The sequence below is a fragment of the Pelodiscus sinensis genome, chromosome 1, assembly GCF_052426305.1.
Source record: "Pelodiscus sinensis isolate ZL-2025 chromosome 1, ASM5242630v1, whole genome shotgun sequence".
NCBI lineage: Eukaryota > Metazoa > Chordata > Testudines > Trionychidae > Pelodiscus > Pelodiscus sinensis.
Genome location: NC_143052.1, coordinates 353,635,524 through 353,704,407, shown reverse-complemented (window position 1 = coordinate 353,704,407; position 68,884 = coordinate 353,635,524). Strand labels below are relative to the sequence as shown.

Below are 68,884 nucleotides of genomic sequence, written 5' to 3'. Positions count from 1 at the left end.
GCGTCACATCGTTGAGTCATATTTAGCTTGTGGTCCAGTATGATCCCTAGATCCCTTTCTGCAGTACGCCTTCCTAGACTGTCACTTCCCAGTCTGTATGGGTACGTCTACACTACAACGTTAATTCGAACTAACTTAGTGGCCCCCTCAGCCGGCGAAGGCAGGGCCCTTTCCCTCTTCCTCACCGGACACTGAACAGAACAAAGGCCCCCGTGGCCGCTGCCCATCGCAGACCCCAGGGGAACGTTCCCCCGGTCGGTGTCCCTGGCACGGAGGAGTCGCCCATCCGGCTCCCCACCGCCCTTTCCTCCATGCGCATTATCCCACACATGGAATGGAATGTGGATCAATGCAACGTAATGCACATTGGAAATATAACCCCACTCTACATATAAAGTGATGGGGATTCATTTAGCTACAACTACTCAAGACAGAGTCATTCTGGATAGTTAACTGAAAAAATCCAATCTGGGTATGTCTACACTACAAAGTTAATTCGAACTAACAGACGTTAGTTCGAATTAACTTTCATAGGCGCTACACTAGCGCTCCGCTAGTTCGAACTTAATTGGAACTAGCGGAGCGGTTAATTCGAACTAGGTAAACCTCATTGTATGAGGACTACCGCCTAGTTCGAATTAAGTAGTTCGAATTAAGGGCTGTGTAGTCCCTTAATTCGAACTAGTGGGAGGCTAGCCCTCCCCAGCTTGCCCTGGTGGCCACTCTGGGCACCACCAGGGAACCTCTTCTGCCCCCCTCCCAGCCCCGGAGCCCTTAAAGGGGCACGGGCTGGCTATGGTGCCCGTGCCAGGTGGAAGCCAGCCAGCACCCAGCCAGCAGACCCTGCATCTGGCACGGCTCGAGCCAACCACCCGCTGACACCCAGCCCTCCCCCTCTTCCCGGGACCAGGCTGGCGGCTCCCAGGAGCCTGCCTGGGTCTGAAAGAGGCGGGCGCCCGCCTGGTCTAGTGCAGAGATCGTGGACCTCATCCACGACCTCCGCACTACGCACAGGAAAGTGGTCGTCTAGGGCAGGAGAGCTGCCAGCCTGGACACCCAGGAGCAGGTTTGCATGAAAATCAGGGTGGTCGAGTGAGACCCTGACCCTGAGATTAGAACAAAAAAACATAAGAACGGCCGTCCTGGGTCAGACCAAAGGTCCATCTAGCCTAGTAGCCTCTCTGCTGACAGCAGCCCACACTAGGTACCCTGGAGGGGATGGACCGAAGACAGTGACCAAGCCATTTGTCTCGTGCCATCCATCTCCAGCCTTCCACAAACAGAGGCCAGGGACACCAATTCTACCCCCTGGCTAATAGCACTCCATGGACCCAACCTCCATGAATTTATCTAACTTCTCTTTAAACTCTTTTATAATTCTAGCCTTCACAGCCTCCTGCAGCAAGGAGTTCCACAGGTAGACTATTTGCTTTGTGAAGAAGAACTTTCTGTTATTAGTTTGAAGCCTGCTACCCATTCCTTTCCTTTGGTGTCCTCTAGTCCTTCTATTATGGGAACTAATGAAGAACTTTTCTTGATGCACCCTCTCAACCCCACTCATGCTTTTATAGACCTCTATCCTATCCCCCCTCAGTCTCCTCTTTTCTAAGCTAAAATGTCCCAGTCTCTTTAGCCTCTCTTCATATGGGACCTGTTCCAAACCCCTGATCATTTTAGTTGCCCTCCTCTCTCCCACCCTCTCTCTTCCCCTCTCCCACCTCCTTTTCCCAGTCTCCCCGAGTTTTGTTCAATAAAGAGAGTTTCTATTTTTGAACACACGTGTCCTTTATTTTGTACATCAGGAAGGGGGGCTAGGGAGGGGTAAGTGGAAGGAGGTGAGGGAGGAATGGAGTATGAGCCCCCGATGGGAAGACTGGGGTGGCTCTTCGAGCTCTTTGGGGTGGAAGCTCTCCTGCAGCCCCCCGATTGACCCCGCCCCCCCGGATGGCAGCCTGCGGCAAGTGCAGCCGGGCTGATGGCCGAGTGCTGTGATGTGCCGAGTGTGGGCATTCAGGGCACTTCAAGACAGGACTGCTTTGCTGTCCCTCATCGAGTTAGACAAGCGAGTGGGGAACCTCTGAGAACTGTCTGTCCGAGGTGGGGGTTGGGACCCTTTAAGCACAGCCCTCGGCTAGCCTGAGACAGCAGCTCCACACTCTAAGTCCTAACCTGATGCCCTGCCGGCACTGCTTCCTGCCAGCCTTAACCTCGGTTCAGAGGCCACTCAATATGGACATGCTAGTTCGAATTAGCAAAATGCTAATTTGAATTACTTTTTAGGTCTAGATGCACTAGTTCGAATTAGCTTAGTTCGAATTAACTAATTCCAATTAAGCTAATTTAAATTAGTGCTGTAGTGCAGACATACCCTCCATGTGCAGCAGCAGTCAAAAAAAGCAAACTGAATGTTAGGAATCATTAGAAAAGGGATAGGCTGTGCCTAGACTGGCCAGTTTTTCTCGAAAATCAGCCACTTTTCCGGAAAAACTTTCCAGCTGTCTACACTGGCCACTTGAATTTCCGCAAAAGCACTGACGATCTCATGTAAGATTGTCAGTGTTCTTACGGAAATACTATGCTGCTCCCATTTGGGCAAAAGATTGGGCAAAAACTTTTGTGTAGAAGGTCCAGTGTAGACTGCTCAGATTTGTTTTCCGCAAAAAAGCCCCGATGGCGAAAATGGCGATCGGGGCTTTTTTGCGGAAAAGCAAATCTGTATTGGCATGGACGCTTTTCTGCAAAAAGTGCTTTTGAGAAAAAGCATCCTGCCAAGCTAGACACTCTGTTCGGAAAATGCTTTTCACAGAAAGCTTTTCCATTAAAAGCATTTCTGGAAAATCATGCCAGTGTAGATGTAGCCATAGAGAATAAGACAGAGAATAAGTTAATGCCTCTATATATAACCATGGCACACCCACATCTTGAATACTGCATATAGATGTGGTTGCCTCATCTTAAAAAAGATATCTTGGCCTTATAAAAAGTTTAGAAAAGGGCAACAGTAATGATGAGGGGCTGGAATGGGTCCAATATGACGAGAGATTAAAAAGACTTGGACTTTTAGAAAAGAGGAGACAGGGGAGATATGACAGATATCTATAAAATCATGATTGTTGTGGAAAAAGTGAATAAAGAAAAGTTATTTACTTATTCCCACAATATAACAACGAGGGGTCACCAAATGAAATTAATCGGCAGCAGGTTTAAAATTAACAAAATGGAGTTTTGCTTCATGCAGCGCACAGTCAACCTGTGGAACTCCTTGCCAGAGGAGGTGGTGAAGACTAGGACTTAAAAAGTGTTCAAAAAAGAGCTAGATAGATTCATGGAGGTTAGGTCCATCAATGGCTATTAGCCAGGATCGGTAGGAGTGGAGTCTCTAGCCTCTGTTTGTCTGGAATGGGTGACAGTAGAAGGATCACATGAGGATTCCCTGTTGTGTTCCCTCCCTCTGGCGCATCTGGCCTTGGCTACTGTTGGCAGAGGGGACCCTGGGTTAGATGGACCTTTGGTCTGACCCAGTACGGCCGCTCTTATGTTCACCGTTAGGGAACCTTGTGCTGCTATTTATCGTAATCCAGCCAAGTTTCTGAGAGCGAGATATCTCTTTCTTTGCCACATCAGCGGTGGCTGCTCTGCGATTATCAACCAACACCACCCACAGGATGCTGACTGCATTCTGGTGCTGGGCCGGGGACATTCCCTTTAGCTCCTGTCTGGCCCAGATGTTCCTGCCTGAGGATAAAAGCCAACGTGGCGCGTGGCTTAAGAGCTGGCCTGCTGTCCGGAAGGCAGGATGCTGCCTCCATCGCTGTCTCTTCCGCTCCGACCCTCAGGTCCATCTTCCAGCTGCCGCCCAAGGACGACCCGAAGGGAGTCCCCTTTCCCACCATGCGTCCAGTCGAAAACCCGTTGCCTGGCAACCGTGGGGGGGGGGCAGTGACTTGGGGATACTGCAGATGGCCAGGAGGACAGAGCTGTGCTGGCCACGGGCCGGGCACGAGGCCAATCCCCTCGCCCAGTGAGTGGGAAGCAGCCGGGTGATGGGGATGGGGAAGGGCTGGAGCCTCAGTATCTCTGTGAGTTCATTTCAGTGATTCTGAAACTGAGCTATTTCTGTAAAATTTGAGGGACCGTTTGTGTTTGCTGATCTATTGCTGTGTGATCCCGGGGGGGCGCGTGGGGGCTGCCGGCTCCCCGCACAGAACACGCAGCCTGGGCGTTTGGGCTTGCGAGGGCGAAGCCGTCAGGACTATCACTGATGTAAACACACAAATCCCCTGACCCCAGCCTGACCCTGCCTGCGGCTGAGCTGGAAACTGCTCTGTGCCCAGGGCTCCCTGCTGGCTCCGACCCCGCTGGGACTCCCAGGCAGGCAGGATAAATGTCCCTGCCTCCGAGCCCCGGCCAGTGCGGTTCCTGACCCTGCAGCTCCCCACCTGGATCCCAGGCAGAGACTCCTCATCCCCGGCTGGGGCAGGAGCCCGGTGAGTGTTTGGGGGGAGGCTCCCGCACGGCTGCCCCCCTGCTGAGAAAGGTGCCCTCGTGTGTCATCAGTGGGACCTGAGCTCACCAAGGACCCAGTCCAGGGGAACCCCCCACAGCCCCTAGTGTCCCTGGGAGTGGGGGGCAGGTCGGGGGGAGCAGGATGGCACCCGCAGGGGAAAGAAAGGCAGGGAACGCACAGAGTGGGATGCCAGGGGCACAGGCTGGAAGCAGTGAGCCTGGGATTGGCACCAAGATATTCCCTGATCCTTCCCATGGGCTGGCGTCTCCCTGGCCCTGATCCTGCAGGGATAAACCCGCTGCACCTCCCCAGGTTGGACCCTGCTCAGTTCTCCTCAGGGCTCTCACCACGGATCCTTCCTCTCCCGGCTGGAGGGGAGACAAGTCTTTGTTTCCCAGCTCGAGAGCCCAGCAGAGCCGGGCAGAGGCACCAGAATTTCCTACCCTGAGCCCCCAGTGACTCTGCTACAAAATGCAAATGAACGTCCGGGACACAGACACGGGGGCAGGGCTGGAGGTGGCAGAGAGGGCGGGTGCATGGACAGACGGGCAGGGACAGACGGACGCTCTGTAGTTACTCTGTGCTGGGAGGGAAGGTGCAATTCTCATGCAGCAGCCAACGTCTCTGTTCCCAAACTCTGCGCCAGGGCTGCCGGGGGCTGGGCTGACCCGGGGGGCCTGGGGAAAGGCTGCCCAGGGACACACAGTGGGGCTGTCTGGGTGCCGTGTCCCATGGATCCCAGAGCACACGCTGGCCCCACAGAGTCTCCAAACTTGGCAGCCACAGCTCCGGTGTTCCCCTCCCTGCGCCAGGGCAGCAGGTGAGCCCCAGAGAGCAAAGGGCCTAATGGGTCCTGGGAGGAGGAGACTCTGGACAGTCCCAGACAGAGGGGAGAGGGGACGGCGGAGGGGGGGGTGTCTCTTTCCTGTGCGGCGTGCTGAGACCCAGCCCCATTCCAGGCTCAGCCCATGGTCTAGGCACAGCCAAGCTCTGACCTTGCTTTGAAGTGAGCATAGGAAGTATCTGCCTAGAACATTGGGTGCTCCTAGGTCTGACCTCTTGAGAGCAGTACTCCAACGGACAGACAGACGGACACACAGAGACAGACAGGCCGACACTCTCACACATAGGGTGGAATCGCATAATAATTTACTCATGAAAGCCAATGCTTAGAACGTGCCCCAGGCCCCTCTGCCGAGCTGTGACGGACCGGGCTGTGTCTGGGCACAGCTGAGGGCGTCTGCTCAGGGCGAACTGCTCGAATCCGGGGCTACTTACAGCCCCCAACTGGTGACTTCTCCACACAGGCCACAAACCAGTCCCACAGAGCGCTTCAGCAACCTGCCTGAAGCCTCCCGAGCAAAACCCCTCCGACACCCCAGCAATATCCATGCCCCAGATGGCCCCGGGCCTCATACACAGGTGGGGGGTCCTAGCACCCAATCCCACCTACCCCGAACAAGTTCTGTCCGGTTCCAAGAAACCAGCCACAGATCCCTGGTCAATTTACCCTCTGGACCTTACCCACAAATCACGCTGGGCCAATCCTTTAGAATCTATATCTAAAGGTTTATTATTACAAGAAAGAAAAGCCTGAGAGTAAGGTTGTTAAAGTACAGTACGTTACATGCACCGAATCTCCCAGTCCTCGATGCAGGCTCTAGCAGAGATGTTGCAGCTGCTGGTTTAAAAGTTCTTGTTGCACATCCTACGATCAGGATGGGTTCACAGGTCTTCCGGGCTCTTCAATCCCTGCAGTGCTGCCTCTGGGATGAAGTGCTGAGCTGAGAACAAAATGGCATCGACCACATGGCCTCTTTATACCCCCTTCCTGGCCTCTTCTGGTATGCAGCAGGTCACCTGGTCCTCAACCTCTCTCTGCTGGCCGCTCTTAGGTGTCCACCCTCCTGCTTTAGGTGTGTCCTTGGGCCATCAAGTGCCATTGTTCCACAGGGCTTCGCTACTCCGCCTGTCCATAGCAATGCTTAACCACATTCAGAGAAATATTCAGCTTCCACACAGATTACAGATCTACACACACAGACATTATATACTCACGTACACAGGATCAGAAAACAACAAGCTCCCATTCAATACCCCACATGGCTCCCTTTCATACCAATTTCTGGGGCCAACACCCCCACCTCGGGGTGCAGCAGCGATCTGTCTGCTTCCCTCCATTTCGGTAATGTGACACGAGCAATGGCCAGTTCCCGGAGGAGAGAGGCTGAATTTCATTTGCCGCGAAGCCCATGGGCTGGGTGCAGGATTAGCAAGATGGATCCCCCCTGCCGGCCAAGCAGCGCTGCAGGAGGCTGCAGGGTCACTGGACGTGACCAGGACTCAGGGGTTAGGTGAACAGGAGCCCCTAGCACAGAGCTGGGGCCAAACATGCTCGAGTGGCTCTATGGCCGGGGACTGTCCGTAGGCGCAGGGAGATTCTATCCCCGCCATGTCTGGGGCCGCGCTGGCCACCGCTGGGATCCTGGGCCCAGTCCTGTGTCCCCAGGCTCCGAATCCATTAGTGCCCCTTTCAGCACTGAGGCACCTCTGACTGTCCGCTGTGTTCATGACTTCTGCAGCTCCCAGGGGGTTCAGTGTCTCTCAGTGGCAAAGCAGGGAGCAGGGCCAGAGCTGGGGCAATAAATCACCATAGAGCTTGAGTAACTGAACAGTCTGTTGTTGCTTCTGGGTGTGTCCCGGAGCTGAGGGAGGCCGGCTACACGGTCTGGGCTCTCTGAGACTCTCCGCCCGGCCCTGCCTGCTCTGTGGCTGGTTTGTCGAGTGGTCACCTCTGAGCTCTGAGCTCCTGACAGGTCCCTGACACCGGCTCGGGCTCCAGCTCTGCCCAGCTCTGAGTGCAGCTCTCAGCCAGGGGTGCAGGGCGTGAGCGGGAAGTGAGAAGTGAGTGTGAGGGGGCGGGAGCCCAGCAGGCACTGACCTTGTCTCTGCTTCCAGCCAGGCCCGGCGCCCAAGCGGAGCCCTCAGCGCCCCATGGCCGTGCCCAACAGCACAACGTTCAGTCACCTCAGCTTCGTCCTGGTCGGCATCCCGGGCCTGGAGCCCTGGTACCCCTGGATCTCCATCCCCTTCGCGCTGATGTACACGGTGGCTGTCGTGGGGAACTGTGGTCTCCTCTTGCTCATCGCCACCCAGCGCAGGCTGCACGAGCCCATGTTCATTTTCCTCTCCATGCTGCCGGTGGCCGACTTGCTGTTATCCACCTGCACCGTGCCCAACATGCTGGCCATCTTCTGGTTTGGACCCAAGGCCATTTCCTTCGGTTCCTGCCTCACCCAGGTGTTCTTTGTGCACTTTGCGGGTGTTGTTGAGTCGGGCATCCTGCTGGCCATGGGGTTCGATCGGTACGTCGCCGTCTGCGACCCCCTGAGGTACACGACTGTCCTCACCAATGAGAAGATCGGGAAAATAGCCATGGCCATTGTCATTAGAAGCTTTTGTGTAATTGTCCCAGCGGTTTTTCTGCTCAAACGGCTGCCCTTCTGCACCAGCAACGTCATCCCCCACTCCTTCTGTGAGCACATGGGGGTGGCCAGGCTGGCCTGCGCGGACATAACCCCAAATATCTGGTATGGCCTCACAGTCCCTTTGTTAACCCTTATGCTAGACGCTGTGTTTATCGCTGTGTCTTATGTGCTGATCCTCAGGGCTGTCTTCAAGCTGCCCACCAAAGACGCCCAGCGCAAAACTCTCGGCACCTGCGGCTCCCATGTTTGTATCATCCTTTTATTTTACACCCCAGCCTTTTTCAGTTTCCTACTCCACCGCTTTGGCCAGAACATCCAACGACACATCAACATCCTGCTGGCTGATCTCTACGTGCTCGTCCCCCCCATGCTAAACCCTGTTGTTTACGGGGTGAAAACCAAGCAGCTGCGGGAACAAGTGAGCTGTGTGTTGTCTCGGAAGGGGAAATGGTGCTGAGTCCGGAGCCATGTGACTTACCAGCAGGCTTCTTCCACATTGCAAGGAGAGGGCCTCTGGACACCGAGATATGGACGTTAACACTTTAGCTCCCTGTTGCAAAACTGACTTTTTCTGCTTCTTGGAAATGTTGTTACTTGTTCAGGTCCACGAATCTACGAGGGCCCTTGTTGAGAAGAGAAGGCTGGAGGGGAATGGGGGAGTGGCTGATAAAAGTCTCCAGTTAGGTTCTTGCCAAGAGGATGTTGATCTGTGGAATTCTTTGCAGAGAATGCTGTGAAAACCAAGAATATAACACGGTTCAAGGTGGATCTCGATAGATTCATGGAGGGTGGGTCCATCAGTGGCCATTTGCCAGAAGATGGGAATGGCGGACAGGGGATGGATCATTTGATCATTCCCTATCCTGTTCTTTCCTTCTGGGGTGCCGGACACTGGCCACTGTGGCTGTGTCCAGACTCCATGCCTCCTTCGACGGAGGCATGTAGATTAGCCACATCGGAAGAGGGAAATGAAGCCGCGATTAAAATAATCGCGGCTTCATTTAAATTTAAATGGCTGCCCCGATCTGCCGATCAGCTGTTTGTCGGCAGATCGGGAGAGTCTGGACGCGATGCCCCGACAAAGAAGCCTTTCTTCATCGACACAGGTAAGCCTCGTGAAACCAGGTTTACCTGTGTCGATGAAGAAAGGCTTCTTTGTCGGGGCATCGCGTCCAGACTCTCCCGATCTGCCGACAAACAGCTGATCGGCAGATCGGGGCAGCCATTTAAATTTAAATGAAGCCGCGATTATTTTAATCGCGGCTTCATTTCCCTCTGCCGATGTGGCTAATCTACATGCCTCCGTCGACGGAGGCATGGAGTCTGGACACAGCCTGTGTTACCAGATTTGCCCAGTACTCCAGGGTGCGCTCATTGATTAGGGTTACTCTTGTGGGGCTGAGGGGACGTTATCAATTCTATCCGTGTGCTGCTTGTGCTTACTTGTGCTCTCCTATGGAGCTGAATTCTCCCTTCTGACAATTCCCCCTCCCACTGATGCTCTCCTGCAGGAACTAGTTTCCTCAGGACGGGGTTCATCAAACTTTAGCAACACACACAGACGCTCACCCCAATACCAGAGCACGGCTGAGAGGACTGGGGAGTCAGCACTCACACGCTGACCCGTCATATGTCCCGGGACTCAGCAGGCTGGGTTGGAGATTAAGGCCACACTGCACCTTAATGAGTGTTTGGACTCCGTGGGCTGGTTTTAACAGCACTTTCAGCTCCCATCCTCATAAGCCCCCAGGTTCAGCACCTCCCTATCCCCACTCTCACACCACAGTCATGCACTGGGAAACCACATGATGAGCAAACCCCAGAGGATTCTGGGCCCTACCAGGATCTTTAGTTTGGGTACAAGACGCATTGTTGCAGAGCGAATGGGGAAGCCAAAACAACACCCCCTTAGGAAGACTGAGTGCGAGAGAAAAAGGAAAAGAGAGAGAGACAGCCAGCTTAACAATGAAAGGTATTTATTTCTGGGTAGTGATATATTGGGAGCTTAACACACAAAATAGTTACAATAGTAAATGTAAATTGAAACTGATCACGAATGCTAGTGCTAGCAAACCATATAACAGTTTACAGGAGGCTATGCTTGTGGGGGAAGGGTGGAAGAGAGAGAAAGAGAGAGAGAGAGATCTCGCCACTTCTGGAGCTTGGACTGATCGGGATTCCCGGATGAGGATGGGAGCCAGGGCTTGCAGAGGGCAGGAGACAAGCAGAGCAGAGGCCCCAGCTTGATCAGACAGGAGATGAAATCTCAGGGGTATCCAGGTATCAGAACAGTTTTTCTTGGGCAAGGGTAGGAGTTTTTATCGGGATAGGACAATAGCTTGGATAGAACACTGGGTTTGTTTATGGGTGAACAGAGGCGAGACAATAGAGACGGATCACCCCTGGTTATGGGGGATGTTCCTTGGAAGAGCTCACAATGCAACTGGGCAGTTTCAGGATTTGGACGTCAATAGGATCCATTACTAGGATTGGTCGGATAATGACTAATTTGGGTGTGAGCAGGCCTGGGTTCCTTAGCATCTGGAGCAGGATTTCCCATCAGGCTTTCGGTATCCTAGAGTTCAGTGCGGTTCTGGCTTGGAAGAGCTGGTCTCCATTCCGTATGCTAATGGAGATGTCTCTCTGTGCTATCTTCCATGCACATGAGGCCGGGGTGTTTCCTTAATGAGATTAGGTGTCTTCCCCGGCCTTTCCATTGCTTTGTCTCTGATTCCAGCAGAGGCCTGGGGGAGGGGGATGGTTTTCCATGAGTGTCACCCCCCCGACCCCAAGAGCACAGGGCCGGAAGGTAACAAGTGTCCGACTAGAGGACACCGGGCTAGGTGGCCCTTTGTTCTGACCCCGCCTGGCCGTTCCTGTGCATGTTCCAATTGTTCTCCTGGCCCAGTAACTGCAGGGCACGAAGCAAGGGGTCAATGGGGGGCAGGGAGCTTGGGGGCAGCTCTTAGGAAAACCTTTCCATCGCTCAGAGTAGCTGACACCGACACGGGGCCCAGGGAGGCTGTGGAACCCCCGTCACTGGAGAGATGTGAGACCCGGCTGGGCTCAGAGCTGACGGGATCGGTTTCACTGGCCCTGCCTCAGCGCCGGGGCTGGACGATACGACCCGGCGAGGCCCCTGGAGCCTGACGTCTCTCTGCAGCGCTGAGCACTGATCTGCTGAGGGGGCCGGGCCTGTTTCTTGCCCCTCGCCATGGAAAGGAATCCCTTCTCCTTGCCCTGTCACTAGGCGCCCTTCGGCCTCCCCGCCCAGCCCCTCTCCTGGGCTCGCCTCCCCTCACAGCTCAAAGGCCAGGCCTCCGCGTTGGGTTTGCTTTCATTGGCCAGGGGAGCCATTGGGGGCAGGGTGAGACAGCAGCCGAGCCCATCTCTGGGACTCCCTGGGGGCTTGCCACGGCTCACAGGTCGTGCCCACACTTGGCCCCTCAGCTCCTGGGCGGAACCCCCCTCTCCAGTGCGGCAGCCCCTTCTCGGAGAGCTCCTCCCCCCCAGCAGCAGTGAGACAGCCCTTTCTCGGGGAGCCCACCCCAGTGTAGCCACCCTCTCTTGGGGGGCCCCTCTCCCCTGGAGGATCCGCCCCTCTGCCTCCAGGACAGCACCTCTCAGGGCCTTCAGCTGCCTGCCTCCGCCGTGAGCCGCCTTAGGGGCTCAGAAGGAATGGCACCCTCATTCTCCAGACCAGAGCAACTATCAACCTGCACAGAACAGGAGGGTTTATTGAACTTTGAACACAGCCAAGGCCCCTCAGTCCAGTCGGCCTGGGCTCTCAGCCCTCACGTCAGTCTCTCCTGCAGCCCGCTGAGTCCTGCCTGTTCCCAGTCCCCAGTCTCCCAGCAGAGCCTCCAATATCCCCAGCACCAGCCCTTCCTGAGTCCATTGTCTTCTCCCCAGGTAAGAGGGTTGCCTGGTCCCTCTCTTCTCTGCTTCTCCCCTCGCTGCAATCAGCTGGCTCGGTTGCCGACGTCCCTCTCTGCAGCCCATTCTCTGTTGTCTGGCCGGAACCGGCCGTGTGCTCTGAGCAGGGCCGGGGTCACCAGGGTCCCAGACACCACGGCGACAATTCTGGGATGTTCTCTGAGACAACAAACTCCCCTCCTTTGTCACATTAAACCAGTAACTTCCAGGCACTGAGCGTCCCCACCTATGCAACACCCCCCTTTGAACCTCCAAAACCCACCACTCCCTCACAGGGCTCTGAGCCCCTCCCGTCCCAGGGATGCCCAGGTCAGAAGTATAAACATCCTCGCGTCTCCGACCCGCTCAATGGGAACAGGGCGAATCCCTGACCCAACGGCACCCAGGGAAGTAGCATCTTCGGTGCCTCGAACCTGATTTGCTCAACCTTTGAAAACTTTACTTTGTGTTGCCTTTGTAGCCCGTCTCATGCTTGGATGCATTCGCATTCACCATTAACACTGTGCATTTGCAGACAAGGAGCAGGAAGACTGTATCCATCCCTGCCAGGTGTAACCAAATTAAAAAACAAACAGTTTCCTCAACTCTTCTGTCACATTATGGAATTTAAAGGGAAGCAGACAGACCTTGGAGGGGTATTTGCCCCCAAGTCTGTACGAAGGGGTCCTTGTGAGGTGTCAAATGAAAGCTTCTGTTCTACCGATTCTAGGTATGCTTCTCATGTACTTGCGGGATATCAGTATGTGGAGTTATGAATATGGTCTCTGTGCTTATACTGGGAATGTTCTCTGAGACAGAGCAATGAGCCAGGAATGTCCAGTGAATGACTACGCTAATTAGCTCAATTCCAAAGACAATGGCTCTCAGGGTAGCCCAATGCACACCTGAGGGATGTGTCTGGAACCTGCAAACCAGCCAGTATCATGGCTGCTGGTATGGGACACAGGGACAGGTCACTTGGAAGGTACCAGGAATGGATGTAAAGTGCCATGATGAGGACTCCATAAGAACATAAGAACGGCCGTACTCGGTCAGACCAAAGGTCCTTCTTGCCCTGTATCCTGTCTGCCGACAGTGGCCAGCACCAGGTGCCCCAGAGGGGGTGGACCAAAGACAATGATCAAGCGATTTGTCTCCTGCCATCTCTCTCCAGCCTCTGACAAACAGAGGCCAAGAACACCATTTTATCCCCTGCTAATAGCCTTTTATGGCCCTAACCTCCATGAAATTATCTAGCTTCTCTTTAAACTCTATTATAGCCCTAGCCTTCACAGCCTCCTCTGGCAAGGAGTTCATACTGTACGTATAGTTGGGGTTATTTTTCCCGATGTGCATTACTTTACACTTATCCACATTAAATTTCATTTGCCATTTTGTTGCCCAATCACTCAGTTTGGTGAGATCTTCTTGGAGTCCCTCACAGTCTGCTTCTGTCTTGACTATCCTAAACAGTTTGGTATCATCTGCAAACTTTACTACCTCACTGCTTACCCCTTTCTCCAGATCATTTATGAATAAGTTGAACAGGATTGGTCCCAGGACTGACCCTTGGGGTACACCACTAGTTACCCCTCTCCAATCTGAAAATTTACCATTTATTCCTGCCCTTTGTTTCCTGTCTTTTAACCAGTTCTCCGTCCAAGAAAGGACCTTCCCTCTTATCCCATGGTCATGGAATTTACACAAGAGCCTTTGGTGAGGGACATTGTCAAAGGCTTTCTGATAATCTAAGTATACTATATCTACTGGATCCCCCTTGTCCGCATGTTTGTTAACCCCTTCAAAGAACTCTAAGGGTACGTCTACATTGGCCACTATTCCGTAATAGGGATGCTAATGTAGCACTTGGGAATAGGCAAATCCACGGGGGATTTAAATATCCCTCGCGGGATTTGCATTTTCATGGCTGCCGCTTTTTTCCACCCTGACGTCTCTCTGCAGTGCTGAGCGCAGATCTGCTGAGGGGGCCAGGCCTGTTTCTTGTCCCTCGCCACGGAAAGGAATCCCTTCTCCTTGCCCTGTCGCTAGGCGTCCTTCGGCCTCCCTGCCCAGCCCCTCTCCTGGGCTCGCCTCCCCTCACAGCTCAAAGGCCAAGCCTCCGCGTTGGATTTGCTTTCATTGGCCAGTGAAGCCATTGGGGGCAGGGTGAGACAGCAGCCGAACCTGTCACTGGGGCTCTCTGTGGGCTGAGCCCCTCCCCCATCGGGGATGCCCAAGCCAACGGAATAAACATCCCCGCGTCTCCGCCCCGGTCAATGTGACCAGGCCCAACCCCAGACCAAATGGCACCCAGGCAAGTAGCATCTTCGGTGCCCTCCCCTCCATTTGCTCAACTTTTCATAGAATCCTAGAACACTAGGACTGGAAGGGACCTCGAGAGGTCATCGAGTCCAGTCCCCCGCCCTCACGGCAGCACCAAGCACCGTCTAGACCATCCCTGAGAGATGTCTGTCTAATGAGCCTTGTGGATAAGGGAGAAGCGGTGGATGTCATATACCTAGACTTTAGTAAGGCATTTGATACGGTCTCACATGATATTCTTATTGATAAACTAGGCAAATATAACTTAGATAGGGCCACGATAAGGTGGGTGCATAATTGGCTGGATAACCGTAGTCAGAGAGTTGTTGTTAACGGTTCTAAATCCTGCTGGAAAGGGATAACAAGTGGAGTTCCTCAAGGGTCTGTTTTGGGACCCGTACTGTTCAATATCTTCATCAATGATGTAGATACTGGGATAGAGAGTACGCTTATTAAGTTTGCAGATGACACCAAACTGGGTGGGGTTGCAACTTCTTTGTAGGATAGGGACATAATTCAAAATGACCTTAGCAAGTTAGAGAAATGGTCAGAGGTAAACAGGATGAGGTTTAATAAAGAGAAATGCAAAGTGCTCCACTTAGGAAGGAACAATCAGTTCCATACATACAAGATGGGAAGCGACTGTCTAGGAAGGAGCATGGCAGAAAGGGATCTAGGGGTCATAGTGGACCACAAGTTGAATATGAGTCAACAGTGTGATGCTGTTGCAAAAAAAGCAAATATGATTCTAGGTTGTATCAACAGGTGTGTTGTAAGCAAAACTCGTGAAATCATTCTGCCGCTCTACTCTGCACTAGTTAGGCCTCAGCTGGAGTACTGTGTCCAGTTCTGGGCGCCACATTTCAAGAAAGATGTGGAGAAATTGGAAAGGGTACAGAGAAGAGCGACAAGAATGATTAAAGGTTTAGAGAACATGACCTATGAAGCCAGGCTTCATGAACTGGGCTTGTTTAGTTTGGAAAAAAGAAGATTAAGGGGGGACATGATAGCGGTTTTCAAATATCTAAAAGGGTGTCACAAGGAGGAAGGAGAAAATTTGTTCCTCTTGGTTTCTGAGGACAGGACAAGGAGTAATGGGCTTAAAGTGCAGCAGGGGAGGTTTAGATTGGACATTAGGAAAAAATTCCTAACTGTCAGGGTGGTCAAATATTGGAATAAATTGCCAAGGGAGGTGGTGGAATCTCCCTCTCTGGAGATATTTAAGAACAGGTTAGATAGACATCTGTCAGGGATGGTGTAGACGGAGCTTGATCCTGCCTTGAGGGCGGGGGACTGGACTCGATGACCTCTCGAGGTCCCTTCCAGTCCTATGATTCTATGATTCTATGATTCTAACCTAGTCTTACCGAAGTGTAGGAGCATAAGCTTTCATGGGCAAAGACCCACTTGGTCAGATGCATGGAGTAGAAATTTCCAGAGGTAGGTATCAATACGCAGGCCAGAATCCGGCTGGAGATGACAAGGTGGATCCAGTCAGGGAAGATGAGGCCCACTTCTAGTAGCTGATCTGGAGGTGTGAATTCCAAGAGAGGAGAAGCTGCTTTTGTAGTTAGCGAGCCATTCACAGTCTTTGTTTAATCCTGAGTTGATTGTGTCACGGTTGAAGATGAACTGCAGCTCAGCAGTTTCCCTTTGAAGCCTGGTCCTGAAGTTTTTTTGCTGCAGGATGGCTCCCTTTAGATCTGCAATTGTGTGTCCAGGGAGACTGAAGTGTTCCCAGGATGCCTCGCTGCTTTTGCAGATTCAGACTAACACGGCTACCCCTCTGTTACTTAACCTAGTCTTAAATATCTCCTGAGATGGAGATTCCACAACCTCCCTAGGAAACGTATTCCAGTGTCCAGCCACTTTGACTGGTAGGAAGTTTTTCCTAATGTCCAACCTAAACCTCCCTTGCTGCAGTTTAAGCCCATTTCTTCCTGTCCTATCCTCAGAGGCCAAGGAGAACAATTTGTCTTCCTCCTCCTTGTGACACCCTTATAAATACCTGAAAACCGATATCATATCCCCTCTCAATCTTCTCTTTTCTAACTAAACAAGCCCAATTCTTTCAGTCTTCCTTCATACGTCATGTTCTCTAGACCTTTCATCATTCTTGTTGCTCTTCTCTCCAATTTCTCCCCATCTTTTTTGATATGTGGTGCCCAGAACTGGACACACTACTCCAACTGAGGCCTAATCAGTGCAGAGTAGAGTGGAAGATTGACTTCTTGTGTCTTGCTCACAACATCCTGTTAATGCAGCCCAGAATCATGTTTGCTTTTTTTGCAACAGCGTCACACCGTTGAGTCATATTTAGCTTGTGGTCCACAATGACCCCTAGATCCCTTTCTGCAGTACGCCTTCCTAGACTGTCACTTCCCAGTCTGTATGTGTGAAACAGATTCTTCCTTCCCAAGTGGAGTACTTTGTATTCGTCCTTATTAAACTTCATCCTATTTACCAGTTTGTCCGTATCATTTTGAATGATGACCCTATCCTACAGGACAATTGCAGCCTCTCCCAGCTTGCAGTCATCTGCAAACTTAATAAGTGTACTCTCTATGCCAATAGCTAAATCGTTGATGAAGATATTGAACAGAACTGGTCCCAAAACAGACCCCAGTGGGACCTCACTAGTTAAGCCCCTCCAGCAGGACTGTGAACCGTTAATAACTGCTGTCTCAGAATTGTTATCCAGCCAGTTATGCACCCACCTTACACTAGCCCCATCTAAGTTGTATTTGCCTAGTTTATTCATAAGATCATGCGAGAACATGTCAAATGCTTTACTAAATTCTAAGTATATCACATCCAGAAGACTCATTATGCTATCAAAGAAAGCTGTCAGAATGGTTTGACAGATTTTGAATACCTTCTTTTGTATTGCCTTTGTAGCCTGTCTCATGCCTGGATGCGTTCGCGTACACCATTAAAAGTGTGCATTTGCACGAGGAGCAGTAAAGCTGTGTTGATCCGGGCCATAGGTCAGCAATGCAAAATCCCTGTTTCCGGGAAGCTTCTAGAAACTATTTCAGTTGAAGAAGGACTGAATTGTCCCACCAGATGCAGGGAAGTGCGCCCAGTGCGGGGTGGGCCGGCAGGACAGTGTTACGGCAGGGCCAGTCCGACAACTCATAGACTCATAGACTTTAAGGTCAGAAGAGACCATTATGATCATCTAGTCTGACCCCCTGAACAGTGCAGGCCACAGAATCTCACCCACCCCTCTTAGAATAATCCTCTCACCTATATCTCAGATATTGAAGTCTTCAAATACTTTGAAGGTCCCAAGATGCAGAGAATCCTCCAGCTGTGATCTGTGCCCCATGCTACAGAGGAAGGCGAAAAACCTCCAGGGCCTCTGCCAATCTACCCTGGAGGAAAATTCCTTCCCGACCCCAAATATGGCGATCAGCTAAACCCTGAGCATGTGGGCAAGACTCACCAGCCAGACACCCAGAAATTCTCTATAGTAACTCCTATCATCCCTCCATTGACCTATTTCCCACTGATAATGAATGGTCAATTAGTTACCAAGATCATATTATCTCATCAACCCATCCTCTTATCATAGAATCATAGAACTGGAAGAGACCCCAGAAGGTCGTCAAGTCCAACCCCCTGCTCTAGGCAGGACCGATCCCATCTAAATCAACCCGGCCAGGGCTTTGTCAAGCCGAGACTTAAACACCTCTAGGGATGGAGACTCCACTACTTCCCTAGATAACACTAGTCTTGCACTACAAGAAGTCTCAATTCTCACCTTTCCAAGCTGTGAAGTGGCACCTGCTTTATCAGTGGCTCCTTCCAACGCTGCAGGCCCCCAGCACCCGCAGACCAGCACAGTCGCACAATAAAATGAAGTTCACAACATGGTAGCTGGGCTCTCACGTCCCTTTGCTCTCACATCCCACTGAGGGACGGGTGAACCCCCGCCCCAAGCGGACCCACGGGGTCCTGGCAGACACGGTCCCAGGAGGTTGATGGAAAACGTAGTTCTCGGAAGGTCTGGAAGGTTCCACGACATTCAACAAGGCCCAGAGCACTCTGGGGGGTGAGCGAGAAATGGACCCACCTCCGGGGGGCCTGAAACATTTCCCCCAGCGCTCCATGCTCCCTGTGGTTGCTAAGAATAACACAGCTCAGTGCCCCTCACTGAACACTCAGAACCCCCAGAGCCCTGTGGCACCGCAGAGACCGACACCGATCCCCACGTTGTGTCACGCGCCGTGGTGAGAACCCCCTGCCGCCACTGAGACCCTCCTGAGTGGCCCCCTCACCCGGCGAATGCAGGGCCCTTTCCCTCTTCCTCACCGGACACTGAACAGAGCAAAGGCCCCCAGGGCCGCTGCCCATCGCAGACTCCAGGGGAACGTTCCCCCGGTCGGTGTCCCTGGCACGGAGGAGTCGCCCATCCGGCTCCCCACCTCCCTTTCCTCCATGCGCATTATCACACACATGGAATGGAATGTGGATCAATGTAAAGTAATGCACATTGGAAATATAACCCCACTATACATACAGGCTGTGTCTAGACTGCATCCCTTTTCCGTAAAAGGGATGCAAATTAGACACATCGCAGTTGCAATGAAGCGGGGATTTAAATCCCCCCCGCTTCATTTGCATAAACATGGCTGCCACTTTTCTCCAGAGTTTTGCCAGAAAAAAGCGCCAGTCTAGACGGGGATCTTTCGGAAAATATAGTCTTTTCCGAAAGATCCCTTATTCCTTTTTTTAAGACGAATAAGGGATCTTTCGGAAAAGGCTTTATTTTCCAAAAGATCCGTGTCTAGACTGGCACTTTTTTCTGGCAAATCTCCGAGCCGGAAAAAAGCGGCAGCCATGTTTATGCAAATGAAGCGGGGGGGGATTTAAATCCCCGCTTCATTCGCAATTGCGATGTGTCTAATTTGCATCCCTTTTATGGAAAAGGGATGCAGTCTAGACACAGCCTTAGAAAAGAGGAGACCAGGGGAGATATGATAGATGTCTATAAAATCATGATTGTGGTGGAAAAAGTGAATAAAGAAAAGTTATTTACTTATTCCCACAATATAAGAACGAGGGGTCACAAAATGAAATTCATCAGCAGCAGGTTTAAAATTAACAAAATGAAGTTTTGCTTCATGCAGCGCACAGTCAACCTGTGGAACTCCTTGCCAGAGGAGGTGGTGAAGACTAGGACTTAAAAAGTGTTCAAAAAAGAGCTAGGTAGATTCATGGAGGTTAGGTCCATCAATGGCTATTAGCCAGGATCAGTAGAAGTGGAGTCTCTAGCCTCTGTTTGTCTGGAATGGGTGACAGTAGAAGGATCACATGAGGATTCCCTGTTGTGTTCCCTCCCTCTGGCGCATCTGGCCTTGCCTACTGTTGGCAGAGGGGACACTGGGTTAGATGGGCCTTTGGTCTGACCCAGTACGGCCGTTCTTATGTTCACCGTTAGGGAACCTTGTGCTGCTATTTATCGTAATCCAGCCAAGTTTCTGAGAGCGAGATATCTCTTTCTTTGCCACATCAGCGGTGGCTGCTCTGCGATTATCTACTAACACCACCCACAGGATGCTGACTGCATTCTGGTGCTGGGCCGGGGACATTCCCTTTAGCTCCTGCCTGACCCAGATGTTCCTGCCTGAGGATAAAAACCAACATGGTGCATGGCTTAAGAGTTGGCCTGCTGTGCGGAAGGCAGGATGCTGCCTCCATCGCTTTCTCTTCCGCTCCGACCCTCAGGTCCATCTTCCAGCTGCCGCCCAACGACGACCTGAAGGGAGGTTCCTTTCCCACCATGCGTCCAGTCGAAAACCCGTTGCCTGGCAACCGTGGGGGGGGGCAGTTACTCGGGGACACTGCAGACATTCGGGAGGACAGGGCAGTGCTGGCCAAGGGCCGGGCACGAGGCCAATCCCCTCGCCCAGTGAGTGGGAAGCAGCCGGGTGATGGGGATGGGGAAGGGCCGGAGGGACCTAGGGGTGGACAGGGGGCAAAGCAGCTACGATGGGAGCTCAGACCCGCAATGGAAGGGCGCTGGGTGGTGGGGCAGGACTGAGGGAGACAGGGCCCCCTACCTTGTCTGGAAGTGGATGGGACCAACCCACACACGTTTCTCTGGGGGGACGCTCCTGCATCCCTTTGCCCTCACCCTGAGGTCCTAGCCCCTGGCGGGGGAAGTCTTTAGCCCAGCCAGGGGGCCCAGGCAGTCTCCACCTGCCTGTGGAGCAGGGGGCAAAAGCAGCCCCCAACCCATGTCGGCCTCCCCTGGGCTCCCAGCCCGATCTCAGCGGGCGGGTGGGAACAGGGAGGTCCGGAACTCTGCGCCCGCCACCCCAGATCCCTGTGCGGCTCTCCCAGAACTTGGCTCTGGCCAGGGGCTGAGTCTTCAGCCTGCGACTTGCCCACACTGAGAGCCACACTGGGGGCAGCTTTGGGGAGAGGTGGGTGGAATATCAGGGGGTATGTCTACACTACCACCCTAGTTCGAACTAGGGTGGTAATGTAGTCAAACGAACTTGCAAATGAAGCCCTGGATTTGAATTTCCCGGGCTTCATTTGCATGTTGCCGGGTGCCGCCATTTTTAAATGTCCGCTAGTGCGGACTCCGTGCCCGCGGCTACACGCGGCACAAACTAAATAGTTCGGACTAGGATTCCTTTTCCGAACTATTGTTAGTTCTCGTGGAACGAGGTGTAATGATAGTTCGGAAAAAGAATCCTAGTCCGAACTATCTAGTTTGTGCCGCATGTAGCCGCGGGCACGGAGTCCGCACTAGCGGACATTTAAAAATGGCGGCACCCGGCAACATGCAAATGAAGCCCGGGAAATTCAAATCCAGGGCTTCATTTGCAAGTTCATATGACTACATTAACCACCCTAGTTCGAACTAGGGTGGTAGTGTAGACATACCATGGGGTGTGGACCTGGCAGGGCGCTGTGCTTGGCTCCACCACACACTGCAGCCAAGAGAGCTTTGTGGCATATTGGAGCACATTGCTAGGAGCATTGCTGGCAGATCTAGAGAAGGGATTATTCCCCTTTACTCGGCACTGGGGAGGCCACATCTGGAGCGTTGCACCCAGTTCTGGGCCCCCCACTATAGAAAGGATGTGGACGTATCGGAGAAGGGTCCAGCGGAGGGCGACCAAAATGATGAGGGGGCTGGAGCACATGACCTATGAGGAGAGGCTGGGGGATTTGATTTATTTTACCTACAAAAGAGGAGAGAAGGGGGATTTGAGAGCAGACTTCAATTACCCGCAGGGGGTTCCAAAGAGGATGGAGAGAGGCTGTTCTCAGTGGGGGCAGGTTGCTGGACAAGGAGCGATGGTCTTAAATTGCAGCGGGGGGGCTCTAGGTTGGATATTAGGAAAACCTATTTCCCAGGGCGGGTGGGGAAGCGCTGGGCTGGGTTCCCTAGGGAGGAGTGGAATCTCCATCCCTAGAGATTTTTAACGTCCCGTCTGGACAAAGCCCTGGCTGGGTTGATTGAAATGGGATTGGGCCTGTGTTAAGCAGGGGGTTGCTCCTGAGATCTCCTCGAACCCCAGGACTCTGTAACTTGGGTCGGCAGTTTAAGTCTCTCACCTGCTGTAGCAACCTCACTGCCGGCCCCACACTCCAGTGTTTCTTAGCTCATTCCAGTGACTCTGAAACGTAAATATTTCTGTGAAATTCGAGGGACCGTTTGTGTTTGCTGATCCATTTCTGTGTGATCCCGGGGGGACACGTGGGAGCTGCCGGCTCCCCGCACAGAACACGCAGCCTGGGTGTTTGGGCTTGCGAGGGTGAAGCCGTCAGGACGATCACTCCTGTAAACACACAAATCCCCTGATCCCAGCCTGCCCCTCCCTGCGGCTGAGCTGGAAACTGCTCTGTGCCCAGGGCTCCCTGCTGGCTCCGACCCCGCTGGGACTCCCAGGCAGGCAGGATAAATGTCCCTGCCTCCGAGCCCCGGCCAGTGCGGTTCCTGACCCTGCAGCTCCCCACCTGGATCCCAGGCAGAGACTCCTCATCCCCGGCTGGGGCAGGAGACTGGTGAGTGTTTGGGGGGGGGCCTCCCGCACGGCTGCCCCCCTGCTGAGAAAGGTGCCCTCGCGTGTCATCAGTGGGACCTGAGCTCGCCAAGGACCCAGTCCAGGGGAACCCTCCACAGCCCCTGGTGTCCCTGGGAGTGAGGGCAGGTCGGGGGGAGCTGGATGGCGCCCACAGGGGAAGGAAAGGCAGGGAACGCACAGAGTGGGATGCCAGGGGCACACGTCTTGGTTTCCCTGCGACAAAGCCCAGAGCAGAGCCGGGCAGAGGCACCAGCATTTCCTACCCTGAGCCCCCAGTGACTCCGCTATGAAATGCGAATGAACGTCCGGGACACAGACCCGGGGGCAGGGCTGGAGGTGGCAGAGAGGGCGGGTGCATGGACAGACGGGCAGGGGCAGACGGACGCTCTGTAGTTACTCTGTGCTGGGAGGGAAGGTGCAATTCTCATGGAGCAGCCGACGTCTCCGCTCCCAAACCCTGCGCCAGGGCTGCCGGGGGCTGGGCCGGCCTGGGGGGGCTGGGGAAAGGCTGCCCGGGATCACACAGTGGGGCTGTCTGGGTGCCGTGTCCCACTGACCCCGGAGCACATGCTGGCCCCAGACAGTCTCCAAGCTTGGCAGCCGCAGCTCTGGCATTTCCCTCCCTGCCAGAGCAAGGAGCCTAACAGGTGCCTGGTGGGAGGGGACTCTGGACAGTCCCAGACAGGGGGAGAGGGGACGGGAGTGTCTGTCTCTTTCCTGTGCGGCGTGCTGAGACCCAGACCCACGCCAGACACAGCCCCTGATCTAGGCACAGCCGGGCTCTGACCTTGCTTTGAAGTGAGGATAAGACGCAGCTGCCTAGGACTCTGGGTGCTCCGAGCTCCTACCGCTTGAGCGGAGTACTCGAACGGACAGACAGACAGACAGAGACAGGCAGGCCGACACGCTCCATTACAGGGTGGAATGGCATAATCATTTCCTAATGAAAGCCGATGATTAGAACTTGCCTCAGGCTCCGCTGCCCGGCGATGCCCAGTTCTCACAGGGGAGAGGCCGAATTTCATTTCGCATGATGCCGTTGGGCTGGGCACAGGGTTAGCAGGATGGATCCCCCCTGCCGCCCAATTGCGCTCGGGTGGCTCTATGGCCGGGGACTGTCCGTAGGCGCAGGGAGATTCTATCCCCGCCGGGTCTGGGGCCAGTCCAGCCCCCGCTGGGATCCTGGGCCCAGTCCTGTGCCCCCAGGCTCCCTATTCCGTAATGCCCCTTTCTGCACGGAGGCACCTCTGAGTGGTCGCTGTGTTCGTGGGCTCGGCACCTCCCCGGGGGGTTCAGCGTCTCTCAGTGGCAAAGCAGGGAGCAGGGCCAGAGCTGGAGCAATAAATCCTCACAGAGCTTCAGTAGCTGAATGGTCCCTAATAGTTCCCAGAACTGAGGGAGGCCGGCTACACGGGCTGGGCTCTCTGAGACTCTCTGCCCGGCCCTGCCTGCTCTGTGGCTGGTTTGTCGAGTGGTCACCTCTGAGCTCTGAGCTCCTGACAGGTCCCTGTCACCGGCTCCGGCTCCACCCTGCCCAGCTCTGAGTGCGGCTCTCAGCCAGGGGCGCAGGGCGTGAGTGGGAAGTGAGAAGTGAGTGTGAAGGGGCGGGAGCCCAGCAAGCACTGACCTTGTCTCTGCTTCCAGCCGGGCCCGGCGCCCAAGTGGAGCCCTCAGCGCTCCATGGCCACGCCCAACAGCACAACATTCAGTCACCTCAGCTTCGTCCTGGTCGGCATCCCGGGCCTGGAGCCCTGGCACCCCTGGATCTCCATCCCCTTCGCGCTGATGTACACGGCGGCTGTTCTGGGGAACTGTGGTCTCCTCCTGCTCATCACCACCCAGCGCAGGCTGCACGAGCCCATGTTCATTTTCCTCTCCATGCTGGCGGTGGCCGACTTGCTGTTATCCACCTGCACCGTGCCCAACACGCTGGCCATCTTCTGGTTTGGACCCAAGGCCATTTCTTTCAGTGTCTGCATCACCCAGGTGTTCTTTGTGCACTTTGTGTTTGTTGTCGAGTCGACTGTCCTGCTGGCCATGGGGTTCGATCGGTACGTCGCCGTCTGCGACCCCCTGAGGTACACGACTGTCCTCACCAACGAGAAGATCGGGAAAATAGCCATGGCCATTGTCGTCAGAAGCTTTTGTGTAATTGTCCCCGTGGTTTTTCTCCTCAAACGGCTGCCCTTCTGCGCCAGCAACGTCATCCCACACTCCTACTGTGAGCATATTGGGGTGGCCAGGCTGGCCTGTGCAGACATAACCCCAAATATCTGGTATGGCTTTGCAATGATTAATGTAACTGTTGTACTAGACGTTGTGTTTATCGCTGTGTCTTACGTGCTGATCCTCAGGGCTGTCTTCAAGCTGCCCACCAAAGACGCCCGCCGCAAAACTCTCAGCACCTGCGGTTCCCACGTCTGTATCATCCTCTTATTTTACATCCCAGCCTTTTTCACTCTCCTAACCCACCGCTTTGGCCATAACGTTCCTCGCCACATTCACATCCTGCTGGCTGATCTCTACGTGCTTGTCCCCCCCATGCTAAACCCTGTTGTTTATGGGATGAAAACAAAGCAGCTGCGGGAACAAATGAGCTGCATGTTTTCTCAGAAGGGGAATTGGTGCTAAATGCTGCTGAGTCCTGAGCTATGTGACTTACCAGCAGGCTTCTTCCGCACTGCAAGGAGAGGGGCCCTCGGCACGAAGACATCAACGTTAAGACTTTAACTCTCAGTTGCAAAACAGACTTTTTCAGCTCCTAGGAACTGCGGTTACACATCCAGGTGCATGGAACTATGTGAGCCCTTCTGGAGAGGAGAGGGCTGGGGGACGGGGGGAGAGCAGGGGAGCACTGATAAACGTCTCCAGTTATTGTAAAGGTTCTTATCCAGAGGATGTTGATTTGTCGAAATCCTTGCCAAGAATATAACACAGTTTAGAAAGGACCTAGATATATTCATGCAGGTTAGGTCCATCAGTGGCTATTAGGCAGGGTGGGCAGGAACGGTGTCTCCAGCCTCTGCCAGAAGATGCGAATGGGTGACAGGGGATGGATCATTTGATGATTCCCTGTCCTGTTCATTCCATTTGGGGTACCTGACACTGGCCACTGTCAGACTAGAGGACACCGGGCTAGGTGGCCCCTTGTTCTGAGCCAGTGTGGCCGTTCCTGTGCATGTTCCAATTGTTCTCCTGGCCCAGTGACTGCAGGGCACGAAGCAAGAGGTTAATGGGGGGCAGGGAGCTTTGGGGCAGCTCTTAGGAAAACCTTTCCATCGCTCAGAGTAGCTGACACCGACACGGGGCCCAGGGAGGCTGTGGAACCCCCGTCACTGGAGAGATGTGAGACCCGGCTGGGCTCCGGGCTGGCAGGAATGCACAATAAGACCCGGCGAGGTTGAGCCTGACGTCTCTCTGCAGCGCTGAGTGCTGATCTCCTGGGTGGCCTGGGCCCTTTTACTGCTCCTCACCACCGAAAAGAATCCCTTCTCCTTGCCCTGTCGCTAGGCGCCCTTCGGCCTCCCCGCCCAGCCCCTCTCCTGGGCTCGCCTCCCCTCACAGCTCAAAGGCCAGGCCTCCGCGTTGGATTTGCTTTTACTTGGCTAGCAAAGCCATTGGAGGCAGGGTGAGACAGCGGCCGAGCCTGTCGCAGGGGCTCCCTGTGGGCTGAGTCCCTCCCGTTCCAGGGATGCCCACGCCAGGGGTATAAACATCCCCGCGTCTCCGCCCCGGTCAATGTGACCAGGCCCAATCCCTGACCAAACAGCACCCAGGCAAGTAGCATCTTTGGTGTCTTGTCCCCCGCACCTTCATTTGATCCCCTTTTGAATCCCTTCTTTGTATTGCCTCGGCGGCCTGCCTTGTGCTTGGATGCACTCGCATGCACCATTCAAAGTGCACTTTTTCACAAGGAGCTGTACAGCTGTGTTGATCCGTGACACCTTGGCCTCTGAGGACAGGACAAGAAGCAATGGGCTGAAACTGCAGCAAGGGAGGTTGAGGTTGGACATTAGGAAAAAGTTCCTGCCTGTCAGCGTGGTTTAAACACTGCAACAAGTTACCCAGGGAGGTTGTGGAATCTCCGTCACTGGAGATATTTAAGAGCAGGTTGGACAGACACCTGTCAGGGATGCTCTAGATGGTGCTTGGTCCTGCCATGAGGACAGGGGACTGGACTTGATGACCTCTGAGGTCCCTTCCAGTTCCAGTGTTCTGTGGTTCTAGAGGACAGCAAATAAACACCCCATTGCCTCGAAGCTTCTAGAAACTATTTCAGTTGAAGAAGGACCGAATTGTCCCACCAGACCCAGGGAAGTGCAGACAGCGTGGGCTGGCGGGAGGGTGTTACGCCAGGGCCAGACCAACAAGGCTGATTCTAGTCCTGCAGTTCAACAGGTCTCAATTCTCGCCTGTGCCCGTGCGCACTGGTGCAGAGCGTCCGAGCCAAAGCCAGGCCTGAGGCATTGCCAAGCTGTGAAGTGGCACCTGCTTTATCAGTGGCTCCTTCGAACCCTGCAGGCCCCCAGCACCCGCAGACCAGCACAGTCGCACAATAAAACCAAGTTCACAACATGGCAGCTGGACTCTCACGTCCCTTTGCTCTCACATCCCACTGAGGGACGGGCGATGCCCCACCCTGAGAATACCCCTGGGGGCCTGGCAGACACGGTTCCGGGAGGCTGCCGGAAAACGTAATTCTCAGAAAGTCTGGAAGGTTCCACGACATTCGACAAGGCCCAGAACACTCTGGGGGGTGAGCGAGAAATGGACCCACCTCCGGGGGGCCTGAAACATTTTCCCCCAGCGCTCCATGCTCCCCGTGGTTGCTAATAACACAGCCCAGTGCCCCTTACGCCTGGCACCCAGCCAGCCCCCTGGGTCTCCTGGTCCTACATTCATATTCCCCCCACCCACTGCCCCTCAGCCGGATCGCAGGCAGAGATTCCTCATCCCCGGCTGGGCTGGGCCGGGTGCAGGAGGGGGGAGGAATTTGGGACTCTGGGCCTGACTCTCTGACTATCCCAGGTGGCCTCAGGCCAGTAGCTTCCAGTCCCTATTAGAGGCTGCCTTGAGTTTTGGGGGGCCCAACCGTAGGCACCGAAGTCTGAAAAATGGGGCCTAAACGTTGGTCCCTGCTGCCCCACCCCGGAGCAACAAACCTTCCACTGGTCCCAACAGCTAAAGCGGGAGGCATGGCCGCCTGGGCAGATGGACATGGGGGGGCAGCTGGCTCAAGCAGAGGGGGTAGGACTGTGACCCCCATGCTCATTTCAAAGAGCGTGTTCACATAGCTCCATAGCTACCGCTGACCCCTAGCATGCTGCCCCCTCCGGGGACGGGCGGGGCGAGGGCAGGGTGCTGTGACCCGCGCTCTGGGCAGGGGATCCTGGCTCTGCCGAGGTGACCGGCAAAGCTGCTAGTGACGTCGCTAGTGCCAGGAATTCCTCCCCCGGCGCGCTGTGAATCCCCCTCATTCCCCCCGCCCCGGGGCTGCTTTTCCCTTTCAAAAACAACTTTCCCAGAACCCCCAGAGCCCCGAGGCACCGCAGAGACCGACACCGATCCCCACGCTGTGTCACGCGCCGTGGTGGGAACCCCCTGCCGCCGCTGAGACCCTCCTGAGTGGCCCCCTCACCCGGCGAAGGCAGGGCCCTTTCCCTCTTCCTCACCGGACACTGAACAGACCAAAGGCCCCCGTGGCCGCTGCCCATCGCAGACTCCAGGGTCGGTTTTCCTAGTGTGGAGGAGTCGCACATCCGGCTCCCCACCCTCCCTTCCTCCATGCGCATTATCACACTGCTAGGGAACCCCACACGGCTATTTATTGCCATCCAGCCCAGCTTCTGAGAGCCAGGCAGCGGTGGCGGGTCTGTGATTATCTCTACCACGTGCCACTCCCCGAGACAGAGCAGCGAACGGCCACCCTGCCACGCGGTCACATTTGCCACGCGGTCACTTTTCAGAGAGACGGAGCCATCTGAGGTCTAGCACCGCTCCTGTCCTCTTCCCCCCAGGACTAGGAGTGTGTTTCATGTGGGCGCCCAAGCATGTGTACGTGGCCTGCCCTCACGTGGACGATGGGAAGGCCTGGACAGCGGGAAGGTGGGCGGGCAGGCTGAGTCTGGCCAACTGGAGCTCCCAAGCATGTGTACGTGGCTCCCAAGCATGTGTAGCGCTAACCACTAGCCCCCCCTGCCCTGCACCGCTGGAGTCCCAGCTCCCTTCCCCTCCCCCAGCGCTAACCACTAGCCCCCCCTGCCCTGCACCGCTGGAGTCCCAGCTCCCTTCCCCTCCCCCAGCGCTAACCACTAGCCCCCCTGCCCTGCACCGCTGGAGTCCCAGCTCCCTTCCCCTCCCCCAGCGCTAACCACTAGCCCCCCCTGCCCTGCACCGCTGGAGTCCCAGCTCCCCTCCCCTCCCCCAGCGCTAACCACTAGCCCCCCCTGCCCTGCACCACTGGAGTCCCAGCTCCCCTCCCCCAGCGCTAACCACTAGCCCCCCTGCCCTGCACCGCTGGAGTCCCAGCTCCCCTCCCCTCCCCCAGCGCTAACCACTAACCCCCCTGCCCTGCACCACTGGAGTCCCAGCTCCCCTCCCCTCCCCCAGCGCTAACCACTAGCCCCCCCTGCCCTGCACCGCTGGAGTCCCAGCTCCCCTCCCCTCCCCCAGCGCTAACCACTAGCCCCCCTGCCCTGCACCACTGGAGTCCCAGCTCCCCTCCCCTCCCCCAGCGCTAACCACTAGCCCCCCTGCCCTGCACCGCTGGAGTCCCAGCTCCCCTCCCCTCCCCCAGCGCTAACCACTAGCCCCCCTGCCCTGCACCGCTGGAGTCCCAGCTCCCCTCCCCTCCCCCAGCGCTAACCACTAGCCCCCCCTGCCCTGCACCGCTGGAGTCCCAGCTCCCCTCCCCACCCCCAGCGCTAACCACTAGCCCCCCTGCCCTGCACCACTGGAGTCCCAGCTCCCTTCCCCTCCCCCAGCGCTAACCACTAGCCCCCCCTGCCCTGCACCGCTGGAGTCCCAGCTCCCCTCCCCACCCCCAGCGCTAACCACTAGCCCCCCCTGCCCTGCACCGCTGGAGTCCCAGCTCCCTTCCCCTCCCCCAGCGCTAACCACTAGCCCCTCCTGCCCTGCACCGCTGGAGTCCCAGCTCCCTTCCCCTCCCCCAGCGCTAACCACTAGCCCCTCCTGCCCTGCACCGCTGGAGTCCCAGCTCCCCTCCCCTCCCCCAGCGCTAACCACTAGCCCCCCCTGCCCTGCACCGCTGGAGTCCCAGCTCCCCTCCCCTCCCCCAGCGCTAACCACTAGCCCCCCCTGCCCTGAACCCCTGGAGTCCCAGCTCCCTTCCCCTCCCCCAGCGCTAACCACTAGCCCCCCTGCCCTGCACCGCTGGAGTCCCAGCTCCCTTCCCCTCCCCCAGCGCTAACCACTAGCCCCCCTGCCCTGCACCGCTGGAGTCCCAGCTCCCTTCCCCTCCCCCAGCGCTAACCACTAGCCCCCCTGCCCTGCACCGCTGGAGTCCCAGCTCCCTTCCCCTCCCCCAGCGCTAACCACTAGCCCCCCCTGCCCTGAACCCCTGGAGTCCCAGCTCCCCTCCCCTCCCCCAGCGCTAACCACTAGCCCCCCTGCCCTGCACCGCTGGAGCCCCAGCTCCCTTCCCCTCCCCCAGCGCTAACCACTAGCCCCCCCCGCCCTGCACCGCTGGAGCCCCAGCTCCCTTCCCCTCCCCCAGCGCTAACCACTAGCCCCCCCCGCCCTGCACCCTGGAGCCCCAGCTCCCCTCCCCCAGCGCTAACCACTAGCCCCCCTGCCCTGCACCGCTGGAGTCCCAGCTCCCCTCCCCTCCCCCAGCGCTAACCACTAGCCCCCCCTGCCCTGCACCGCTGGAGTCCCAGCTCCCCTCCCCTCCCCCAGCGCTAACCACTAGCCCCCCTGCCCTGCACCGCTGGAGCCCCAGCTCCCTTCCCCTCCCCCAGCGCTAACCACTAGCCCCCCCCGCCGTGCACCGCTGGAGCCCCAGCTCCCCTCCCCTCCCCCAGCGCTAACCACTAGCCCCCCCCGCCCTGCACCGCTGGAGCCCCAGCTCCCCTCCCCTCCCCCAGCGCTAACCACTAGCCCCCCCTGCCCTGCACCGCTGGAGCCCCAGCTCCCTTCCCCTCCCCCAGCGCTAACCACTAGCCCCCCCCGCCCTGCACCGCTGGAGCCCCAGCTCCCCTCCCCTCCCCCAGCGCTAACCACTAGCCCCCCTGCCCTGCACCACTGGAGTCCCAGCTCCCCTCCCCCAGCGCTAACCACTAGCCCCCCTGCCCTGCACCGCTGGAGTCCCAGCTCCCCTCCCCTCCCCCAGCGCTAACCACTAGCCCCCCCTGCCCTGCACCGCTGGAGTCCCAGCTCCCCTCCCCTCCCCCAGCGCTAACCACTAGCCCCCCTGCCCTGCACCGCTGGAGCCCCAGCTCCCCTCCCCTCCCCCAGCGCTAACCACTAGCCCCCCCGCCCTGCACCGCTGGAGCCCCAGCTCCCCTTCCCTCCCCCAGCGCTAACCACTAGCCCCCCTGCCCTGCACCGCTGGAGTCCCAGCTCCCCTCCCCCAGCGCTAACCACTAGCCCCCCTGCCCTGCACCGCTGGAGTCCCAGCTCCCCTCCCCTCCCCCAGCGCTAACCACTAGCCCCCCTGCCCTGCACCGCTGGAGTCCCAGCTCCCCTCCCCTCCCCCAGCGCTAACCACTAGCCCCCCTGCCCTGCACCGCTGGAGTCCCAGCTCCCCTCCCCTCCCCCAGCGCTAACCACTAGCCCCCCTGCCCTGCACCGCTGGAGCCCCAGCTCCCCTCCCCTCCCCCAGCGCTAACCACTAGCCCCCCTGCCCTGCACCGCTGGAGCCCCAGCTCCCTTCCCCTCCCCCAGCGCTAACCACTAGCCCCCCTGCCCTGCACCGCTGGAGTCCCAGCTCCCTTCCCCTCCCCCAGCGCTAACCACTAGCCCCCCCTGCCCTGCACCGCTGGAGTCCCAGCTCCCCTCCCCACCCCCAGCGCTAACCACTAGCCCCCCTGCCCTGCACCGCTGGAGTCCCAGCTCCCCTCCCCACCCCCAGCGCTAATCACTAGCCCCCCCTGCCCTGCACCGCTGGAGTCCCAGCTCCCCTCCCCTTCCCCAGCGCTAACCACTAGCCCCCCTGCCCTGCACCGCTGGAGCCCCAGCTCCCCTCCCCTCCCCCAGCGCTAACCACTAGCCCCCCCTGCCCTGCACCGCTGGAGCCCCAGCTCCCCTCCCCTCCCCCAGCGCTAACCACTAGCCCCCCTGCCCTGCACCGCTGGAGTCCCAGCTCCCCTCCCCCAGCGCTAACCACTAGCCCCCCTGCCCTGCACCGCTGGAGTCCCAGCTCCCCTCCCCTCCCCCAGCGCTAACCACTAGCCCCCCTGCCCTGCACCACTGGAGTCCCAGCTCCCTTCCCCACCCCCAGCGCTAACCACTAGCCCCCCCGCCCCTCCCCTCCCCCAGCGCTAACCACTAGCCCCCCTGCCCTGCACCGCTGGAGTCCCAGCTCCCCTCCCCTCCCCCAGCGCTAACCACTAGCCCCCCTGCCCTGCACCGCTGGAGTCCCAGCTCCCCTCCCCTCCCCCAGCGCTAACCACTAGCCCCCCTGCCCTGCACCGCTGGAGTCCCAGCTCCCTTCCCCTCCCCCAGCGCTAACCACTAGCCCCCCCTGCCCTTCACCGCTGGAGTCACAGCTCCCCTCCCCTCCCCCAGCGCTAATCACTAGCCCCTCCTGCCCTGCACCGCTGGAGCCCCAGCTCCCCTCCCCTCCCCCAGCGCTAACCACTAGCCCCCCCCGCCCTGCACCGCTGGAGCCCCAGCTCCCTTCCCCTCCCCCAGCGCTAACCACTAGCCCCCCCCGCCCTGCACCGCTGGAGCCCCAGCTCCCCTCCCCTCCCCCAGCGCTAACCACTAGCCCCCCCTGCCCTGCACCGCTGGAGTCCCAGCTCCCTTCCCCTCCCCCAGCGCTAACCACTAGCCCCCCTGCCCTGCACCGCTGGAGTCCCAGCTCCCCTCCCCTCCCCCAGCGCTAACCACTAGCCCCCCCCGCCCTGCACCGCTGGAGTCCCAGCTCCCTTCCCCTCCCCCAGCGCTAACCACTAGCCCCCCTGCCCTGCACCACTGGAGTCCCAGCTCCCCTCCCCTCCCCCAGCGCTAACCACTAGCCCCCCTGCCCTGCACCGCTGGAGTCCCAGCTCCCCTCCCCTCCCCCAGCGCTAACCACTAGCCCCCCCTGCCCTGCACCGCTGGAGTCCTAACTCCTTCCCCTCCCCCAGCGCTAACCACTAGCCCCCCCTGCCCTGCACCGCTGGAGTCCCAGCTCCCCTCCCCTCCCCCAGCGCTAACCACTAGCCCCCCCTGCCCTGCGCCGCTGGAGTCCCAGCTCCCTTCCCCTCCCCCAGCGCTAACCACTAGCCCCCCCTGCCCTGCACCGCTGGAGTCCCAGCTCCCCTCCCCTCCCCCAGCGCTAACCACTAGCCCCCCCTGCCCTGCACCGCTGGAGTCCCAGCTCCCTTCCCCTCCCCCAGCGCTAACCACTAGCCCCCCCTGCCCTGCACCGCTGGAGTCCCAGCTCCCTTCCCCTCCCCCAGCGCTAACCACTAGCCCCCCCTGCCCTGCACCGCTGGAGTCCCAGCTCCCCTCCCCACCCCCAGCGCTAACCACTAGCCCCCCTGCCCTGCACCGCTGGAGTCCCAGCTCCCCTCCCCACCCCCAGCGCTAATCACTAGCCCCCCCTGCCCTGCACCGCTGGAGCCCCAGCTCCCCTCCCCTCCCCCAGCGCTAACCACTAGCCCCCCCTGCCCTGCACCGCTGGAGCCCCAGCTCCCCTCCCCTCCCCCAGCGCTAACCACTAGCCCCCCTGCCCTGCACCGCTGGAGTCCCAGCTCCCCTCCCCCAGCGCTAACCACTAGCCCCCCTGCCCTGCACCGCTGGAGTCCCAGCTCCCCTCCCCTCCCCCAGCGCTAACCACTAGCCCCCCTGCCCTGCACCACTGGAGTCCCAGCTCCCTTCCCCACCCCCAGCGCTAACCACTAGCCCCCCCGCCCTGCACCGCTGGAATCCCAGCTCCCCTCCCCTCCCCCAGCGCTAACCACTAGCCCCCCTGCCCTGCACCGCTGGAGTCCCAGCTCCCCTCCCCTCCCCCAGCGCTAACCACTAGCCCCCCTGCCCTGCACCGCTGGAGTCCCAGCTCCCTTCCCCTCCCCCAGCGCTAACCACTAGCCCCCCCTGCCCTTCACCGCTGGAGTCACAGCTCCCCTCCCCTCCCCCAGCGCTAATCACTAGCCCCCCCTGCCCTGCACCGCTGGAGCCCCAGCTCCCCTCCCCTCCCCCAGCGCTAACCACTAGCCCCCCCCGCCCTGCACCGCTGGAGCCCCAGCTCCCTTCCCCTCCCCCAGCGCTAACCACTAGCCCCCCCCGCCCTGCACCGCTGGAGCCCCAGCTCCCCTCCCCTCCCCCAGCGCTAACCACTAGCCCCCCCTGCCCTGCACCGCTGGAGTCCCAGCTCCCTTCCCCTCCCCCAGCGCTAACCACTAGCCCCCCTGCCCTGCACCGCTGGAGTCCCAGCTCCCCTCCCCTCCCCCAGCGCTAACCACTAGCCCCCCCCGCCCTGCACCGCTGGAGTCCCAGCTCCCTTCCCCTCCCCCAGCGCTAACCACTAGCCCCCCTGCCCTGCACCACTGGAGTCCCAGCTCCCCTCCCCTCCCCCAGCGCTAACCACTAGCCCCCCTGCCCTGCACCGCTGGAGTCCCAGCTCCCCTCCCCTCCCCCAGCGCTAACCACTAGCCCCCCCTGCCCTGCACCGCTGGAGTCCTAACTCCTTCCCCTCCCCCAGCGCTAACCACTAGCCCCCCCTGCCCTGCACCGCTGGAGTCCCAGCTCCCCTCCCCTCCCCCAGCGCTAACCACTAGCCCCCCCTGCCCTGCGCCGCTGGAGTCCCAGCTCCCTTCCCCTCCCCCAGCGCTAACCACTAGCCCCCCCTGCCCTGCACCGCTGGAGTCCCAGCTCCCCTCCCCTCCCCCAGCGCTAACCACTAGCCCCCCCTGCCCTGCACCGCTGGAGTCCCAGCTCCCTTCCCCTCCCCCAGCGCTAACCACTAGCCCCCCCTGCCCTGCACCGCTGGAGTCCCAGCTCCCCTCCCCTCCCCCAGCGCTAACCACTAGCCCCCCCTGCCCTGCACCGCTGGAGTCCCAGCTCCCCTCCCCTCCCCCAGCGCTAACCACTAGCCCCCCCTGCCCTGCACCGCTGGAGTCCCAGCTCCCTTCCCCTCCCTCAGCGCTAACCACTAGCCCCCCTGCCCTGCACCGCTGGAGTCCCAGCTCCCTTCCCCTCCCCCAGCGCTAACCACTAGCCCCCCTGCCCTGCACCGCTGGAGTCCCAGCTCCCCTCCCCTCCCCCAGCGCTAACCACTAGCCCCCCCTGCCCTGCACCGCTGGAGTCCCAGCTCCCTTCCCCTCCCCCAGCGCTAACCACTAGCCCCCCCTGCCCTGCACCGCTGGAGTCCCAGCTCCCCTCCCCTCCCCCAGCGCTAACCACTAGCCCCCCCTGCCCTGCACCGCTGGAGTCCCAGCTCCCTTCCCCTCCCCCAGCGCTAACCACTAGCCCCCCCTGCCCTGCACCGCTGGAGTCCCAGCTCCCTTCCCCTCCCCCAGCGCTAACCACTAGCCCCCCTGCCCTGCACCGCTGGAGTCCCAGCTCCCCTCCCCACCCCCAGCGCTAACCACTAGCCCCCCTGCCCTGCACCGCTGGAGTCCCAGCTCCCTTCCCCTCCCCCAGCGCTAACCACTAGCCCCCCCGCCCTGCGCAGGCGGAGCCCCGCGGGTGCAGGGAGCCAGGCCCGGGCCGGGGGCGGTGCTGCGCGGCCGCTCGCTCCAATCCGGTCGCTGCTGCCTGAGCCCGCCCGGCCCCGCGTCCCCCTCGCCCGCCGCCGCCCGCAGGTACCGCGCCGCCGAGGGGGGGGGGGGGTTCCCGGCTGCCCCCCCCAAGCGCCGCCCGGCTGCGGCCCCCGGGAGCGGGGCGGGGCCCGGCCAGAGAGACCCGGGGCGGGGCGGGGCCAGCTGGGTCCTGCCGGGCCCGGGGCCTGCATGGAGCGCTCATGGCTACAGCCCCCCCCCGCCGTGCTGGGCCCCCCCCGCTGCTGCACCTCTGTGCTGGGGTCTGTCCCCCCCCCCGCTGCACGCCTGTGCTGGGGTCTGCCCCTCCCCCCGCTGCACGCCTGTGCTGGGGTCTGTCCCCCCCCCCGCTGCACGCCTGTGCTGGGGTCTGTCTCCCCCCCCCCCCGCTGCACGCCTGTGCTGGGGTCTGTCCCCCCCCCCCCGCTGCACGCCTGTGCTGGGGTCTGCCCCCCCCCCCCGCTGCACGCCTGTGCTGGGGTCTGTCTCCCCCCCCCCCCCCCCGCTGCACGCCTGTGCTGGGGTCTGCCCCCCCCCCCGCTGCACGCCTGTGCTGGGGTCTGTCTCCCCCCCCCCCCGCTGCACGCCTGTGCTGGGGTCTGCCCCCCCCCCCCGCTGCACGCCTGTGCTGGGGTCTGCCCCCCCCCCCGCTGCACGCCTGTGCTGGGGTCTGCCCCCCCCCCCGCTGCACGCCTGTGCTGGGGTCTGTCCCCCCCCCCGCTGCACGCCTGTGCTGGGGTCTGTCCCGCCCCCCGCTGCACGCCTGTGCTGGGTTCTGTCCCCCCCCCCCCGCTGCACGCCTGTGCTGGGGTCTGTCCCCCCCCCCCCGCTGCACGCCTGTGCTGGGGTCTGGCCCCCCCCCCCCCGCTGCACGCCTGTGCTGGGGTCTGGCCCCCCCCCCCGCTGCACGCCTGTGCTGGGGTCTGGCCCCCCCCCCCGCTGCACGCCTGTGCTGGGGTCTGGCCCCCCCCCCCCGCTGCACGCCTGTGCTGGGGTCTGCCCCCCCCCGCTGCACGCCTGTGCTGGGGTCTGTCCCCCCCCCCGCTGCACGCCTGTGCTGGGGTCTGGCCCCCCCCCCCGCTGCACGCCTGTGCTGGGGTCTGTCTCCCCACCCCCCCCGCTGCACGCCTGTGCTGGGGTCTGCCCCCCCCCCCGCTGCACGCCTGTGCTGGGGTCTGTCCCCCCCCCCGCTGCACGCCTGTGCTGGGGTCTGGCCCCCCCCCCCCCCCCCGCTGCACGCCTGTGCTGGGGTCTGTCCCCCCCCCCCCCGCTGCACGCCTGTGCTGGGGTCTGTCCCCCCCCCCCCCCCGCTGCACGCCTGTGCTGGGGTCTGTCCCCCCCCCCCGCTGCACGCCTGTGCTGGGGTCTGTCCCCCCCCCCCCCGCTGCACGCCTGTGCTGGGGTCTGTCCCCCCCCCCGCTGCACGCCTGTGCTGGGGTCTGTCCCCCCCCCCCCGCTGCACGCCTGTGCTGGGGTCTGTCCCCCCCCCCGCTGCACGCCTGTGCTGGGGTCTGTCCCCCCCCCCCCGCTGCACGCCTGTGCTGGGGTCTGTCCCCCCCCCCCCGCTGCACGCCTGTGCTGGGGTCTGTCCCCCCCCCCCCCGCTGCACGCCTGTGCTGGGGTCTGTCCCCCCCCCCGCTGCACGTCTGTGCTGGGGTCTGTCCCCCCCCCGCTGCACCTCGGTGCTGGGGTCCATTCCCCCCCCCCGCTGCACCTCGGTGCTGGGGTCTGTCCCCTCAGCATGGCCGTACAGGGGTCCTCCCCGCCCTGCTGGGTCTGTCCCCCACTCCCCGCGCTGCAGCCCGTCTCCCTAGGCAGTGCAGCGCCCGGTCCGTCCTCTGGAGGCCGGGGCTGCGGTTGCTGCTGCACCGCCTGGCTTGAGATGGTTTTCATCCTATACAAGGGACACGGTGTCTGGCTGCCAGCTGCCCCCCACGCAGGTCGTCCCAGCAGCCTGAGGGCATCCTGTGCCCCCCCATCCATGCTGTGTCCCACAGCCCTTTGTCCCCACCCCCACGTCCCCTCTTGTCTCGGCCGCGCCGGGCACCCGCACCCGTGTCCCCGTCCTGCCGTATGTAGCTCGGTGGGTGGAACCCCCCCAGCAGAGACCCGCCCCCAGTCAGAGCGGCTCTTTCCGTGTCGTCCTTGCTGGGTGGGTCCCAGAATATTAGAGACCGGGCGGGAGAAGTGTGGCTCTGCCGGCCAGTAACACCGGCAACCTGGGCAGAGCCCCTGCATGGGTGGCGGATTGCAACAGTGTGTAACCCCCCGGGGGCCCTAGGACCACGGGGTTACTACCGGGCCCCTTACTGACAGCATGTGCTGACTGCTCAGTGCGGCGCGCCGGGCACGAGGCGGGCATGCTGGCCGTCCTGCAGCAGAACTCTGGGTGGCTGCAAGCCGCTCTCTCCCCCCTACAGACGTGGGTCCAATAAACGTTATTCCCTCCTCCACCTGGCAGGGCTGGGAAGATGTGGCCCAGGGGCCGGATCCGGCCTGCCTGACCCTTTGATCCGACCCACGGACGGCATCCGGCCGCTTTCTATTTACATCCCGCTGCCCGCGCCACCGAAGTTCCAGGCGGGGGCTCAGGCAGCAGGATCCTATTGAAATGGCTCCCAGCTCCTGGGCGCGGCGCTGACCAGGCTGAGGCCGGAGCTGCAGCGCCCCGGGCGGCTGCCAGGTGACGCGGTAGAGCCAGGAGCCTTCTGCTGCGTTTTTAATTCAACGCCTCCCAGGGGAGGCTAATCGCCAGCCCCTCCCCTTCCTCCGAAGACCCCTTCCCTTCCGGGGTGGAGTCGGCCTGTGGCCACATCCCACAATTAAGTGGCCCCCCTTGTGAAAATTATTGCCAACCCCTGTGGAGTCTCAGCCGCCGGCTGCTGGGCTGCTGGCCGGGGAGCGGCTGGTCAGCAGGGGGTGCGGAAGGAACTGGCAGGTCTCAGCCCATGACAGCGTCTCAGGGGGTAGCTTCTGCAGGCGTCAGCCTGATCCCTCCGCTGCGCCGAGGCGTTGCACCGCTTCTAATCCCTGCCTCTTTCCCCCGGGCAGAGGTGGAGAGGGGCTCATGGATTCTCCGGCCGCGGGAGGGGGAGATGCTGCAGCCAGCGCCCGCCCAGGTGAGCAATGGGAAGCCAGACGGCAGAAGGAGGAGGTGGCGGGGGCGGTCCGGTCGTGCTGACTCTCGGGGTTGCGGGACGCCGTTATTAGGTTGCCTTCTCGCTCTGGACTCTGCCCCGGCTCCTCGGTGCCCTCGCCCATCCCTGGATGCCGTGGGCCAAAGGGGCCTGTCCAGTTTCTCCGTAGATTCGTCCCTGTGCTTTCTCCAACGGACGTTCCTGCTCACATGAGCCACCAGCTCATGAATAACCTGCTCCCACCCAGAGACAATTCTTCTGCTCTAGTGACTGGAAAAGCAGCCAGGACTCCTGGCTTCTGTTCTTCGGCCTGCCTCGCAGTGTAACGCGCCAAGGGAAGTGAGCTAATATCTTTTATTGGACCACCTCGTCTTGCTCTTCTCCTGGCACCAAAATCGCTAAAACAGCATCGCAGTGCGACGAGTGTCGGCCGTGTCTCCCGGGCCTCGGTTTCTCCATTCCAGTGATCCCTAGCTCATAGGGCCATGGTGCAGTTTAAAGACTATATGTAATCAGAGGGTTGTCGAAATGTCGGGCTGGGACTCCAAGAGGTCATCAGGTCCCGGCCCCTGCACAGAGGCAGCACCGAGTTACCCCGGGACCTTCCCTGATGGATGTTTGTCCAACTTAAGTTTCAGGGTTTCCAGTGGCAGAGGCGCCACACCCCCTGTTCCAATGTAAATCGCACCGAGAGTCAAAACCACGTTTCCTCATATCGAACCGAAATCTGCCCGGCTGCAGGCTCAGCCCGTTGCTTCTTGTCCTGCTTCCTGTGGACATGGAGAAGAGTTGATCCCCACCCCCCTAGAACGGCCCTCACAGTGCCGAATAGATCCCGTATCCCGCGTACTACCTGGAATCGTACTGCAGGTTGGACCTCCCTGGTCCGGCAACTGACCAGTCCTGAAAGAGGGGATTTGCCGGACCACGGGCGGTTCCTTCCCTCCTGGCTTCTGCTAAACCGCTGCTCCCCCGCTGTGCCCCCAGCTAGGGCTCCAGCCCTCCCCGGGGCTGCCTGCTCACTGCCAGGGCCGGAGCTGCCTGTCATTTGCAGGAGCTCCCTAGCTGCTGCCGGAGCAATGCAGTCGGGGCTGGGGCTTCCTGGCTGCCACTGGAGCCAGAGATGCACGGCCACAGCCAGCCCCCTGCTACTGCCCAGCTCTTGGGGCCAGATTTCCCTGCTGTGCTGCCTGCCCTCCCACACGTGGGGCCCTGCGGCCAGGCCTCCCTACACAGGGGCTACGTCTACACTGGCATGATTTTCCGAAAATGCTTTTAACGGAAAACTTTTCCGTTAAAAGCATTTTCGGAAAAGCACGTCTAGATTGGCAGGACGCTTTTCCGCAAAAGCACTTTTTACGGAAAAGCGTCCGTGGCCAATCTAGACGTGGTTTTCCGCAAAAAAGCCCCGATCGCCATTTTCGTGATCGGGGCTTTTTTTTGTGAAAAACACTACTGTGCTGTCTACACTGGCCCTTTTGCACAAAACCGCGTCTAGATTGGCACTGATGCTTTTCTGCAAAAAGTGCCAATCTAGATGCTCTTTTCCACAAATGCTTTTAACGGAAAACTTTTCCGTCAAAAGCATTTGCGGAAAATCATGCCGGTCTAGACGTAGCCCAAGTGTCTTCTCAGAGCCCAGTAAACAGCATAAGTGTTGGTGATCCTGCTAGACAATATTGATCTCCTGTGGTCTGGAAAATTCTCTGATTTTCCCACCATCCAGTTCTGAGGGTGTCGGACTAGAGAAGTTCAACCTGCATTCCCCAGGTCCTCTGATCCCCCGTTTTCAAGCTAGGTACTGTTGGCTGTTCTCTAATCTTCTGGGACCTCCCCCATCCCCTACGGCAGGAGTGGCCAACCCATTCTGGACAAAGAGCCAAAATAGCAGTGGATACAGCGTGAAAAGTCAAGGCAAAGTTGTTGAGCAAAAAAGGAAGCCCCCTGGAGTTATTGAGCCAAAAAAAAAAAAAAAAAGAAGAAGGGGAACTCCCCCTTTAAAGGCTTTTTGGCCACATCAGGCTCCCGCCATCCGGATGGCTCCCCTGTCCCGGAGAGCACTGGGAGCCGGGAGGCAGAGCCCATTTTCAGGGGCACAGGGGCGGTTTCACGAGACATGGGGGAGGCTTTGCGAGCTGCACTTTCGAAGGGGAATGAGCCACTTGCTGCTCATGAGCCGCGGGTTGGCCACCCCTGCTCTATGGGCTCTCAGAGATCGTTGTCAGTGGTCCAAGAGTATCAGAAGGCCTCAGTGACCTGTTGCCATAGTTACTCTGTGCTCTGACAGTATGGAAGTGGCAGCTTGGAGAGGTCAGAGAAAAGATGGACCGAGGGCCATAACTTCTGCTCTCCCTTCCTCAGGGCCCCCTGCTCCCCGAGTGGACATCTCAATCAAGGTGGAACGGGAGGATGAGCCCCAGTGCACGGATTCCCCGGACTTCGTGGTGGCGGTGAGGCCCCAGGGTGAGTAAGTGAAACCGCATCCCTCATCAAGGCCCCGGCAGCTCGCTGGCAAACCTCCCTCGCTTTACGCGTTGCTCTAGTGATTTCCAATCACACGCAAGTGCTTACTGCTGGTGGGCAGAGGCAGGATCCGTTATCCTGGCCCACAGGAGGGATTTTCTTAGTGACAATTATTTCTCCTCTGCCTGCAGGGTATCCTGGCGTCCCACGTGGCTTAGTCAAGACCGAAGCATGTGACCAGGTAGATGCCCTGGACTCTGCAGAGAGACCAGCGACCCACGGACACTCCACAGGTGAGGAAACAGTGTCCCATTTCTGGGCCACACCCATCGTGCGTCAGAGGCTCTGGCCACATGGATTGCGTTGCCTGGATGCAACTGCTTCTGGGGTGGAACGCAGCTGCTGCAGAGCTCTGCCTAGGTGGCAGGAATGTAGGGCCCAAAGAGACCTCCTGGGTCATGGACTGCAGCCCCTGTGTTGCAGACAGTGTCCCCCTCTTCCCAGCTCCGCAAGGAAGCGCCTTATGGCTGTTTGCCTAGAGGGCCTGTTCTGTCCTGAACAGCTCAGGATACAAGCTCATGTTGGGGCCCACACAAACCCTAGTCATCCCTTAAGCTCTGATGTTACATGGGAGGTGAGTGGGGCAGGGAGATTCTCGTCCATCGGGAATACCCCGTCTCCCTTTTTATTTAACCCACATCCATCGCCTCGTGGCGACAGGTGTCTGTTGTGAACGTCCTCTCCAGTGGGGGATCCTCCCTTCAGTAGCCTGGCTCAGAGTCTGCCTCGGGCTGTCAATTAGTGGTCGTTAACGCCTGCGATGAGCGCAGGGCAGAATTAACGCAGTAAAAAAATTAATGCACGTTAATCGCAGAGGGCGGCAAACCAGCCCGAGCTTCTCTGCAGACTCTCTGGTAAGGCGCAGTAATGCAAACCACCACCAGAGGGCACATGGAAAAAAAGAAGCCACGAGAAAGGGAAAAAACCAGGGTTGTCAAGCGATTACAAAATTTCATTGCAATTCATCGCGTGCGCCTCTCCTGTGAAACGCCGCCGCGGTATTTCAACGGGGCAGCGCTGCATGGAGCCCCGGATCAGCTGGAATCCCCAGCTGACCCTAGGCTCCATGCAGCGCTGCCCCTTTGAAACGCTGTGGCAGCGTTTCCAAGAGGCAGCGCTTTAGGAACCTGGGATCAGCTGGGGACTCCAGCTGATCCCCGGCTCCACGTTGCAAAGCCCCTTTGAAATGCCACTCCGGTGCTTCACAGGCACTTTGCAACAGCAGAGCTGGGGACTCCAGCTGATCCCAGGCTCCTGATGCGCTGCCCCTTTGAAATGCCACTCCGGCGCTTCACAGGCACTTTGCAACAGCAGAGCTGGGGACTCCAGCTGATCCCCAGCTCCACGTTGCAAAGCCCCTTTGAAATGCCACTCCGGTGCTTCACAGGCACTTTGCAACAGCAGAGCTGCGGACTCCAGCTGATCCCTGGCTCCACGTTGCAAAGCCCCTTTGAAATGCCACTCCGGCGCTTCACAGGCACTTTGCAACAGCAGAGCTGGGGACTCCAGCTGATCCCTGGCTCCACGTTGCAAAGCCCCTTTGAAATGCCACTCCGGTGCTTCACAGGCACTTTGCAACAGCAGAGCTGGGGACTCCAGCTGATCCCAGGCTCCTGATGCGCTGCCCCTTTGAAATGCCACTCCGGCGCTTCACAGGCACTTTGCAACAGCAGAGCTGGGGACTCCAGCTGATCCCCAGCTCCACGTTGCAAAGCCCCTTTGAAATGCCACTCCGGTGCTTCACAGGCACTTTGCAACAGCAGAGCTGCGGACTCCAGCTGATCCCTGGCTCCACGTTGCAAAGCCCCTTTGAAATGCCACTCCGGCGCTTCACAGGCACTTTGCAACAGCAGAGCTGGGGACTCCAGCTGATCCCTGGCTCCACGTTGCAAAGCCCCTTTGAAATGCCACTCCGGTGCTTCACAGGCATTTTGCAACAGCAGAGCTGGGGGCTTCAGCTGATCCCAGGCTCCTGATGCGCTGCCCCTCTGAAACGTGGAAGCGGCACTTCAAAGGAGCAGCACAGCATTAGTGCCTGCGATTAACGCATTAAAAGGATTAACACGTTAATCCTGTCCTGCATTAATCGCAAGCGTTAACACAGGTCAATTGACAACCCTAAAAGAATCTTGCAGATATCCCAACTCCAAGGGAGAAGTAAACAAGAAGTAAAGGACAACCATCCCTCTCCCCTCCCAGGTGACCATATTTTTAAAAATAAAACAGCCGGGGTGGGCGGGGGAGGGGTGGGCTTGTGCTCACCCCCGCCCCCCCACAGGGCTTACCCAAGCCACTCTCTTTTTGCCTCCTGGGGCTGGGACTGACCCTCCCCCACATCTGATTCAGGGGCTGAGTCCCCCCTCCTGAACTCTGCGTTGCCCATGGTAGGGGTCTACCCCTCCAGCCTAGGGGCTGACACCTCCCCTGAGATTAGGGGCTGGCTCCCACCCCTGTGCCACCTGCAGTTGAGGGCTGAGCCCCCCCTGAACTCTGCTTTGCCCATGGCAGAGTCTACCTCCCTCTGTCCCTGTGCCTCCCACAGCTGGGAACTGAGCTAAAAAAGGACACGTAAATAGGACAGAAATATATCGATTCTATGGACGAATGTATTGAATTATTCCAGACATTGACACAGTTCTGCTGTGTTTTCATGATCTATAGGGATAACACATCAGACAAAGTTAATGGCGCAAAGCAGCAACAGTTCAGGTCTTTTGAATGGGAAGTTTACGTTTAAAATACTTCCGGATGGTTCTCTGTCTAAACGGACGGTTCTCTGTAGCTATTGCAAGGCTGAGTTCCAATACCATAGAAGCACTGCGAGTCTGAAGTACCACCTACGTGCTAAGCATGCTTTTGCCTCTGGATTGTCTGCTACGGATAACCCACCTCCACGACAGAGCACAGTTACTAAGTTTCAGGATCGCGACAAGCCCCTGGATCAAACAAAATACAACACCTTAACCAATGCTATTGCCAGGTGGATAGCTATGGACTGCAGACCACTCAACATTGTCAATGACAGAGGGCTAAGAGAGATTATTCAAATAGCATCTTCCGATCAGTCCTACACCTTGCCCTCCCGAGTAACCATTGCATCACGAATAAATGACCTGTATGACAATGAGAAGACTGCCAAGTTGGAGCTTCTGAGAAATGCACCGGCTGTTGCTTTGACTGGTGATCACTGGTCATCCTCGAGCAATCAGAGCTATCTTGGTGTCACGGCACACCTGATTGATACTGCATGGACACTACAGTCGTTTGCCGTGACGGTAATTCCTACTGAAGAGAGACATTATGCCGAAGCATGTGCAGAGCGTTTCATGGATGTTGCGGAAGAATGGAATATCCAAGAAAAGGTGACGACAGTTAGTACCGACAGTGCGTGTAATACGGTAGCAGCGACCAGTCGCTTGTCGTTTGAACACATGGCGTGTGTTGCTCACAGTCTGCAGCGATCCATTACCGTAGCCCTGACTGATGGTGGTTTTGAAAACGTGCTGGTAAAATGCAGAAAACTTGTAGGCCATTTCACGCACAGCCCAGCTAACGGTGCAGAGCTAGGAGTACAGCAAGCGGCAAATGGTCAGAAACAAGAACCTCTGGTACGAGATATGTCACCCAGATGGAATTCCACATTGGCTATGATTCAGAGCCTGCTTTGCAATAAAGCCGCTGTCACATCCGCGTTAGCTCTTCAGAAGCACCGTCTATCCATGCCAACAGATGAGGAGTTTGAAAAACTGCAAAAGCTAGAAACGTTACTTGAGCCCTGCAGGTTTGTGACTGAACTCCTTGGGGGGGAACTGTATGTTTCTTGCTCCGTGGTTTTACCCGCATTCTGCCATATAGTCCAAGTTATGGCAGTCTCTGATGATGACCCAGCATATGTTGTTAGATTTAAGACCACTTTCACAACCGATTTTACCAAACGCAAAGAAGGTACCAATCTGAGGTTCCTAAAAATAGCCACAGCACTAGACCCCAGGTTTAAGAATCTGAAGTGCCTTCCAAAATCTGAGCGGGACGAGGTGTGGAACATTTTGTCAGAAGTCTTAGAAGAGCAATCCCCCGATGCAGAAACTAGAGAAACCGAACCACCACCCAAAAAATTAAACCTGCTGCTGCTGGCATCTGATTCAGATGATGAAAATGAACATGGTTCAATCCGCACTGTTTTGGATCGTTATCGGGCAGAACCCGCCATCAGCACGAACGCGTGTCCTCTGGAATGGTGGTCGAAGCGTGAAGGGGCATACGAATCTTTAGCGCCTCTGGCACGTAAATATCTTGCTACGCCGGCTACAGCAGTTCCATGCGAACGTCTGTTTTCACTATCAGGTGACATTGTAAACAAGAAGCGTGCAGCATTATCTCCCACAAATGTAAACAAGCTTGTTTGTCTTAGTGATTGGCTGAAAAATAAGTAGGACTGAGTGGTCTTGTGGGGTCTAACGTTTTACATGGTTTTATTGTTAAGTGGAGTTCTTCTTGTTTGTCTTAGTGATTGGCTGAAAAATAAGTAGGACTGAGTGGCCTTGTGGGGTCTAATGTTTTACATTGTTTTATTGTTAATTGGAGTTCTTCTTGTTTCTCTTAGTGATTGGCTGAAAAATAAGTAGGACTGAGTGGACTTGTGGGGTCTAGCATTTTGCATTGTTTTATTAAGTGGAGTTATTCTTGTTTATATAATTCTACATTTGTAAGTTCAGCTTTCATGATAGAATTCGCACTATAATACTTCCGTGAGGTGAACTGACTTTTTTTTTTTACAGTGGAAATGTTTTGTAATAAAAAATAAATATAAAGTGAGCACTATACACTTCGTAGTCTGTTGTAATTGAAATCAATATATTAGATATAGACAACAAGCAAAAATATTTAAATAGATCGTATGCTTCTTATTTTTTTACAGTGCGATTAATTGCACGATTAATTTTTTTTAATCGCTTGACAGCCCTAATTCTACCCTGACTGACTCCTTTGTTGCTCTGCTGAAGTCAGTGAGTTCATGGAGGACAAGTCCATCGATGGCTTTTGGCCAAGGTGGTCATTGGACACAACCCCTTTTGCTCTTGAGTGCCCTCCCTCCCCCCTTCGCACCTCTGCCTGCCTCGGCTTGCTTGGGGATTCCTTGTGCTCGTTCCTTTTGGGGCACCTTGCATTAGCCTTTGTTAGAGGACCAGAGGCTGAGCGAGGGGGACCCTGGCTGTGACCCGGTATAGGCTGGTCTCACGGTCTTCGGACTAGGAGGGTTCTGGAGGCTTGTGCCCGCCTGGGTGCCCTCACTGCTTTTGGCGGAGCTGCCCAGCTGCTGCTCAGGGTCGTAACTGCCGCCCCGAGTAAGCCCTATACTAGCATCTCTGTGGGAAGAGGCTCGCTGCCTGGTTCTGGTTTCTCCCTCTTGTGGCTCCGTTAGCTCTCCTGGGCTTTGTTCTGGTGCCGGGTGATGAGAATTGGGCCGGAATTTCCTCAGCCCCTGTGCCGACTCCGAGGGGCAGCCTCTTGCAGAGATGCCCTGGCTGTGGCCAGGAGAACTGAGCCCAGGGTCTCTGCACCAGGTAACAGGGAAAGCCAGAAAACGGCACCCTGGGCGAGCCGTGTGAGGAGACGGCTGTTCACACGGACACTCAGGGGCCGCTCCAGAGGGAAACGGCTCGGCCTGGTGGTGTTGCCGGCCTTAGCAGCCTCTAACTGTGTCCCTGGCTTCTCTTTCCCATGTCCTGCACAGGTACCTGGGCAGCGAAAGCCATTAAGGAACAAGGACCAGGAGAGGGTCACGCCAAGTCTGGGCCGACAGCGATGGCAGGGAAGCCCTACAGGAGTCCTCTGGTTCCGGGGAGCCAGCCAGGGAGCGGGCAGGAGACTCCCGCCGAGTGTCCTGGAGCCCTCGGGAAGCGCCATGCCAGCCCCCCCCAGCTAAGGAGCCCTCCAGGGGAACTGGCGCTGGCCTGCGCCGACTGCGGGTGGCGGTTCGGCGACGCGGCGTCCCTGGGTGCGCACGAGCGGAGCCATGCGGCGGAGCGCACCTTCATCTGCACCGACTGCGGCAAGAGCTTCGGGCGGCACGCCACCCTGGTGGAGCACCAGCGCAGCCACACGGCGGAGCGCGTCTTCGTCTGCCCCGACTGCGGCAAGAGCTTCACCCACAAGGCGGCGCTCACCGTGCACCAGCGCACCCACGGCCGCCTGCGCCCCGCCCGCCCTGCCCCGGGCGACGGCGCCTACGGCTCCCGCCCCGCACTGGCTGCCCAGCAGCAGTCCCACGCCATGGAGGAAGGGGCGGAGCCGGAGCCGGCCCCGCCCCGGCGGGCCCCCGAGGCCGAGAAGCCCTTCCCCTGTGTCGACTGCGGGGAGAGCTTCCGCTCGCACCCCGCCCTGCTGAGCCACCAGCGCATCCACGCCGAGGAGCGGCCCTACAAGTGCGCCAAGTGCGGCAAGAGCTTCTGCTTCCATGCCGAGCTGGCCTCGCACCAGCTGTGCCACCCCAAGGAGCGCTGGTTCCCCTGCGCCACCTGCCAGCGGCGCTTCAGCTCCCAGACCGACCTCATCCTGCACGAGCGCACCCACCCCGAGTCCCAGTGGTGCCTGTGCGCGGACTGCGGCAAGATCTTCGCCTGCCAGGCTGACCTCAGCCAGCACCAGGCCGGCCACGTTGCCAAGCTGCACGCCTGCCCCCAGTGTGGCAAGGCCTTCAGCTCCCTGACCGACCTCATCATGCACCAGCGCTCGCACGCCGAGAGGCTGATCTCATGCAACCAGTGTGGCAAGAGCTTCGGCTCCCGCACCGACCTCCTGGTTCACCAGCGCGTGCACGGCGAGAGCCAGTCCTTCACCTGCACCCAGTGCGGCAAGGCCTTCGGTTCCCGCACCGACCTCATCACGCACCAGCGCTCGCACGTCGAGCGGCTCGTGTACTGCAACAAGTGCGGCAAGAGCTTTGGCTCCCGCACCGACCTCCTGGTTCACCAGCGCATGCACGGCGAGAGCCGGTCCTTCACCTGCACCCAATGTAGCAAGGCCTTCGGCTCCCGCACCGACCTCATCATGCACCAGCGCAGCCACCGCGACCGCCAGTCCTACTCGTGCGCCGAGTGCGGCCGCGTCTACAGCAACCAGTCCTACCTGGTGGCCCACCAGCGCATCCACACCGGGGAGAAGCCGTATAAGTGTGCCGAATGCGGACGCAGCTTCAGCCACAAATACCACCTGGGCAGGCACCAGCGGACACACGCCGGGGGCACCCCACCCGTGTACTGAGCCTGGGGCCTGTGCCACCTCACCCGGGAGCAGGCGGGGAGGACGGAGTGTCTGAAATGCACAAGAATCCACGTTGCACCAGTGGCAGATGAAACCTCTGTTAAAATGGTGACTTCTCAGACCTGAAACTGGGGACTACCACGGCAGCCCCCACCCATCCAGTGCTTCCGGAAATGTCCTTGCAGAGAGGGAAGTCTCACCCACGAGGAAACCTGCTTTCTAAGACCTAGAAGAACTCGGAGGCTCCCAGTCATAGACACATAGAGCTGGAAGAGACCCCACAAGTTAATCAAGTCCAGCCCCTTAACCAAGGCAGGACCAATCCCAACTCAATCATCCCAGCCAGGGCTTTGTCAAGCCAGGACTTAACCTCCAGGGATGGAGAATCCACCCCCTCCCTAGGGAACCCATCCCAGCGCTTCCCCACCCGCCTAGTGAAATAGTTTTTCCTAATATCCAATCTAGACCTCCCCCCTGCAACTTGAGCCCATCGCTCCTCATTCTGCCACCTGTCACCCCTGAGAACAGCCTCTCTCCAGCCTCTTTGGAACCCCCCTTCAGGAAGTAGGACGCTGCCATCAAATCCCCCCTCACTCTTCTCTTCTGCAGACTAAACAAACCCAAATCCCTCAGCCTCTCCTCATAGGCCATGCGCTGGACCCTCTCCAATCCTACACCCTTTCTATGGACGCAATACTCCAGATGTGGCCTCCCCAGAGCCGAATAAAGGGGAAATGCCTGTACCAACTTCATGGACGGGTGTGGCTAATCCCACACCCGGAACTGTGTGACTGTCAAATCAAGCGCTGCCTTCCAGTGAAGGGCAGAAAAACCCGTAAACGTGGCACCAAGGCCGCAGGTGCAAGGTCTTTCCAATGCCGACGGAACAATGATCTGCGTTCGCTACGGCCCATGGGGCACATCCTCCCTTGGTGTAAATGGTGTTGCTTGGCTGAAGCCAGGAGTGCAGGGCCAGCGTCTGTCAGCCGAGGGGCTGGCCCCAAGTGAAGGGGGAATGTGGTACATTCCAGAGTCTAAGGGAAAGCCAACGTAGCGCCATATGGGAGCCAACCTTCAAGGCCTCCTCTGTCCTCTTAGCCAGGGCCTGTTTCGATCCCTTGTCTGTGTCCTAAGTGTGCACAACTGAACGTGCCTGGAGACTGGAGAGAAGAGTCCATCTGAAGGGGCTGAGAGTGGTACTCCCTCCCTCTGCACTGCGGGAGGCTGCACCCAGACGTGGGGGCTGAGGACATGCCCTGTACCATAAACATGTGTGGTCATGCTGTGACATAGTGGGGGGGGGGAGTGTTAGCCACTCTTGTGGCCCTGAATTCACTCTGGTTTTCCTTCACCGGTTGCTGTGTTGTGCTGAGCGACCCCTACTGGTCTGCAGAGACTCTGTGTGTCTGTGGCACGTAGACAATGGCTCACACCTAACATGGGGAAGGTGCTGGCGGGGGGTGGAATGGTCTGGGATTTGAACCCATCACCCTGCACCTCCCAGGCAATTGCCCTGTCCCCTGCGTGGGATTGACCCTACCACCCTACTCCTAGCAGGCAGATGCCCTTAACCCACCCCACCATCGGGACATCTCTTATCCTGCCTTCCTCGTGCCTGAGTCAGGTCCATCCCAGGGGTCACAGGTGCTGGCAGGGGGGCACGGAATTCGACTCTACCACCCTTGAACCAAGGAAGGGGTGTGGCTGCCTGGCGGGAGCGAGTGACCGGTGCCTAGAAGAAGGAGCATTCTTGTCTAGGGGAAGCATGAAGAAAGCAGACTAAGTCCAGGACGGGCGTTCAGGGGTCTGTAAACCCCTTCCCCCCAAGAGGACTAAGGCTGTCGGCCCCTAGCTCCTGCATCAACAGTGAGCCTGTGCTGGGCTGTATTTTGGAGAAGCAATAAACTCTGCTCTTCTACGGGCTGGCAGAGTCACGTCTGGCTGCGGATGAGGGTGCAGGGTCGGGGGTTCCCCGACATGTCGTGTCACTTGCCAGCAGCCTCTAGGAACCAGCCAACACAAGCAAAGTGAGATTGCCAGCCTCCAGCCTATGCCAGGGCTCCCCTTATCTCTGCCTCCCACGGGGTCCCTGGAAGCAAGTGAGCCCAGTTAAGAACAGAAGAACGGCCGTACTGGGTCAGACCAAAGGTCCATCTAGCCCAGTATCCTGTCTGCCGACAGTGGCCAGCACCAGGTGCCCCAGAGAGGGTGGACCGAAGACAATGATCAAGCGATTTGTCTCCTGCCATCTCTCTCCAGCCTCTGACAAACAGAGGCCAAAGACACCATTTATCCCCTGGCTAATAGCCTGTTATGGACCTAACCTCCATGAATTTATCCAGCTTCTCTTTAAACTCTATTATAGTCCTAGCCTTCACAGCCTCCTCTGGCAAGGAGTTCCACAGGTTGACTACACGCTGTGTGAAGAAGAACTTTCTTTTATTAGTTTTAAACCTGCTACCCAGTTCTGCTTGTTGGGAGTCCAAAGGGTTGCAGGCTGGGGCCTGTCTCCCCTCTGTTGGCATGACGAGGCTGGTTGTGGGCTGCACTGTAGAACTCTAGTTACGGCCCCTCTCCCTTGCCATTGAAATCTGGTGGGCTGAGGTGGAGGGAAATGCACCTTCATTGGGCACATTGGGAAGGAATTGCAAAGATGCTCAATATGAAGCGAGAGAACCCAGCAGAGTTTGGCTCATGGAGTTGCCACTTCCACATAGGAGAAGGCAAATCTGCACTGGGGCCAGGGGAACCCTCTCTTGTATCCTAGGGGAAAGACCCGGCTGTTAGTTGATTCTGCACATGAGAACCCCCGAGGAGGCCTGTTCAGTGAAGCCTCGCACTTGCACCCGCTCCACACACTCGGATTGCCTTCCCTCACTTCAGCCTGCCAAGGGCGTCAGCCTGTCACTGAGCTGTTGTGGACACCCCAAACCAGGCATTTGGGAGGGAAATTGCCTTGTTTGTTTGTGACTAGCAAAGAATTCCAGCTCTTCTAGGTCTGAAGCCCTTTGGACTGGCTGTGGCACCCGACACACAGGTGGCGCTCGCTCTTGTTTGATTTCTGTACGTATTTCCTGTGCCAGCAACTGTCTTCCCGCCTTAGCTCAGAGACTAGCTTGGGCGTTGTTCCTTTGGGCTGGAGATCTCCCTGGGGATGGTGTAGCTGTGGGAGACTGCGGATTAAGACCAGGGAGATGCAAATTGTTTCATTCACAGGCATTTTTACAAAATGAAGTCTAATCTCCGGCTGTTCGCGCGTACATACAATTGTGTGCCTAATACATCCTGTAAGAACGATCTGTGTCCGTGTGCCAGGGAAGGTCACCTGGGGGGAGTTTATGAAACCCACACACCTGGGCTATGTCTACACGCGTGGCTTCTTACATAAGAACATAACATAAGAACATAAGAACGGCCGTACTGGGTCAGACCAAAGGTCCATCTAGCCCAGTAGCCTGTCTGCCGACAGTGGCCAGCACCAGATGCCCCAGAGAGGGTGGACTGAAGACAATGATCAAGCGATTTGTCTCCTGCCATCTCTCTCCAGCCTCTGACAAACAGAGGCCAAGGACACCATTTTATCCCCTGGCTAATAGCCTTTTATGGACCTAACCTCCATGAAATTATCCAGCTTCTCTTTAAACTCTACCATATTCCTAGCCTTTACAGCCTCCTCTGGCAAGGAGTTCCACAGGTTGACTACACGCTGAGTGAAGAAGAACTTTCTTTTATTAGTTTTAAACCTGCTACCCATTAATTTCATTTGGTGTCCTCTAGTTCTTCTATTATGGGAACTAATAAATAACTTTTCTTTATCGGCCCTCTCAACACCACTCATGATTTTAGAGACCTCTATCATATCCCCCCTCTGTCTCCTCTTTTCTAAACTGAAAAGTCCCAGTCTCTTTAGCCTCTCCTCATATGGGACCCGTTCCAAACCCCTAATCATTTCAGTTGCCCTTTTCTGAACCCTTTCCAAGGCCAAGAACATCTTGGGTTCTTGTGCAAGAAAACATCCACACTGCCATGTGCGCGCTGTGCTTTTGCGCAAGAGCTCCCATGGCAGTGTGGACGCTCTCTTGTGCCAAAAAAGTTCTGATGGCCATTTTAGCCATAGGGATTTCTTGTGCAAGAAATCCCTGCTGAGCGCCCACACTGCCCTCTTGCGCAAGAGCACCTGCGCAAGAGGACTTACACCTGATAAAGAACATAACTCTTGTGCAAGGCGCCCTCTCTTACCACCCACCCTGTACTGTAAATTTCCTTGCGCAGGAGCGGGCGGGCAGTGTGGATGCTCTGCAGATTCTTGCGCAAGAAACTGCAAGTGTAGACATAGCCCAAGTGTGGTTCACTGTCCCATGCAGTGGTATCTAGTCCACAGCAACAATTAAGACCAAGAGACCTCTACAGCATAGGCTGGGAACCAGCTGGCTTTTAGCTCAGAGGGTAGAGGCTCCTATACTCTTCTCCAGAGGTCCCCAGTTCAAATCCGCCTGGTGGTGGTTACATTCTGCTGAAAGCCATCGTTTTGTGACTGTCGAGCACGACTTGGTGTCTCGTGACCCAGTTCAAAGGTGTCTTGGTGTTCACACTTCCATGCTCTGTTTTAATCCCAGCGATCACCCAGGGGCAGGAAGCACTACAGCAGAGGTCCCCAGACTGTGGAGTGTACCCCTAGGAGGGCCCGGAAGAATAGGGCAGGGCCTGGGCCACCCCTACTGAGGGCAGAAAGGGAGTACCACCCAGCTCTGCTCCACCCCCAGTTTTGCTCTGGCCCTGCCCCCATCTGGGACCCCGCCCCCAGCTCCGCTTCTGGACCCGCTCCCTAGCCTCAGCTCCATCTGGGCTCCCTCTTACCCCCAGGAGTCACACCCCGTCCCCTGGTTCCCGACTGTGACTCCCGGGGTGGAGGGACGGCCAGCACAAGGTAAGGTGTGGGCGTGACATGACGAGTTTGGGGACCCCTGCACTATGGGCTTTGCCTCCTCCCTGTGCGTTTCTCTCCCTTAGGATGTTCAATAAAGTTGGTCCGTCTGATCCCACATTGCACGTGCGGTTTGTTCTCGCTGCACTCCCAGTCTGGCTGAGCGGTGGGGCAAAACCTGTTTTCTACGCTATGTATCTATCGCCGTGGCAGCCAGCGCTCCATGGCCCGTTCTGTTCGGCGCTGTACAGATGCTGCCCTTGCTAGGGAACTCCCAGCTCCTGTAGTTTGAGGGTCACGTCGTGCCGGTGAACAGGGTGGAGCTGGCAGGCCTGTAGAATGAGGGGGGTGGCGCTGCACGGTTTCTCCGGACAGGGCCCCTCACTCCCTGTACTGCGGGGGCGTGACGGATGGGAGGAGGGCTGTCCTTTTCTGGGCATCCCAGCATTTGGTGACTAACGGGTTAAACTCAGGCAGGTAGGAGCTGTTGACAGGGAGCCAGGAGCTGGGAGAACACAAGTGTATGAGTAGATAGGGAATGTCCATTTAGACACAATCTGGTTATTTTCTTTGTTTTTGTTGTTTAATTAAACTCCTCTGTGCCAAGTCCATGTGCCACCCTCCGTACACTGTAACTGCATCCTCGGGATGAAATTGTCTGTGTCTTAATTAGTTCTTTGTGTCACGCGCCGTGGTGGGAACCCCCTGCCGCCGCTGAGACCCTCCTGAGTGGCCCCCTCACCCAGCGAAGGCAGGGCCCTTTCCCTCTTCCTCACCGGACACTGAACATACACGTGTGTTCTCCTGTGTGAACACGCTGTTTGAAAGGAGCACGGGGGGTCACAGCCCTGCCCCCACTGCTTGGGCCAGCTGCCTCCCTCCCTCCCGTTTCCATCTGCCCAGGGGCAGCGGGGCCAAACCGGAGCGGTGCTGTGCCCCCGTGCGCCAGGCAGCCATGCCTCCCGCCTTAGCTGTGTGGGCTGGGGAAAGGTTTGCTGCTCCGGGGTGGGGCTGCAGGGACCAACATTTAGGCCCCAATTTTCAAACTTCGGTTCCTACAGTTGGGCCCCCAAAATCAAGGCAGCCCCTAGTAGGGACCAGAGCTACTGGCCTGAGGCCACCTGGGGCGTCTGAGAGAGTCAGGCCCAGAGTCCCGAATTCCTCCCCCCTCCTGCATCCGGCCCAGCCCAGCCGGGGATGAGGAATCTCTGCCTGCGATCCGGCTGAGGGGCAGCAGGTGGGGGGAATATGAATGTAGGACCAGGAGACCCAGGGGACTGGCTGGGTGCCAGGCGTGAGGGGCACTGGGCTGTGTTATTAACAACCACAGGGAGCATGGAGCGCTGGGGGAAAATGTTTCAGGCCCCCGGAGGTGGGTCCATTTCTCGCTCACCCCCCAGAGTGTTCTGGGCCTTGTCGAATGTCATGGAACCTTCCAGACTTTCTGAGAATTACGTTTTCCATCAGCCTCCCGGAACTGTGTCTACCAGGCCCCCAGGGGTTCACGTGGGGCGGGGGGTCGCCCGTCCCTCAGTGGGATGTGAGAGCAAAGTGATGTGGGGGCCCAGCAGCCATGTTGTGAACTTGGTTTTATTGTGCGACTGTGAAGGTGCGCGAGTACTGGAGGCCTGCAGGGTTGGAAGGCGCCACTGATAAAGCAGGTGCCACTTCACAGCTTGGCAATGCCTCGGGCCAGGTTTTGGGTCGGACGCTCTGCACCAGTGCGCACGGGCACAGGCGAGAATTGAGACCTGTTGAAGTGCAAGACTAGGATCAGCCTTGTACGGCTGGCCCTGCCGTAACACCCTCCCGCCGGCCCACCCCACGCTGGGCGCACTTTCCTGTGTGTGGAGGGACAATTCGGTCCTTCTTCAAGTGAAATAGTCAAGGAAACAGGGTTTTTATTTGCTGCCCTATGACACGGATCAACACAGCTCTACGGCTCCTCGTGCGAATGCACTTTTTTAATGGTGCACGCGAGTGCATCCAAGCAGGAGACAGGCTACAGAGGCAATACAAAGAGGGAGTTCAAAAGGGGGCAAATAAAGGGGAGGGCACCGAAGATGCTGCTTGCCTGGGTGCTGTTTGGTCACAGGTTGGGTCTGGTCATATTGACCGGGGCGGAGACGCGGGGATGTTTATACCCCTGGCATGGGCATCTCCAAATAGGGCAGGGCTCAGCCCCCAGGGAGCCCCAGCGACAGGCTCGGCTGCTGTCTCACTCTGGCCCCAATGGCTCCACTGGCCAATGAAAGCAAACCCAACGCGGAGGCCTGGCCTTTGAGCTGTGAGGGGAGGCGAGCCCAGGAGAGGGGCTAGGTGGGGAACGGCCTAGCGACAGGGCAAGGACAAGGGATTCCTTTCGGTGGCGAGGAACAATAAACAGGCCCAGCCCACCCAGGAGGTCAGTACTCAGCGCTTCAGAGAGACATCAGGCTCAACCTCGCCAGAGAGAATGAACAGGACAGGGAATCATCAAATGATCCATCCCCTGCCATCCATTCACATCTCCTGGCAGAGGCTGGGGACACCGTTCCTGCCCATTCTGGTTAATGACCATTAATAGACCTAACCTCCATGCATGTATCATCCTCTAGCAAGGAGTTCCACAGATCAACATCCTCTTGGTAAGAACCTTTACAATATTAGGAGACTTTTATCAGCTTGCCCCCCTCCCACCCACCCCAGTCTTCTCTCAAGAAGGGCCCACGTACTTACATGCACCTGGACATGCAAGAAAACATTCAAGGAGCTGAAAAAGTCTGTTTTGCAACTGTGAGTTAGAGTGTTAACATCCATGTGTCAATGACAAGGGGCCCTCTTCTTGCAATGTGGAAGAAGCCTGCTAGTGAGTGGCATTGGTCTATGCTCAGCACCATTTAGCAACAATTCCCCTTCCGAGACAACACACAGCTCACTTGTTCCTGCAGCTGCTTGGTTTTCATCCCGTAAACAACGGGGTTCAGTGTGGGGGGGACAAGCACATAGAGATCGGCCAGCAGGATGTGAATGTGTTTAGGGATGTTCTGACCAAAGCGGTGGCTTAGGAGAGTGAAAAAGGCTGGGACATAAAATAAGAGGATGATACAGACGTGGGAGCCGCAGGTGCCGAGTGTTTTGTGTCGGGCGTCTTTGGTGGGCAGCTTGAAGACAGCCCTGAGGATCAGCACATAAGAGACAGCAATAAACACAACATCTAGTACAACGGTTAAAATAGGCACTGCAAAGCCATACCAGATATTTGGGGTTATGTCTGCACAGGCCAGCCTGGCCACCCCGATGTGCTCACAGTAGGAGTGTGGGATGATATTGCTTGCGCAGAAGGGCAGCCGTTTGAGCAGAAAAACAATGGGGACAACAATACAAAAGCTTCTGACGACAATGGCCGTGGCTATTTTCCCGATCTTCTCATTGGTGAGGACAGTCGTGTATTTCAGGGGGTCGCAGACGGCGACATACCGATCGAACCCCATGGCCAGCAGGACACCGGACTCAACAACACTTGCAAAGTGCACAAAGAACACCTGGGTGATGCAGGAATTGAGAGAAATTTCCCTGACCCTGAACCAGAAGATGGCCAGCGTGTTGGGCACGGTGCAGGTGGATAACAGCAAGTCGGCCACTGCCAGCATGGAGAGGAAAATGAACATGGGCTCGTGCAGCCTGCGCTGGGTGGCGATGAGCAGGAGGAGACCACAGTTCCCCAGAACAGCCGCCGTGTACATCAGCGCGAAGGGGATGGAGATCCAGGGGTGCCAGGGCTCCAGGCCCGGGATGCCGACTAGGATGAAGCTGAGGTGACTGAACGTTGTGCTGTTGGGCGCGGCCATGGGGCGCCGAGGGCTCCGCTTGGGCGCCGGGCCCGGCTGGAAGCAGAGATAAGGTCAGTGCTTGCTACAGAAGGGTGGTTTGTATTTAAGAAAGAAAAAGCAAAATAGAGAAAACACATCTGATAGATCATTACTTGGTTGCTCGGACTTGTGAAGCAACACGGAGAATTGTTTCCCAGTGGTTCAAGTAGGAAAATGATAATGAAAGGGGGTAGTTGCATGTGCTCAGCACAGAGAAGACCAAGAACTCCACAAATAAAGAAAATTACCTGATCTCGTCTGACTAAACATTCCCTGTTCTCCTCACATAGCTGTAGTTTCTGGACTCGGTCTTTCCCTAGGCCTGGATGTCACAGGATTCAACATGCCTGCTTCCCCAGCTTCTCACCGGTTCTTCCAGGGGCTGTTCTCCTGCTGCACAAGAGGAGCAGGAACGGCTCCTACTTCCAGTTCGAAAGCTCATGCTGTGTTTTCATTGATTCTCCTAGCGCACTACCATCCCACTTCCTGTTTTCTTAGAATTCTTGAGGACACTTTAGGGCTCACTGTCTATTCTTTTAACCATTATCGTTGAGGAAATCAAGTTAGTGAGATGAGACTTGAGCTAACTGAATGACTGAAACATCCAGAAAATTGAGTTACTCCCCTCCCCACATTCACCACATGGTCAAGCAGTTCTTCCCTGTGGCTCCCAGCTCCGGTCCTTTTCTTTTCAGATGATTTGAACTATTTCTTTGGATCGGGAGGCAGAGGAGACACAAACTGAGGACATAGATTGTTTTCTATCCCCACCTTATCTAGAACAAAATACAGGACTATGTAGCACTTTAAAGACTAACAAGATGGTTTATTAGATGATGAGCTTTCGTGGGCTAGACCCACTTTTGATCTGAGGAAGTGGGTCTGGCCCACGAAAGCTCATCATCTAATAAACCATCTTGTTAGTCTTTAAAGTGCTACATAGTCCTGTATTTTGTTTCAGCTACACCAGACTAACACGGCTACATCTCTACCACCTTATCTAGGTTTTCCATAAGCCCGGAATCCTTTTTTCAGGCCCCCACCTCCTCCTAGAAAATTTCTGCCACCCAAGAGGGAAGATAGTGTCGGGTGATCAGGTCACCTGACCCAATAGTATCTCATTGTCTGGCTTTACCATTGTGGTACTTGAAGTGTTACAGGTGGGTGTCACCCAAAGGAGCACAGCAGAACTACTGTAACATGGTCAAAATTCCTAGCTTGAGATACAGAAGTGAGACATGCATGGAAATAGGACTGTCACATTCAGTAAATCATAACTCATGGGAGGGATCACTGGAAAAGTGATCTCACATTAAGCATCTCTCAGCTATGTCATAAACACACAATATGGAGGGTCACGTCACAGGGAGATGGCTGGGTGAGGTGACTGAACGTTGTGCTGTTGGGCGTGGCCATGGGGCACTGAGGGCTCCGCTTGGGCGCCGGGCCCGGCTGGAAGCAGAGACAAGGTCAGTGCCTGCTGGGCTCCCACCCCCTCACACTCACTTCTCACTTCCCACTCACACCCTGCGCCCCTGGTGTGAGAGCTGCACTCAGAGCTGGGCAGGGCAGAGCCGGAGCCGGTGACAGGGACCTGTCAGGAGCTCAGAGCTCAGAGGTGACCACTCGACAAACCAGCCACAGAGCAGGCAGGGCCGGGCGGAGAGTCTCAGAGAGCCCAGCCCGTGAAGCCGGCCTCCCTCAGCTCTAGGACACACCTGGAAACAACAGGGGAACGTTCAGCTACTCGAGCTCCCTGCTTTGCCACTGAGAGACGCTGAACCTGCGGGGGAGCTGCAGAGCCCACGAACACAGCGGCCACTCAGAGGTGCCTCAGTGCAGAAAGGGGCACTAATGGATTCGGAGCCTGGGGACACAGGACTGGGCCCAGGATCCCAGCAGTGGCCGGTACGGCCCCAGACACGGTGGGGATAGAATCTCCCTGCGCCTACGGACAGTCCCCGGCCATAGAGCCACCCAAGCGTCTTTGGCCCCAGCTATGTGCTGGAGGCTCCTGTTCAGCTGTTTATTCACCCGAACCCGAGTCCTGGTCACGTCCATTGCCCCTGGAGTATCCCACAGCGCTGCTTGGCCGGCAGAGAGGAGAGAAGAGGAGCAGCCCCCTCTCCTGGTATAGCTGGGAACCTGAACCCCTTCTCCCCAGCCCATCCCAGGGCCATGGCTCCAGTGACGCCTGGGTATGTTCATGGCGTTTCCAATTCTCACATTGTGGTAGTGTCAGCCCCGAGCAACACCGGGTCTCCTAGCGCCAGAGGGAGGCCACTGAAGATAGAAAACCTCCCACTGCCCACTGCAGTCGGTGGCTGGGAAGGCCCGTGGGCGGGAGCCGCACGTTGCTCTTTGCTGTTTTATCTCGCTGTCCCAGGCCTGCAGCTGGTCAGTGAGGGCTCCGTGGGACCACAGCCAGGCCCAGCTCGGAGACGCCCGGGAGACTCTCCAGGAGCGGAAATGGCCGAGTGCCCCAGGCAGGGACGTTCCGTTGCAAACCTGCCTTGGCACCGGGTGCCTCCCTGCCGCTCACCCCAGCTCTTCTCATGGCTTCAGTTGAGTGTCCGTTTCAGCCTTTCCCCAGGATCCCCGGCAGCCCTGGCGCAGGGTTTCGGAGCGGGGACGTCGGCTGCTCCATGAGAATTGCCCCTTCCCTCGCAGCAGAAGTAACTTCAGAGCGTCCGTCTGTCCCTGCCCGTCTGTCCATGCACCCGCCCTCTCTGCCCCCTCCAGCCCTGCCCCCGTGTCTGTGTCCCGGACGTTCATTCGCATTTCGTAGCGGAGTCACTAGGAGCTCAGGCTAGGAAACACTGGTGCCTCTGCCTGGCTCTGCTCTGGGCTCTCGGGCAAGGAAACCAAGACTTGTCTCCCCCCCGGCTGGGAGAGGAAGGGTCCGTAGTGACCACCCTGAGCAGAGCTGAGCAGGGCCTGGACTGGGGAGGTGCAGAGGTTTTATCCCTGCTGGATGGGGCCAGAGATACGCCAGGACATAGGAGGGGACGGGGAATGTCTCGGTGTCCTTCCTGGACTCACTGCCCCCAGCAGCCATGGGGGAGGGGACCAGTGCGGCTCATTGCAGGCAGGGCTCAGGCTCTGTGCCCCTGGCAGCCCGCTCTGTGCTTCCCCTGCGGGCACCATCCTGCTCCCCCCGACCTGCCCCCGCTCCCAGGGACACCAGGGGCCGTGGGGGGTTCCCCTGGACTGGGTCCTTGGCGAGCTCAGGTCCCACTGATGACACACGAGGGCACCTTTCTCAGCAGGGGGGCAGCCGTGCGGGATCCCCCCCCCAAACACTCACCGGGCTCCTGCCCCAGCCGGGGATGAGGAGTCTCTGCCTGGGATCCAGGTGGGGAGCTGCCGGGGCAGGAACCGCACTGGCCGGGGCTCGGAGGCAGGGACATTTATCCTGCCTGCCTGGGAGTCCCAGCGGGGTCGGAGCCAGCAGGGAGCCCTGGGCACAGAGCAGTTTCCAGCTCAGCCGCAGGCAGGGGCAGGCTGGGGCCAGGGGATTTGTGTGTTTACAGGAGTGAGTCCTGTTGACTAGGAACGGAAACGCTGCTGGAAATTCCCCCTCCAACTCCAGCAGAGATGAATCTGAGTCAAATGGGGCTTGAGTGGGCTCCTATAGCAGGTACCATAGAAACTGGCTGGGACGATAATAATGAACAGGGCATGGTGGTACCGAGGTACGAAAGAGGGTATGTCTACACTAAAAAGTTAATTCGAACTGACGGACGTTAATTCGAATTAACTTTGATAGGCGCTACACTAGCGCTCCGCCAGTTCGAACTTAATTGGAACTAGCGGAGCGCTTAGTTCGAACTAGGTAAACCTCATTCCACGAGGATTAAGGCTAGTACGAACTAGCTAGTTCAAATTAAGGGCTGTGTAGCCCCTTCATTCGAACTAGTGGGAGGCTAGCCCTCCCCAGCTTTCCCTGGTGGCCACTCTGGGCACCACCAGGGAAACTCTATTGCCCCCCTCCCGGCCCCCTTACAGGGGCACGGGCTGGCTACGGTGCCCGTGCCAGATGCAAGCCTGCCAGCATCTAGCCAGCAGACCCTGCACCTGGCATGGCTCAAGTCAGCCACCCTATGCCCCCCAGCCCTCCCCCTCCTCCCGGGACCAGGCTGGCTGCTCCCATGAGCTTGCCCGGGACCGCAAGAGGCGGGCACCTGCCTGGTCTAGTGCAGACATCATGGACCTCGTCCATGACCTCCGCACTAGGCACAGGAAAGTGGCCGTCTAGGGCATGAGAGCTGCCAGCCTGGCCACCCAGGAGCAGGTGTGCATGAAAATCACGGTGGTCCACTGAGACCCCCGACCCTGAGCCCTGAGCTTACAGTGGCCGTCCTGGGTCAGACCAAAGGTCCATCTAGCCCAGGAGCCTGTCTGCCGACAGCAGCCAACCCTAGGGACCCTGGAGGGGATGGACAGAAGACAGTGACCAAGCCACTTGTCTCGTGCCATCCCTCTCCAGCCTTCCACAAACTTTGGGCAGAGACACCAATTCTACCCCCTGGCTAATAGCACTCCATGGACCCAACCTCCATGAATTTATCTAACTTCTCTTTAAACTCTTTTCTACTCTTTTAAACTCTGTTCTAGTTCTAGCCTTCACAGCCTCCTGCAGCAAGGAGTTCCACAGATTGACTCTTTGGTTTGTGAAGAACAACTTTCTGTTACTAGTTTGAAGCCTGCTACCCATTCCTTTCCTTTGGTGTCCTCTAGTCCTTCTATTATGGGAACTAATGAAGAACTTTTCTTGATGCACCCTCTCCACCCCACTCATGCTTTTATAGACCTCTATCCTATCCCCCCTCAGTCTCCTCTTTTCTAAACTGAAAAGTCCCAGTCTCTTTAGCCTCTCTTCATATGGGACCTGTTTCAAACCTCTGATCAGTTTAGTTGCCCTCCCTTCTCCCACCCTTTCTCTTCCCCTCTCCCACCTCCTTTTCCCAGTCTACCCGAGTTTTGTTCAATAAAGAGAGATTCTATTTTTGAACACACGTTTTCTTTATTTTGTACATCAGGAAGGGGGGCTAGGGAAGGGTAAGTGGAAGGAGGTGAGGGAGGAATGGGGTACGAGCCCACGATGGGGAGGACTGGGCTGGCTCTGTGGGCTTCTGGGGGTGGAAGCTCTCCTGCAGCCCCCCAATTGTCCCCTCTCTCCAGATGGCAGCCTGCGGCAAGTGCAGCCGGTCTGATTTCCGAGTGCTGTGATGTGCCCAGTGTTGGCACTCAGGGCACTCCAAGCCAGGACTGCTTTGCAAGCTGGGCACCCCTGAGAACTGTCTGTCCAGGGTGGGGGTCGGGGCCCTTTAAGCACAGCCCTCGACTAGCCTGAGGCAGCAGCTCCACACTCTGGGTGTGTCTAGACTACATGCCTCCTTCGACGGAGGCATGTAGATTAGCCAGATCGGAAGAGGGAAATGAAGCCGCGATTAAAATAATCGCGGCTTCATTTAAATTTAAATGGCTGCCCCGATCTGCCGATCAGCTGTTTGTCGGCAGATCGGGGGAGTCTGGACGCGATGCCCCGACAAAGAAGCCTTTCTTCATCGACACAGGTAAGCCTGGTTTCACGAGGCTTACCTGTGTCGATGAAGAAAGGCTTCTTTGTCGGGGCATCGCGTCCAGACTCCCCCGATCTGCCGACAAACAGCTGATCGGCAGATCGGGGCAGCTATTTAAATTTAAATGAAGCCGCGATTATTTTAATCGCGGCTTCATTTCCCTCTTCCGATCTGGCTAATCTACATGCCTCCGTCGAAGGAGGCATGTAGTCTAGACACACCCTCTAAGTCCTCCTCTGATGCCCAGCCTGCACTGCTTCCGGCCATCCTTAACCCCAGTTCAGGGTCCACGTAATGTGGACATGCTAATTGGAATTAGCAAAATGCTAATTCGAACTAGTTTTTAATCTGGATCCGTTAGTTCGAATTAGCTTAGTTCGAATTAACTAATTCAAACTAAGTTAGTTTGAATTAGCGCTGTAGTGTAGACATATCCACAGAGAGCAGTGGCAGAGGACGCCCTAGTGGCAGGGGAGTGGAACTAGAAAGGACAGAAAACAGGTGCCGAGCTAACATGTGTAGACCCCATTTATGGCTGCGTCTTGGAGCAGCAAGTCTTGGAATGGGAGCTCGGTATTGGGAGAATAAACACTGGCAAGATGTGAATAAGGGGGGATATGTTGGAAATCTATGAAAGCCTGGGTAACCCGCACACCTAGTGTGGGTCACTGTCCCCTGCAGGGGCACTTAGCCCACTGACAATGAGAGATAAGAACAAGGGAGCTCTGCAGCCTCAGCTAAGAGCCAGCTGGCTTTATAGCTCGAGCACTATAGCCTCTTAGGCTGTGTGTTAGCAGGCCCAGGTTTGAATCTGCTGGGTGGTGTTTACACAGGTATGGTCTGGAAAAAATAACTAAGGAAATGTTATTAACCCCTTGTCCTTACACAAGGATGGGAATCACCCAGTGTTGTTATCTAGCAGCAGGGTTAATACAAATGAATGGAAGTATTTCTTCATGCAACAAGTGGAACTCCTTGCCAACTGACATTGTGAAGGTCAAGACAATAACAGTGTTCAAATATAAGTACTACATAGGTCCATTAACTGCTATTAGCGATTTGTAAGACACTCTGGGTGTCTGTAAACATCGCACTGTGACAAGCTGGGCCTAGACCACAGGGGACAGATGTTGATGACTCCCCAATCTGTTCATTCCCTTTTCACCATGAGGCACCTGGTCCCCATCAGAAGACAGGACACTGGGCTAGGTTCACCTTTGCTCTGACCCAGTGTGATTGCTCCTATGTCCCCCTTGTGTTTCCCTTAGTCTAAAGTAAAGTCCCTTGGTATGGAAAGTTTCTGCCTCATTTTGCGATTGGTAAAACTGATGAGTTTTCCATTGAGATCGGAATGGAGGAGGGGAGGGGAGGAGCCAGAGAGGCAGAGGGAAGGCACCTGAGAGGATGCCCAGGCCATCAGGGCCCAGAAGAACCCCCCCCCCCCGTTTTCCCACTTGTCGTGCTGCCTACATTTCCCTAGGGCTGGCCTTCCATGGGCTGTCTCAGGGTCAGCGAACGACCGGGCAGTCGGCGGCTATGGAAATGGTGATGTTACTGGCTTCCCTGTCATCATGTTGTCACAGCTCACAGGTCGTGCCCACAGCTGGCCCGTCAGCTCCTGGGCAAAAGCCCCCTCTCCAGTGTGGCAGCCCATTTTCGGGGAGCCCACTCTTCTCCAGCGGCAGTGAGACAGCCCTTTCTCCGGGAGCCCATCCCAGCGCAGCCACCCCCTCTCAGGGTGCCCATTCTCATCAGGAGGGCCGTCCCTCTGCCTCCAGGATGGTGCCTCTCAGGGCCTTCAGCACGCTTGTCTCTGCCATGAGCCCCCTCGGGGGCGGGGGGTCCACTCCCTCTGGACCCCTAGGGCCTCCACTCCCAGAAGGAACGGTGCCCCCCGTTCTCCAGACCAGAGCAACTATCAGCCAGCACAGAACAGGAGGGTTTATTGAACTTTGAACACAGCAAAGGATCCCTCAGGCCACTTGGCCTGGGCCCTCAGCCCTCACGCAGCCCGCTGAGTCCTGCCTGTTCTGCTGTCAGTCCCCCAAAAAACAGCCCCCAGTCTCCCAGCACAGCCTCCAATATCTCCAGCAACAGCCCCTCCCCAGTCCATTGTCTTCTCCCCAGGTAAAAGGGCTGCCTGGCCCCTCTCTTCTGCGCCTCCTCTCTTCCGTCCAACGTTCTCTCCTCACTGAGATCAGCTGGGGCAATTGCCGGGGTCTCTCTCTGCAGCCCATTGTCTGTCCTCTGGCCAGAACCGGCCGTGTGCTCTGAGCAGGGCCGGGATCACCAGGGTCCCAGACACCCCGGCTCCAACTCTGGGCTGTTCTCCGAAACAACAAACTCCCCACTTTGTTACATTGAACCAGTAACTTCTGGGCACTGGATGCCCCCCTGTATGCAACACCTCCCTTTGAGCCCCCAAAACTCCCCACTTCCTCACACTTGCAGTTTTAGGGAACAAACCATGAAGATGGGAGATTTAGATCTCTGCCACCCTCCAACCAAATTCTGCTAAAAGAATCTCTCTCTTTCTTGCTTTGGCCTACACAGGCTTCATTCTTGTCTTCATCACAGACTCCCTGAGTGAGCTCAGGTGGGCCCCCAACGGTACATCCACACTGCAGCTGGAGGTGTAAGCTACAGCTCTAGGAGAGATACACACACCACCTTCCCCTGAGGGTAGGTCTGCACTGCAGTTAAAAACTCGTGCCAGACCTTCCAGCCGTGCACACCCCTGCTGGCAGCACGAAGGGGAGCGGAAGATGCACCCGAGTGTCTGAGTGTAACACCGAGCTGGTTGACATTTTCTTTTAGGGCGGAGGAAGGGACTCTCTTCTGAAACAAAAGTCTCTCATCCCAAAGGGTGGACACGGTCAGAACGGTTCCTCCTGCAGCTCCCTTTAGTAGCTACTTGACAACGCCCGCCAAGCAGCTGAACTCTCGGCATGGGGAGGACCGGGGGAAGGGGAAGGGGCGGGATCGATCTCCGACCTGCGTGCCAATGAAAATTGGCTCATGTGCAATAGGTTGTCAACCCCTGGGCTGCACTGCACCCAAAGACTGGCTGGGCACAGATGTGTGTGTGTGGGGGGGGTCAGGTTGGACCTAACCCATCGCCTAGAGGGCCATGACACACGACACACGTTACTGCGGCCTATTCCCTGCCCGGCTCCCCCCACTGTCACACTTCCCTCCTCCCAGCACGGCAGAGGGTACAAGCGACCAGCGGGTGTACAAAGCTCAGGCACTCTCGTCAGGGGGACCAGGGACCGTTGGGAACATCTGCCAGGTGAGAGAATTTCTGCTTCTAGCCTAGAGCAGCTGAGTGCCAGCAGGTCTCTCAGTGAGACAGCCCGTCTGGAGTGAAACCCCTCAGCTGAGGGGAAATCCAGTGACCCTCTTGGTAAATAGTCTAGAGACAGCCTGGGTGGAGGCTTTCAGAGAACGCTCCACAGTGACTCCGAGATCTCTCCCATGAGTAGTTGTAGCCAAATGAATCCCCATCACATTGTTCGCACAGGGGGGTTATATTTCCAATGTGCATTACGTTGCATTGATCCACATTCCATTCCATGTGTGGGATAATGCGCATGGAGGAAAGGGGGGTGGGGAGCCGGATGGGCGACTCCTCCGTGCCAGGGACACCGACCGGGGGAACGTTGCCCTGGAGTCTGCGATGGGCAGCGGCCACGGGGGCCTTTGGTCTGTTCAGTGTCCGGTGAGGAAGAGGGAAAGGGCCCTGCCTTCGCCGGGTGAGGGGGCCACTCAGGAGGGTCTCAGCGGCGGCAGGGGGTTCCCACCACGGCGCGTGACACAGCGTGGGGATCGGTGTCGGTCTCTGCGGTGCCTCGGGGCTCTGGGGGTTCTGGGAAAGTCATTTTTGAAAGGGAAAAGCAGCCCCGGGCGGGGGGAATGAGGGGGATTCACAGCGCGCCGGGGGAGGGATTCCTGGCGCTAGCGACGTCACTAGCAGCTTTGCCGGTCACCTCGGCAGAGCCAGGATCCCCTGCCCAGAGCGCGGGTCACAGCACCCTGCCCTCGCCCCGCCCGTCCCCGGAGGGGGCAGCATCCTAGGGGTCAGCGGTAGCTACGGAGACACACGTGTGTTCTCCTGTGTGAACACGCTGTTTGAAAGAAGCACGGGGGGGTCACAGCCTTCCCCCCTCTGCTTGGGCCAGCTGCTCCCCTGTCTCCATCTGCCCAGGGACAGTGGGGCCAAACCGGAGCGGTGCTGGGCCCCCGTGCGCCAGGCGGCCTTGCCTCCCGCCTTAGCTGTGTGGACCAGTGGAAAGTTTGCTGCTCTGGGGTGGGTCAGCAGGGACCAACGTTTAAACCCCGATTTTCAGACTTTGGTGCCTACAGTTGGGCCCCCCAAAATGAAGGCAGCCCCTAGTAGGGACTAAGAGCTTCTGGCCCGAGGCCACCTGGTGAGTCTGAGGAAGTCAAACGTTGCGGAATCTCCCAGAGTGTTCTGGGCCTTTGTCGAATGTTGCGGAACCTTCCAGACTGCGAGAACCACGATTTCCTAGAACCTCCTGCAAACTGAGACCTCTTGAAGTGCAAGTTTAGGATCAGCCTTGTGCGGCTGGCCCTGCCGTAACACTCTCCTGCCGGCCCACCCCGCGCTGGGCCACTTCCCTGTGTCTGATGGGACAGTTTGTTCCTTCATGAATTGAAATAGTTTCTAGAAGCATAGAGGAAACAGGGTTTTTATTTGCGGATACAGATCAACACAGCTCTATGGCTCCCCATGCAAAGGCGCACTTTTAGTGGTGAATGCAAGTGCATCCAAGCACGAGACAGGCTACAGGGGCAATACAAAGAAGGGATTCAAAAGGGGAGCAAAGGAAGGGGGTGGGCACCGAAGATGCTACTTGCCCGGGTGCCATTTGGTCAGGGGTTGGGCCTGGTCACATTGACCGGGGTGGCGATGTGGGGATGTTTATACCCCTGGCGTGGGCATCCCCGATGAGAGAGGGGCTCAGCCCACGGGGAGCCCCAGCGACAGGCTCGGACGCTGTCTCACCCTGCCCCCAATGGCTTCACTGGCCAGGTTAAAACAAATCCAACACGGAGGCCTGGCCTTTGAGCTGTGAGGGAAGGCGAGCGCAGGAGAGGGCCTGGGTGGGGCACGGCCTAGGGACAAGCAAGGAGAAGGGATTCCTTTCCGTGGCGAGGGGCAAGAAACAGGCCCGGCCCCCTCAGCAGGTCAGTGCTCAGCGCTGCAGAGAGACGTCAGGCTCCAGGGGCCTCGCCGGGTCGTATCGTCCAGCCCCGGCGCTGAGGCAGGGCCAGTGAAACCGATCCCGTCAGCCCTGAGCCCAGCCCGGTCTCACATCTCTCCAGTGACGGGGGTTCCACAGCCTCCCTGGGCCCCGTGTCGGTGTCAGCTACTCTGAGCGATGGAAAGGTTTTCCTAAGAGCTGCCCCTAGCTCCCTATCACAGTGCCCTGCTCTCAGTGGGCCAGGAGAACAATTGGAACATGCACAAGAACGGCCACGCAGGGTCAGAACAAAGGGCCACCTAGCCCGGTGTCCTCTAGTCTGACAGTGGCCAGTGTCAGCTACCCCAAAGGGAATGAACAGGACAGGGAATCATCAAATGATCCATCCCCTGCCACCCATTCGCATCTTCTGATAGAGGCTGGGGACACCGTTCCTGCCCAACCTGCCTAATAGCCATTGATGAACCTAACCCCCATGAATGTATCCAGCTCCTTTTTGAACCGTGTTGTATTCCTGGCCATCACAACGTCCTCTGCAAGGAGTTCCACAGATCAACATCCTCTTGGTAAGAACCTTTACAAATGTGGAAACTTTTATCAGCACTTCCTCGGTCCCTCGCCCACCCTCCCCAGCATTCTCTCAAGAAAGGCCCATGTAGTTCCATGCACCTGGACATGCAACAAAACATCCAAGGAGCTGAAAAAGTCTGTTTTGCAACTGGGAGTTATGTCTCAGTGCCACAGGGACCTCTCCTTGCAGTGCGGAAGAAGCCTGCTGGTAAGTCACATGGCTGTGGACTCAGCACATTCACCAATTCCCCTTCCGAGAGAACACGCACCTCATTTGTTCTCGCAGCTGCTTGGTTTTCATCCCGTAAACAACGGGGTTTAGCATGGGGGGGATGAGCACGTAGAGATCGGCCAGCAGGATGTGAATGTGTTTAGGGATGTTATGGCCAAAGCGGTGGGTTAGGAGACTGAAAAATGCTGGGACATAAATTAAGATGATGATACAGACGTGGGAACCGCAGGTGCTGAGTGTTTTGCGCCGGGCATCTTTGGTGGGCAGCTTGAAGACAGCCCTGAGGATCAGCACGTAGGACACAGCAATAAACACAATGTCTAGTACAACGGTTAAAATAGGCACTGCAAAGCCATACCAGA

At 57.5% G+C, this 68,884-nt stretch overlaps 5 protein-coding genes across 6 annotated transcripts in view; 3 read left to right on the top strand and 2 right to left on the bottom strand.

Moving 5' to 3' along the window:
* The first annotated feature begins 7,417 nt into the window (after positions 1-7,417).
* Positions 7,418-8,478, top strand: LOC142827348 (olfactory receptor 52B2-like). The gene has a single exon (XM_075922449.2). The coding sequence runs from the start codon at positions 7,502-7,504 to the stop codon at positions 8,450-8,452; it is 951 nt and encodes a 316-aa protein (XP_075778564.2). The 5' UTR covers positions 7,418-7,501; the 3' UTR covers positions 8,453-8,478.
* A 15,485-nt stretch (positions 8,479-23,963) lies between these two features.
* LOC102450133 (olfactory receptor 52B2-like) lies at positions 23,964-24,980 on the top strand. Its single transcript, XM_075922439.2, has one exon. It carries the CDS (start codon positions 23,964-23,966, stop codon positions 24,912-24,914), a length of 951 nt encoding a protein of 316 aa, XP_075778554.2. The 3' UTR covers positions 24,915-24,980.
* A 10,200-nt stretch (positions 24,981-35,180) lies between these two features.
* LOC102460570 (E3 SUMO-protein ligase ZBED1-like) lies at positions 35,181-53,169 on the top strand. 2 transcript variants are annotated; one of them, XM_089775835.1, is made up of 5 exons: positions 35,181-35,255; positions 38,257-38,328; positions 40,708-40,809; positions 41,001-41,102; positions 46,604-53,169. In XM_089775835.1, exons 2-5 carry the CDS (start codon positions 38,277-38,279, stop codon positions 48,130-48,132), a joined length of 1,785 nt encoding a protein of 594 aa, XP_089631961.1. In that variant the 5' UTR covers positions 35,181-35,255; positions 38,257-38,276; the 3' UTR covers positions 48,133-53,169. The 2 variants fall into 2 exon arrangements, with proteins under 2 accessions (XP_089631961.1, XP_089631960.1); XM_089775834.1 differs by lacking the exon at positions 46,604-53,169 and adding an exon at positions 43,531-45,709.
* Positions 53,170-55,935: 2,766 nt separating this feature from the next.
* Positions 55,936-56,976, bottom strand: LOC106731657 (olfactory receptor 52B2-like). Its single transcript, XM_014571148.4, has one exon. The coding sequence runs from the start codon at positions 56,884-56,886 to the stop codon at positions 55,936-55,938; it is 951 nt and encodes a 316-aa protein (XP_014426634.3). The 5' UTR covers positions 56,887-56,976.
* Positions 56,977-68,528: 11,552 nt separating this feature from the next.
* The window catches only part of LOC102444266 (olfactory receptor 52B2-like), a 948-nt gene continuing 592 nt past the window's right edge, over positions 68,529-68,884 (bottom strand). The window contains exon 1 of the mRNA XM_075933485.2: positions 68,529-68,884. This exon is cut by the window's right edge and continues 592 nt beyond it. Within this exon, the coding sequence (XP_075789600.2) occupies positions 68,529-68,884 (356 nt within the window).

Coding starts and splice junctions, on each gene's coding strand:
- LOC102460570 (XM_089775834.1), top strand. CDS start 38,277: ATGGATTCTCCGGCCGCGGGAGGGGGAGATGCTGCAGCCAGCGCCCGC. Junction 38,329..40,707: donor TGCAGCCAGCGCCCGCCCAG/GTGAGCAATGGG, acceptor TCCCTTCCTCAG/GGCCCCCTGCTCCCCGAGTG. Junction 41,103..43,530: donor GACCCACGGACACTCCACAG/GTGAGGAAACAG, acceptor CATGATCTATAG/GGATAACACATCAGACAAAG.
- LOC106731657 (XM_014571148.4), bottom strand. CDS start 56,886: ATGGCCGCGCCCAACAGCACAACGTTCAGTCACCTCAGCTTCATCCTA.
- LOC142827348 (XM_075922449.2), top strand. CDS start 7,502: ATGGCCGTGCCCAACAGCACAACGTTCAGTCACCTCAGCTTCGTCCTG.
- LOC102450133 (XM_075922439.2), top strand. CDS start 23,964: ATGGCCACGCCCAACAGCACAACATTCAGTCACCTCAGCTTCGTCCTG.